At 44.6% G+C, this 72,089-nt stretch overlaps 3 protein-coding genes across 4 annotated transcripts in view; 2 read left to right on the forward strand and 1 right to left on the reverse strand.

The window, feature by feature from the left end:
* Positions 1-22,297: 22,297 nt before the first annotated feature.
* On the forward strand, positions 22,298-23,737 carry LOC311104398 (ribosome biogenesis regulatory protein homolog). Its single transcript, XM_084146216.1, has one exon. It carries the CDS (start codon positions 22,316-22,318, stop codon positions 23,369-23,371), a length of 1,056 nt encoding a protein of 351 aa, XP_084002342.1. The 5' UTR covers positions 22,298-22,315; the 3' UTR covers positions 23,372-23,737.
* A 21,106-nt stretch (positions 23,738-44,843) lies between these two features.
* LOC311099849 (myb-related protein A-like) lies at positions 44,844-64,962 on the reverse strand (the record flags this gene model as incomplete). Its single annotated transcript, XM_084140582.1, has 16 exons — positions 64,885-64,962; positions 58,850-58,949; positions 58,402-58,473; positions 54,917-55,009; positions 53,597-53,817; positions 53,170-53,368; positions 52,999-53,073; positions 52,488-52,598; positions 51,337-51,732; positions 46,599-46,967; positions 46,345-46,484; positions 46,097-46,211; positions 45,855-45,968; positions 45,645-45,749; positions 45,284-45,475; positions 44,844-44,975 (listed from the first exon to the last, which is right to left on the reverse strand). The coding sequence occupies exons 1-16, from the start codon at positions 64,905-64,907 to the stop codon at positions 44,844-44,846; spliced, it is 2,457 nt and encodes an 818-aa protein (XP_083996708.1). The 5' UTR covers positions 64,908-64,962.
* Positions 64,963-66,695: 1,733 nt separating this feature from the next.
* The window catches only part of LOC311104350 (serine/threonine-protein kinase Sgk3-like), a 24,381-nt gene continuing 18,987 nt past the window's right edge, over positions 66,696-72,089 (forward strand). Inside the window, exons 1-2 of one of the 2 annotated variants that reach the window (XM_084146165.1) lie at positions 66,696-66,767; positions 66,874-66,921. The gene's annotated coding sequence lies outside the window, so the exon portion shown is untranslated. Of the gene's footprint in view, positions 66,922-72,089 lie in introns of both variants that reach the window. The other variant, XR_014610158.1, reaches the window with a different exon arrangement.

Raw genomic sequence — 72,089 nt, forward strand, 5'->3', positions numbered from 1 at the left:
AAATAATAGTCCCACTAAGCGCAAACCAGATGGGATGGCGTATCGCTGCAGAATGCTGTGGTAGCCATGCTGGTTAAGTGTGCCTTGAATTCTAAATAAATCACTGACAGTGTCACCAGCAAAGCACCCCAACCCCGCCTCCTGCATGCTTCACGGTGGGAAGCACACATGATCACCCATTCACCTACTCTGAGTCTCACAAAGACATGGCGGTTGGAACCAAAAATCTCAAATTTGGACTCATCAGACCAAAGGACAGATTTCCACCGGTCTAATGTCCATTGCTCATGTTTCTTGGCCCAAGCAAGTCTTCTTCTTATTGGTGTCCTTTAGTAGTGGTTTCTTTGCAGCAATTCGACCATGAAGGCCTGATTCACGCAGTCTCCTCCTCTGAACAGTTGATGTTGAGATGTCTGTTACTTGAACTCTGGGAAGCATGTATTTGGGCTGCAATCTGAGGTGCAGTTAACTCTGATGAACTTATCCTCTGCAGCAGAGGTAACTCTGGGTCTTCCATTCCTGTGGCGGTCCTCATGAGAGCCAGTTTCATCAGAGCGCTTGATGGTTTTTGCGACTGCACTTGAAGAAACTTTCAAAGTTCTTGAATTGTTCCGGATTGACTGACCTTCATGTCTTAAAGTAATGATGGACTGTCGTTTCTCTTTGCTTATTTGTGCTGTTCTTGCCATAATATGGACTTGGTCTTTTACCAAATAGGGCTATCTTCTGTATACCACCCCTACCTTGTCACAACACCACTGATTGGCTCAAACGCATTAAGAAGGAAATAAATTAACTTAACAAGACACACCTGTTAATTGAAATGCATTCCAGGTGACTACCTCATGAAGCTGGTTGAGAGAATGCCAAGAGTGTGCAAAGCTGTCATCAAGGCAAAGGGTTGCTACTTTGAAGAATCTCAAATATAAAATATATTTTGATTAGTTGAATACTTTTTTTTGGTTAATACATGATTCCATATGTGTTATTTCATAGTTTATATCTTAACTATTATTCTACAATGTAGAAAATAGTACAAAATAAAGAAAAGCCCTTGAATGAGAAGGTGTGTCCAAACTTTTGACTGGTACTGTACATTAAATAAACAGAACTTCTTTCTCATGAGTCATGCAAACGTTCATGCGCACTATAAACATCGCGCCCACTAAGAGCAGGTTAAGAAATGGTTGGCTATAAAATGAATGTATCGTAGGCCTATCAAACATGAAACAGAAATGTGTTGCAATATACAGTACGGGGATGAAATGATGACATGCTAGCAATTATTGTAGTATTAGATAGAATCTAGATTTACCACATAGGGCCTATGCATTGAAACGTGTGAAAGCAACAGCAAATATTTAAACGAGAAAAAAAGCACTCCATTCCTATGGTGCATCTTTGCCACAGTAATAATTCATTTTAACAACAAATTCCAAATGCAAGCTTTTTAAGTGCATTATCAATTTCAAGCAATTGTTAGGCTACATACCAAAAGACCAGTAGGCATATGTTAGTAATTGTTGCCCCATTGCTGGTGAGCTTGCAAAGTAAACAGTTCATAATTTTTGATCACCAAACAATATTTGGAGCTGCATGTTTATTTATTATGGCAATCCTCTCTCCCTAGAATTTGCATTTGTGCTGCACCCGATCCTATAGCTGTACAGCAAATCAGCAATCTGTTCGCAAGCACACCCAACCTGTGTTGATTGACAGTTTGCTGGTCCAATCAGAGTGCAGAGTGTGCGTTTCATTAGCCAATCTGTAGTATTATGCTGCAGCGACTGTCTCTGGCTGCGTGTAGAGTAATCCACGTAGACTCTGTGCAACAAAATGAGTGACAAAACCTGGCCAGGTAATTTAAAGTCATCAGTCTCAAGTCAAAGTCGAGTCCCGAGTCTTGAGGGTCCAAGTCAAGTGTCATGTTATTTTATTTTCTATCAAGTCGAGTCTCAAGTCATCAAATTTCTGACTTGAGTCAGACTCGAGTCCAAGTCATTTGACTTGAGTCCACAGCTCTTATGGGCTACTAGGTTCCAGAGCCTAGCATCAATCACTTAAATTAGCCAAATAAAACAAATGTGATCACAGATGACTGAGATATGAATATATAAATCTTAGACGCAGCCTTCGCTTTAAATGAACTTTGGAGGAGAGGGGGAGAGGGAGAGGGAGAGAGAGATCATCTCATTGCATTAAGTGGACTGTTTATTTTTGTTGCCAGACGCTGCAGTGACATCTTGTTCTGGGCTGAGTGACATCAAACGTCGATAGTTTGTTAGGGGTAAATGTCAGCAAGGTTGATGGCGTCTACGTGTCAGACTTCATCAGTTAAATGATTCATACTCCTCTGCAGATCGTGTGATAAAGTGTTAGAGGCAACAAGTGCAACCAGGGAGGTAAAGTATTAAACGATAGTATATTCATGTATAGGCATATTAAAAAATAGTATATTTGTGTATAAGCATGTTAAACCAAAGTATACTGAACAAAAATATAAACGCAACATGCAACAATTTCAAAGATTTTGCTGAGTTACAGTTCATATAAGGAAATCAGTCAATTTAAATAAATAAATTAGGCCCTAATCTATGGATTTCACATTTCAGGGTGCAGTATACAGTGGCTTGCGAAATTATTCACCCACTTGGCATTTTTCCTATTTTGATGCCTTACAACATGGAATTAAAATTGATATTTTGGGGGTTTGAATCATTTGATTTACACAACATGCCTACCACTTTGAAGATGCAGACAGGTTGGGCCGGGCCGGGCCGGGCTGCGGGCCAGACAGGTTGGGCCGGGCCGGGCTGCGGGCCAGACAGGTTGGGCCGGGCCGGGCTGCGGGCCAGACAGGTTGGGCCGGGCCGGGCTGCGGGCCAGACAGGTTGGGCCGGGTTGCGGGCCAGACAGGTTGGGCTGGGCCGGGCTGCGGGCCAGACAGATTGGGCCGGGCCGGGTTCGGGCCGCGGGCCAGACAGGTTGGGCCGGGTTCGGGCGGCCGGCCAGACAGGTTTTGCCGAGTTCGGGCGGCCGGCCAGACAGGTTGGGCCGAGTTCGGGCGGCCGGCCAGATACCTAGGCTTTTAGCCAGCCTGCCAGCTTAGTGGAGTCTGCCACTAGCACAGTCAGTGTAGTCAGCTCAGCTATCCCAATTGAGACTGTGTCTGTGCATCGATCTAGTTTTAGCAAAACTAAACATGGCGGTGTTCGCCTTAGCAATCTCACTGGAATAAAGACCTCCTCCATTCCTGTCATTATTGAAAGAAATTGTGATATCTCACATCTCAAAATAGGGCTACTTAATATTAGATCCCTCACTTCCAAGGCAGTTATGGTCAATGAACTAATCACTGATCATAATCTTGATGTGATTGGCCTGACTGAAACATGGCTTAAGCCTGATGAATTTACTGTGTTAAATGAGGCCTCTCCTCCTGGTTACACTAGTGACCATATCCCCCGCGCATCCCGCAAAGGCGGGGGTGTTGCTAACATTTACGATAGCAAATGTCAATTTACCCCCCCAAAAATGACTGCGTTTTTTTACTTTTGAGCTTCTAGTCATGAAATCTATGCAGCCTACTCGATCACTTTTTATAGCTACTGTTTACAGGCCTCCTGGGCCGTATACAGAGTTCCTCACTGAGTTCCCTGAATTCCTAGCGGACCTTGTAGTCATGGCAGATATTATAATTTTTGGTTACTTTAATATTCACATGGAAAAGTCCACAGACCCACTCCAAAAGGCTTTCGGATGCCATCATCGATTCAGTGGGTTTTGTCCAACATGTCTCCGGACCTACTCATTGCCACAGTCATACCCTGGATCTAGTTTTGTCCCGTGGAATAAATATTGTGGATCTAAATGTTTTTGTCATAACCCTGGACTATCGGACCACCATCTTATTACGTTTGCAATCGCAACAAATAATCTGCTCAGACCCCAACCAAGGACCATCAAAAGCCGTGCTATAAATTCTCGGACAACCCACAGATTCCTAGAGGCCCTTCCAGACTCCCTCCACCTACTCAAGGATGTCGGAGTACAAAAATCAGTTAACGTCCTAACTGAGGATCTAAATGTAACCTTGCGTAATACCCTAGATGCAGTCGCACCCCTAAAAACAAAAAACATTTGTCACAAGAAACTAGCTCCCTGGTATACAGAAAATACCCGAGCCCTGAAGCAGCATTCCCCAAGAGAGGATGCCTTTCACTTCAGCAGTGATGAATTCATGAACTTCTTCGACTTAAAGATCATGATCATTAGAAAGCAAATTACGGACTCCTCTTTTGAATCTGCATATTTCTCCAAAGCTCAGCTTTCCTGAGTCTGCACAAAAATGTAAATAAAATGTAAAAAACTATTCCTCTCAAAATGTTTAGAAAAAGCTGTTGTGCAGCAACTCACTGCCTTCCTGAAGACAAAAAATATATACCAAACGCTTCAGTCTGGTTTTAGACCCTATCATTGCACTGAGACCGCACTCGTGAAGGTGGTAAATGACCTTTTAATGGCGTCAGACCAAGGCTCCGCATCTGTCCTCGTGCTCCTTGACCTTAGTGCTGCTTTTGACACCTTCGATCACCACAGTATTTTGGAGAGATTGGAAACCTTAATTGGTCTACACGGACAAGTTCTTGCCTGGTTTAGATCTTATCTGTTGGAAAGATATCAGTTCGTCTCTGTGGATGGTTTGTCCTCTGACAAATCAATTGTATGTTTCGGTGTTCCTCAAGATTCCGTTTTAGGACCACTATTGTTTTCACTATATATTTTACCTCTTGGTGATGTCATTCGGAAACACAATGTTAACATTCATTGCTATGCGGACGACACACAGCTCTACATTTCAATGAAACATGGTGAAGCCCCAAAATTGCCTACCCTGGAAGCCTGTGTTTCAGACATAAGGAAGTGGATGGCGGCAAAGGACTTCACTTTTAAACTCGGACAAAACAGAGATGCTAGTTCTAGGTCCCAAGAAACAAAGAGATCTTCTGTTGGATCTGACAATTAATCTTGATGGTTGTACAGTCGTCCCAAAAAAAAACTGTGAAGGACCTCGGCATTACTCTGGACCCTGATCTCTCTTTTGACAAACATATCAAGAATATTTAAAGGACAGATTTTTTCCATCTTCGTAACATTGCAAAAATCAGAAACCTTTTGTCCAAAAGTGATGCAGGAAAGCTAATCCATGATTTTGTCACTTCTAGATTAGACTACTGCAATGCTCTACTCTCCGGCTACCCGGATAAAGAACTAAATAAACTTCAGTTAGTGCTAAACACGGCTGCTTCCTGTTAAGGCTAGGGCTGATTTCAAGGTTTTACTGCTAACCTACAAAGCATTACATGGGCTTGCTCCTACCTATCTCTCCGATTTGGTCCTGCCGTACATACAGTGGGGAAAAAAAGTATTTAGTCAGCCACCAATTGTGCAAGTTCTCCCACTTAAAAAGATGAGAGAGGCCTGTAATTATCATCATAGGTACACGTCAACTATGACAGACAAAATGAGGAAAAAAAATCCAGAAAATCACATTGTAGGATTTTTAATGAATTTATTTGCAAATTATGGTGGAAAATAAGTATTTGGTCAATAACAAAAGTTTCTCAATACTTTGTTATATACCCTTTGTTGGCAATGACACAGGTCAAACGTTTTCTGTAAGTCTTCACAAGGTTTTCACACACTGTTGCTGGTATTTTGGCCCATTCCTCCATGCAGATCTCCTCTAGAGCAGTGATGTTTTGGGGCTGTCGCTGGGCAACACAGACTTTCAACTCCCTCCAAAGATTTTCTATGGGGTTGAGATCTGGAGACTGGCTAGGCCACTCCAGGACCTTGAAATGCTTCTTACGAAGCCACTCCTTCGTTGCCCGGGCGGTGTGTTTGGGATCATTGTCATGCTGAAAGACCCAGCCACGTTTCATCTTCAATGCCCTTGCTGATGGAAGGAGGTTTTCACTCAAAATCTCACGATACGTGGCCCCATTCATTCTTTCCTTTACACGGATCAGTCGTCCTGGTCCCTTTGCAGAAAAACAGCCCCAAAGCATGATGTTTCCACCCCCATGCTTCACAGTAGGTATGGTGTTCTTTGGATGCAACTCAGCATTCTTTGTCCTCCAAACACAACGAGTTGAGTTTTTACCAAAAAGTTATATTTTGGTTTCATCTGACCATATGACATTCTCCCAATCCTCTTCTGGATCATCCAAATGCACTCTAGCAAACATCAGACGGGCCTGGACATGTACTGGCTTAAGCATGGGGACACATCTTGCACTGCAGGATTTGAGTCCCTGGCGGCGTAGTGTGTTACTGATGGTAGGCTTTGTTACTTTGGTCCCAGCTCTCTGCAGGTCATTCACTAGGTCCCCCCGTGTGGTTCTGGGATTTTTGCTCACCGTTCTTGTGATCATTTTGACCCCACAGGGTGAGATCTTGCGTGGAGCCCCAGATCGAGGGAGATTTTCAGTGGTCTTGTATGTCTTCCATTTCCTAATAATTGCTCCCACAGTTGATTTCTTCAAACCAAGCTGCTTACCTATTGCAGATTCAGTCTTCCCAGCCTGCTGCAGGTCTACAATTTTGTTTCTGGTGTCCTTTGACAGCTCTTTGGTCTTGGCCATAGTGGAGTTTGGAGTGTGACTGTTTGAGGTTGTGGACAGGTGTCTTTTATACTGATAACAAGTTCAAACAGGTGCCATTAATACAGGTAACGAGTGGAGGACAGAGGAGCCTCTTAAAGAAGAAGTTACAGGTCTGTGAGAGCCAGAAATCTTGCTTGTTTGTAGGTGACCAAATACTTATTTTCCACCATCATTTGCAAATAAATTAATAAAAAATCCTACAATGTGATTTTCTGGATTTTTTTTCCTCAATTTGTCTGTCATAGTTGACGTGTACCTATGATGAAAATTACAGGCCTCTCTCATATTTTTAAGTGGGAGAACTTGCACAATTGGTGGCTGACTAAATACTTTTTTTCCCCAGTGTACCTACACGTACGCTACAATTGATTGACTAAATCCCTCCACACTACACTATATCTTTATATTGAGTTAATGTGGACCCAGTGACTCACTGGGCGAAACAGTCATTAGCTCCCGTTCTACTTCTGGACACCAATGTGGCTTTGGCGTCTGTGGAACGTTGATAACAATGTCAATGACGTGATGGAGGTGCAACCCATACTACTTTGCCAATACTTTGCGACACCATCTGGTGTTACATTCCCCAGCAAGAAAACCAAAGATTGTAGCTCAAACAGAAGCGGGAACTAACAAAGAGTCACTGACAACAACCAAACGAAACAGGTGGGGTTTTAGGAGGGGTTCGGAAAGACACTCATGGGGTGTCCACTGAAAGTTGACAACAACCGGGAACTAAAAGCAGTCATTCAGAGCAGGTGGGGCTCCCACATTTTTGGCAAATAAATCAAATTTGCATGTTATTTTGGCATTAATACGTATCACATATCAGTTTGCAAACAATGTAAAAAAAAGATACATATCATTGAGTTAATAAAGCTGCATACAAACATGGTCTCTTTTTAGTTTTCTTGATTACGGCAGCTCCAAAATGCAGGTGTTTCACCCTTGACTTCCAGTGAGTTCAAGACAACTGGGAAGTCGGGAATAAACGAGCTCCGACTGGGGAAAAACGTTTTGAACGGTCATCCAACTCGGAATTGTAAATCTGGCCTCCTTCTTTGATGACAAAATTTGCCCACGAAGGACTGCCGCCCCACCTTCCTGTTCAAGTGAGCACAGCACAACAAGGTGAGTCCAAAAATGTATTGTATGCTGCTGCATAAATGATGTAATATGCCAGGGAGATATGTATATCGTAGCTAAGAAAGTAATACTAAGTGTATGTTGTATAGTAAGATGTTAGTAGCCCATGTGCCTCACCCTAATAATTTGGTCTATTTACCCCTCTTAATTCTGCCTACTGTTCTGACTTGGTGGTGCACATGTAACCTGTTTTAGAGAAATATTGTAAGAGCTTTCATTGTCTGCTTATATGCCCCCTTTATTTATCCTACGGTTCTGACTTGGTGTACAGAGAGAATACTGTAAGAACAGCCCATGTTCTGAATTCTGTCGCTGTACATTTCAAAAGTGCTAAACAAATAGTTATATTGACTACGTTCGTTCTAGCTCGCTCATTAATGTCTTAATCGAAATGACGGATTGCCCCTTATGCCATAGTTTGTACATCTCAATTGTTATTAGAAACCACATTTGTTTAAGCAAGTCAGCCCTTATCAGCTATGTTTTTTTTAAAGGCAGTAAATGAGGCTGAATTAACCGTTTCGCTGCCAGACAAGGCTCCGCTGATAGCCAGGTGTAACAGTGGTAAGATGTTGGGACAGCTTTATGTAGGCCCTAACAGTTTGTGGGCACTGTTTGTTACCGTTCTAGCGCAATTAATGTATTGTTTAGTGTTGTGTTGTGTAGTGGCTTTGCTGGCCTGAATCCCACTTTTTTAGTTTTTTTGCCCCACCAAGATGTACATGCTAAAATCACCACTGCTTAAAAGACACCCACCATGAGTGCCCACTAAATTTGCCCAAGAAGAAGGAGGCAAACTTAAAGACAGGCGGCAAACCAAAAAGGGGTGCGAAACTAAAACAGGGAAGAATAGAAAAAGATTGTTAGTCCCAAATAGGGAGCGCCAGCTAAAGGTGTTAACCCTCCGTCTCTCAAGTCAACTGGAGAATTGGGCCAGCCAGTTTTAAATAGCACTTGGGCCAGCACAGGTGAAACACCTTCCCTCTAACGAGATGACCAACCAGCACAGGTGTAATTCAGACTGACTAAAGAGGTGACACCAATCGGTGTGCCCCACATGCTAACATCCAACCTCAAAATATAAAATGGAAAAACCAAAGCCTGTAACATGTGAGTGTGCTACTCTCAAGCGTGTGTGTCTGTTTAAAAAAAAAATGTAATGTGCAATATCCATGTAGGCTGAATTACGGAATTTACATGGCCAGATAATTGTTATATATTTGTTATAGCTCTGCTGTTGGGAAGAGAATAGGATGTTATGCAGAAAAATATGTTGGTAGGACTAGGCTGAACAAAAATATAAACGCAACATGTAAAGTGTTGGTCCGACGTTAAATGAGCTGAAATAAAATATCCCAGAAATGTTCCATATGCACAATAAGCTTATTTCTCACAAATGTTTTGCACAAATTTGTTTACATCCCTGTTAGTGAGCATTTCTCCTTTGCCAAGATTATCCATCCATAATCCAGAAGCTGATTAAACAGCATGATCATCACACAGGTATGTAATGGGGACAATAAAAGACCACTCTAAAATGTGCAGTTTTGTCACACAACACAATGCCACAGATGTCTCAATTTTTAAGGGAGCGTGCAATTGGCATGCTAACTGCAGGAATGTCCACCAGAGCTGTTGCCAGAGAATTTAATGTTAATTTCCCTACCATAAGCCGCCTCCAATATCATTTTAGGGAATTTGGCAGTATGTCCAACCAGCCTCACAAGCGCAGACCACTTGTGTGGGTGAACGGTTTGCTGATGTCAATGTTGTGAACAGAGTGCCCCATGGTGGCAGTGGGGTTATGGTATGGGAAGACTAAAGCTATGGACAATGAACACAATTGCATTTTATCGATGGCAATCTGAATGCACAGAGATACCGTGACAAGATCCTGAGGCCCATTGTCGTGCCATTCATCCACCGCCATCACCTCATGTTTCAGCATGATAATGCACGGCCCCATGTCGCAAGGATCTGTACACAATTCCTGGAAGCTGAAAATGTCCCAGTTCTTCCATGCCCTGCATACTCACCAGACATGTCACCCATTGAGCATGTTTGGGATGCTCTGGATCGACGTGTACGACAGCATGTTACAGTTCCCGCCAATATCCAGCAACTTCGCACAGCCATTGAAGAGGAGTGGGACAATATTCCACAGGCCACAATCAACAGCCTGATCAACTCTATGTGAAGGAGATGTGTCGTGCTGCATGAGGAAAATGATGGTCACCAGATACTGACTGGTTTTCTGATCCAAGCCCCTACCTTTTTTTTTTAAAGGTGTTTGTGACAAACAGATGCATATCTGTATTCCCAGTCATGTGAAATCCATAGATTAGGGTATAATGAATTTATTTAAATTGGCTGATTTCCTTTTATGAGCTGTAACCCAGTAAAATCTTTGAAATCGTTGCATATTGCGTTTTATATTTTTTTAATATATTTGTGTATAGGCAATATTTAATAATTGATTCATGGCTGTTTTTAATTTTGCTTGTGTAACTGTTGACATTTTTCCAGTCAATAACCACAGCCAAACAAATTGATTCATTTATATAGAGTACCGCCATGCTACATATTAGCAATTCATTACTTAAATAAAATAATTGATATTGATTGAATATTTAATAAACATCAGAACACTTCCATTAATTGTAGCAACCGCATAGTTACTTGTAATTACCCATGGCATGGTTACAATTTCTGCAACAGTTAACAGATAATGTTCTTTATCAAAAGCAATCAGTACTTTTAAGCAATTACAGTATTTGAATTGCATTTGTGGGCTATTTAAAGCAGAAAGTACAAAAGGCATTGACTTAAAATGAGCATTAACTTACAGTACAGCATTATGCTATGGAGAGATACACATTTGTCATCCAAACTGCTGAATTCCTTCCATTGTCAAAATGTTTTAAGGACTCCAAAAAGACACAAGAACGAAATGGCAATTAGGATCTCAAGACATTTCCAGAAGTCGTGCCACTTAAAAATATTTAAGTGCTCTCTGTTGACAGTGGTTTGTGACAAGATTGATGTTAGACATTGTATTCTTGCAGATTATATGGGGAAAATGCATTTAATTCATGGCTGTTTTATTGTACTTTGTTGAAGCATCTTTGGCCGCGAGTCTTCTTGGGTATGACGCTACAAGCTTGGCACACCTGCATTTTGGGAGTTTCTCCCATTCTTCTCTGCAGATCCTCTCAAGCTCTGTCAGTTTGGATGGGGAGCGTCGCCGCACAGCTATTTTCAGGTCTCTCCAGAGATGTTCGATCAGGTTCAAGTCCTGGGCTCTGGTTGGGCCACTCAAGGACATTCAGAGACTTGTCCCGAAGCCACTCCTGCATTGTCTTGGCTGTGTGCTTAGGGTCGTTTTCCTGTTGGAAGGTGAACCTTCGCCCCAGTCTGAGGTCCTGAGCGCTCTGGAGCAGGTTTTCATCAAGGATCTCTCTGTACTTTGCTCTGTTCATCTTTCCCTCTATCCTGACTAGTCTCCCAGTCCCTGCCGCCAAAAAACATCCCCACAGCATGATACTGCCACCACCATACTTCACCGTAGGGATGGTGCCAGGTTTCCTCCAGATGTGACGCTTGGCATTCAGGCCAAATAGTTCAATCTTGGTTTCATCAGACCAGAGAATCTTGTTTCTCATGGTCTAAGAGTCCTTTAGGTGCCTTTTGGCAAACTCAAAGCGGGCTGTCATGTGCCTTTTACTGAGGAGTGGCTTCCGTCTGGCCACTCTACCATAAAGGTCTGATTGGTGGAGTGCTACAGAGATGGTTGTCCTTCTGGAAGGTTCTCCCATCTCCACAGAGGAACCCTGGAGCTCTGTCAGAGTGACCATTGGGTTCTTGGTCACCTCCCTGACCAAGGCCCTTCTCCCCTGATTGCTCAGTTTGGCTGGGCGGCCAGCTCTAGGAATAGTCTTGGTGGTTCCAAACTTCTTCCATTTTTTGGTACCCTTCCCCAGATCTGTGCCTCGACACAGTCCTGTCTCTGAGCTCTACAGACATTTCCTTCGACCTCATGGCTTGGTTTTTGCTCTGACATGCACTGTCAATTGTGGGACCTTTAATATAGACAGGTGTGTGTGCCTTTCCAAATCATGTCCAATCAATTGAATTTACCACAGGTGGACTCCAATCAAGTTGTAAAAACATCTCAAGGATGATCAATGGAAACAGGATGCACCTGAGCTCAATTTCGAGTCTCATAGCAAAGGGTCTGAATACTTATGTAAATAAGGTATTTCTGTTTTTTTTATTTTTAATACATTTGCTAAAAGATCTAAGGCTGTAATGTAGAAAAGGTCAAGAGGTCTGAATACTTTCTGAATGCACTGTATGTTGTCATTGTTCATCATGTTGTTTCCAGTTGTCTACATTTGACTTCCTCAATATGAACATGAAGTGAAGTTGTCAGGATAAGGGAAAATCAGACATCAAAGCCATAAAGGTCAAGGAGCATGCAACTTGACGCAAGATGATCCTGATCTTGACATCTTGACAATGTAAGTGGAGTAAATTGCCCAAATCAAGTATACAATGGATTCTACTCACAACCTCTGTAGAATATTTGGCTTTGAGAAAAATGTGTTACAGTAGACAGTTACAAGCCAGAATCTGTTTAAGTAATATGTACACTCGCATGTAGAGTACATTGCATTGTTAGGAGGTGGCACTGTATTGCCATTTCTCACTTATCTGAGATCCTAACTGTTATGATGTCCCTTGATTATGTTTTAAAAGTTCCTTTAAGTTTTTTTTGCTGTATCCTAGAGACAGTTAACTTTGTGTAGGACACTGCAGCTCCTCTATCTTCATTATACAAGTGTGTGACTCATAAACGATAGGGGCGTTGTAGATTATCCTACGACAGAGGAACCGAACAGACAATGGTGTGGGTTTGTGAAAGAAACGCTCAAGTTCTTTAATCATCACCAAAATGCATCAACAATCAACCAAAACCACATAACTTTTAATTTGATTAGCTTATGAGGACATTCATCCACGTAAACAATTCTGGCCTAAAGTTTGTTGTTGTAATTAAAGTGTAGGTTTTTCAATCTCTTCTGATTTGTTCAGTTCACTGGGCTGTGCAGCTACGCCCACGCAGATTCCAGGTGAACAGTCAACTCAGGTGGATGGGCAGCCCTCAGTCGATGTACCTGAACAGAAGCTAATAAGAATGATGTTTTCTGTAGTAACACTACAATTTGATAAGGGATTTAGAATTACACTCTGAATGCTTACGGACATATAGTCCGTTCTGGTTCTACAACTGTTAAACTCTCGAGCTGAGATTATTTTTATGGGATGACTTATGTGTAGGTGAGTGTGTTCAGTAGGCTACACACACACGTCCAGTCATCTGAGTTGTGTGTGTTATGACATAACATAGTCACACTTATGGCTTAGTTGGACTAAGGTTAGTTACCTCGTCTCACAAGCTAGGCAGACGGAAAAGGAGACAAACCAACCAACCAACCACGGATACAGCACATTGCCCAGGACGACCTAACGACAAGGAATAACGGCCGCTGCCTTGTCACAACCCTATCACACTCCTCCTCCCAGTCCATAATAATATCCATACACCCCAAATAGGAACGCTGGCATCCACTAACTGTTCCCACTCATCTGTAAGAATGAATCATCAGCTTTTATTTGCAGTACAAAATGCAAATGAGGCCTTGCGGCCATCAGTTAGCATTCCCTCCCTGCATCTCTGTTTGGAGACAATGAGCTAATTAATCACGTAGCTCAACTATAGTGTGAACTGTCCGTTAAAAGACAGCTTCATAGAGAGAAAGAGACGAAACAGAAATAAACCTGTGAATTGGATTTGCAGCAGGTGCAGTGAAGCGAACCTCTGGTGATGTCACAAAGGGACTGGCGGAGTGTTTACATTATGCTGGTTTTGATCTCATGATTGAGAATAACATAAAGTAAACAGATTTTAAATAAATGTAAATAGATGTTGAATTAAATTCAATGTAGGGCGCTTGTGAATGTTTCCACAGAGATAGTTGTTGCTGGCACCAAAGTGTTAGTGTGTGTGTGTTGTTGTGGTTGTGTTTTCATGAGAGAGAATCCTGAGGTGTCGTTAAGTTTGAAAAGCAGCTAACGTGGACTCCATGGAAACCAATTAAAGAACAGGTCAAACAGAGGTGTTTCTTGTACAGGTCTCTCTATCAAAGTCCCGTTGTTCAAAAAGAAGAAGACGTTATTGTTTCTCTCCTCCCACCCAGTTCACTACCACACAAAATCCAATTTGAATTCCAGTGAGTTCCCTCACTGACCACAGTTTATTTTAATTGCAGTCGTCCGCAAGTAGGGTGACCCCCTGTTACCCTTTTCTCTCTCTCTCTCTGTCTCTCTGTCTCTCTGTCTCTCTGTCTCTCTCTCTCTCTCTCTCCTCTCTTTCTGGTTATGACATTCCATTGTTCCACTGTGTGTAATTGTTAAGACTTCTCCCATCCCCGGACTCTACAATGACCAGTCTGCGTGACGGACAGAACCACACATATTTCCCCCCAGATATAGTGAGGAGTAATGAGTCCCTAGCTCCCCATCCACCCCCACACTGACCTCCCCAGAGAGACGCAGTCAGTCAACTGGTACCTCACAATGTCAAAATGGATTTCATATAGTCTGTAGATTATATTCCAAATGGGTCCTTTGTAGCCTACTGGCCATTGCAATCATAAGTGGATTAGTGGTACCTAAAAGAAGGACTGAAAATGATGGGTAGCCATTTAAAATTAGGAAGCCAAATGTTGATTCATTAATTTGCAGTGTAAAAGTATGCTTGAATGCCTGCATCTTCACACATTGTAAACTTGTAATTCCAATTATCTCCCACCAAATGGTTGTCATCTTGCACCTCTGTGAAACTCAAGGGTTTAGAAATAAGAATAGGATTTGCATAACAAATAAAATAAGCCTCATGCTGCAGGGGGGGGGGGGTTGTGGTAACTCAAGAAAATGTTGTTATCTGTATTATTTATAGCCAAGGAAAGTGCCTCTGGATTTGTATTTTGGGCATCTGTCATGTTCAGGGAGGAGACAGTGGTAGAGCGAATGTCACCAAGACCTGTCCCATACTGTACATCGCCTATAGGGAGATAGTGCCAGTGCTTGTTGTCTTCGTATGGATCCGAGCACATAGACATGGCGTATGTCATTTAGCAGTCACGTAGGCTAGCACGGCATTGACACCCTGTTAGGAGTGAGTGACAGGAAGCAGAGCGGTCTGGGTGACGGCCACTAGAGGAAGTTGACTTCTGACCTTTGGCTAATGAGCATCCCTAGCTCTGACACGCCACAAAAACACATGGTGTAGGAAGGAAGCCACAGCGCTTCAGAATGACACATAAACAAAGTTGCAATTCTGGACTCACTGATGTAGGGGGGACTTTCTTTAGCATCACAAGCTGCCTGATCTCACGAGCTTACATGAATGTTCGCTGCATGGATATGTACACTGAGTATACCAAACATTAGGAACACCTTCCTAATATTGAGTTTGCCCTAAGAACAGCCTCACTTCGTCGGGGCATGGACTCTACATGACAAGACATGTAGACCTTACAGTGAGCCCTTCCCAACGATGCAGACTAAAAAATAAGAACATATAAACACAAGAGAAATAAAACACAATTTAGAGAAGATGTTTAAGAAAATGGCAAGAGTTCTTCCTTAAAGCCAACCCCTGTGCTAACATGACCAAATGCAGCTATCCTTAGAGTGCTTATTTCTGTTACCAACCATCACTGAAGCTGTGACAGCATCTTCCCACTATGCTAATAGACATCTTTCCGTTGACGTTCACAACTGATTAGGCTGTTTTGAAGTTAAATGAACAGATGAAAAAGTGTGAAAGATGTCTGCTCTCAAAGGTAATTCCCGCTTGTACTTATTTAGCTTGTTTCACAGAGAGAGAGAGAGAGAGAGAGAGAGAGAGAGAGAGAGAGAGAGAGAGAGAGAGAGAGAGAGAGAGAGAGAGAGAGAGAGAGAGAGAGAGAGAGAGAGAGAGAGAGAGAGAGAGAGAGAGAGAGAGAGAGAGAGAGAGAGAGAGAGTATATGAAGGTTTTGTGAGCGTTGGAGCATGCTGTGTGTTTCTCCAAGCCATAACCTCAAGATACGGTTAATCGCTAGCTCTTTATTGTTATTGGCCTACCTAAAAAAAATATATATTTTCAGGAATAATGGTTTCATAAACGTTTAACAATACATTTATCGTCTGCACATTTCTAATATATATATTTTTCTCATACAAACATGTAGGGCTAATTTTATCTAGCCCTTGTGTAACATTTAAACTCTTCCCCCTTGTGTTAACACTCCGCCTCTACTTTTCAACTATTCCCCTTTGTGGTATCAGGGGTTATCTGTGTTCATTAGGCTCATTATCACCCTCATTATGCACATATGAGCTAATTAGGAGAGGATCAATACCAGCCCTGGATGCCCCTCACAGATAGCCCATTAAAGGACCAGATCATTACCAGCGCATCAATGCTGTTTCAAAAGTGTTTTTTGCAGGCCATACCCACTGGGATCTGATGGGACATTGTCTGATGACACATTGTAAAGGTTTTGGCAAAGTTGATATTTCCGTTTGTGTATTCTGATTTTAGAATCCGATTTGAGGGTTGGAAAAAGAAGGTAACCCCAGGGCTGTTTGGAAGGATGGGATATTTACAGACACTTTTAGAACTACTGAGAGCCAGTGAAGATTTGTCATGCTGTCAGATTTACCAGCTTTATGAACTGAGGGGGGATTTGTGATGAATATGAACTAAAAAGGGGGAGTACTGTATATGAACTGAAGGAGGGTTGTGGAGTTGTGTGTCGCATATTAACTGAGGTAGACAAGAAGTGGTATCATAAGAACTGAGCTTGGAGAGGGATTTTATCTTACATCAACCGAACTTTGACTGAACTTGTGGGGTAGAGCCGGTGGATCTTAATACTTTGTAGGGGCATTGCTTTATGGGTGTTCCTTCTCTATGATGTCATCCAACTCAGCTCCCACAGTGTAGAGCAGCGTGCGGAGGGATGACCTCTGGTAACTGCTGTGATCCCAGCCAGTGACCAACTCTCTCTCCGCTTCCAAGCCCCAGCATGGAGTCAATGGATAATACTGCAGCCCAATCACACACATACACACAAGTACACACACACACACACTCTCTCCTTTACACATACTCACACAAAACTCGGAATGTTATCTCAAGGACTCTCCATTCCATGCTGTGTGTTTTCTAGGAACCAGGCCAGGTTTGGTGAGAGGCTGTCCACGACCGGAGCAGCTTCTGTAGTGTTTACCGGCCCCACAGTACTTAAGGGAGACCCCAGCTGTTTGTCTCCCAGCACCTCCTACACACAACGACAACAGAACAGTGACACACCACTGTGACCGGGGCAGAGAGTGGTGTAATCCTCTCTGGTTACAGTAAAGGTTCTCCAACCGAACAGGTTCACCTTCAGTCCCTGTTTGTTCCTGTAATATGACATTAAGGTTGTACCTTGAAACTGTGAAAGCTATGGAAGGAGGTGGTTTGTCTTCTCGCCCGTCCTTTTCAGGGTGTGAGATGTCGTGCCGGGATGAAAGTTGTTCGGAAGCAGCAGGTAGAGTCATGAGGTATTGACCAGAGAAAAACGAGGTCTCTGTTAACATCACACTAGATCAGTACAGGCCCTGACCTCAGCTGTCATAGAGCTAACGACTGGCTCCCTTCCAGCACAATCTGCTCATTGACTCAAGTCAAAGACACATTTAGAATCATAGTCTAAGGAATTTTGGTCTAATATTGATAACAGTGCCGCTAAATCTATACTAAGCCAGTGCCACTAAATCAGTCTTCCAAGCAGCCCCAAGCCACTGAAGTGATTGTGTTTTTTTTGGTAATTCTCCTGAGAGCCATCCAAGGAGTGGATTTAGAGAGTGACGCTACTGTACTGTTTACTTCTATTTATGAAGGTGACGTGCAGACCACTGCAATGGATTGGGAGCTTTTCTGTATGTTGACCTTGCAAGCCGAGGGAATAGGAGAGTTAAGCTTGCAGTGTGTTCTTCACTGCCTTCTTACCCATGATCCACCAGGATGCGTCCTCCATCACTGACTGTCATCCACTATCTGTTTGTCTTGACAGCAACGTCAGACCAGTAGCTAGGAGACCTGACTGGCCCCAGCATAAACAGATTGACAGCCAGAGAAGAGTCAGCTCCCCTTACTTTCAGAGACATTTCTAGAAAGTCAACTCCTGAATGACCACAGTCTCCGCTGGTCTTCCTTCTAATTAATACCTGGGAAACCAACTGTGTGGACTGGACTCCCTCGCCAATCCCTTGGCCTCCAGGACGATCACTCTCCAGCTGGTGGCTTCTCTCAGGGACGGTTCTGCTTCTCTCAGGGACGGTTCTACTTCTCTCAGGGACGGTTCTGCTTCTCTCAGGGACGGTTCTACTTCTCTCAGTGACGGTTCTACTTCTCTCAGGGACGGTTCTACTTCTCTCAGGGACGGTTCTACTTCTCTCAGTGACGGTTCTACTTCTCTCAGGGACGGTTCTACTTCTCTCAGTGACGGTTCTACTTCTCTCAGGGACGGTTCTACTTCTCATGTCTATTAAGTCTCCCAGCCAAGTGGGCCACAGTCGTTTATACAATATATTGTCACGACTTCCTCCGAAGCTGCCTCCTCTCCTGGTTTGGGCAGGCTTCGGCGTTCGTCGTCACCGGCCTTCTAGCCACTGCCGCTCCTCATCTCATCATTACATTTGTTTTGTCTTGTTTATTACACACACCTGGTTCATATCCCCTCATTAGTACTTGTATAAGTGTTCCCTCTGCCCCCTTGTCCTTGTGTGTGATTGTTAATTGTGAGGAGAGTGTAGCTCGGTTGAGCTCCGTGTATTTTGTATTGCCAAGGTATTTTTCCCCATGTGCCTGTTTGTTTCCAGTGCGCCTGTTTTGCGCACTGGACTGTTTGACGCATTTCTGTGTAACTCTGTATTACGGAATCAATTCTGTATTCTGTGATTTACCCTCCTGCGCCTTACTCCTTCAAAACACCCATCACATATATACACTTCACTTACACACAACCAGCTGGTTTTGTGTAACTCTGTCAACAGCTGGTCTCTTCCATTTAGTCCAGACAGCGATGATGAAATCCTTTCACCTGCTGTACCATCCCCTACCTGCTGTACCATCCCCTACCTGCTCTACCATCCCCTACCTGCTCTACCATCCCCTACCTGCTCTACCATCCCCTACCTGCTCTACCATCCCCTACCTGCTCTACCATCCCCTACCTGCTCTACCATCCCCTACCTGCTCTACCATCCCCTACCTGCTGTACCATCCCCTACCTGCTCTACCATCCCCTACCTGCTCTACCATCCCCTACCTGCTCTACCATCCCCTACCTGCTCTACCATCCCCTACCTGCTCTACCATCCCCTACCTGCTGTACCATCCCCTACCTGCTCTACCATCCCCTACCTGCTCTACCATCCCCTACCTGCTGTACCACCCCCTACCTGCTCTACCATCCCCTACCTGCTCTACCATCCCCTACCTGCTGTACCATCCCCTACCTGCTCTACCATCCCCTACCTGCTCTACCATCCCCTACCTGCTGTACCATCCCCTACCTGCTCTACCATCCCCTACCTGCTGTACCATCCCCTACCTGCTCTACCATCCCCTACCTGCTGTACCATCCCCTACCTGCTGTACCATCCCCTACCTGCTGTACCATCCCCTACCTGCTCTACCATCCCCTACCTGCTGTACCATCCCCTACCTGCTGTACCATCCCCTACCTGCTGTACCATCCCCTACCTGCTCTACCATCCCCTACCTGCTCTACCATCCCCTACCTGCTCTACCACCCCCTACCTGCTCTACCATCCCCTACCTGCTCTACCATCCCCTACCTGCTCTACCATCCCCTACCTGCTCTACCATCCCCTACCTGCTCTACCATCCCCTACCTGCTCTACCATCCCCTACCTGCTCTACCATCCCCTACCTGCTGTACCATCCCCTACCTGCTCTACCACCCCCTACCTGCTCTACTCTCTTTCTCTCAACTCCTGGAGGACTTTTCTCGCTCCCTTCTCCCCCTCCCTAACTCACTTCTGATCTTTCTCTCTCTCTATATATATATTTTTCTGCCCCCCTCTCTCTCCATCTCTCTCTCCTCATCTCTTCAAGTGATATTGGGTCAGCTGTGATATGACATAGAAGTGTAAAGCAGCCGGCTAATTTGGGCGTGCTCTTTAGATTCTCCTATCTGACGTCCATGTTTCTGCTGTGAGTCATAGATCATGATGGCTGGAGGCTCCTGCAAGGTGCAGCCACTCACAAGATGTTTAGGTGAGAGACTGAGGAAGGCACCGTAGGCAACACATGTCAGTCTAACCCTAAGGGAGGTACTGTATAAGCCAGCGCTCACGTCACTGATCCTCAACAGTGATGCTCATACATGCGACGCTATACCGCAGCGTTCAGGCTTTGACAAAGCATGCCCACACCAGTCCACTTTTTATTTGCACATAATTTTGTATTTAATGATGCTGGTTTACGTCAACTAGTGAACAATCAATATGAGCATCCACATTTTCTATTTCCAGCCTTTCTTTACCTCTATTATTCGCTCTTCAAAATAAAAAATAACTGTCTCAAGAGCTGGGGGGAAATGTTCCCGTGGTAAAGCATATAGAGACAGGTTCATAACTAGTATGGGTGATACAGAGGACCCTGTGGAGCACCCTGTGGTAATTACAGAGCACCCTGTGGTAATTACAGAGCACCAAGTGGTAATTACAGAGCACCAAGTGGTAATTACAGAGCACCAAGTGGTAATTACAGAGCACCCTGTGGTAATTACAGAGCACCCTGTGGTAATTACAGAGCACCCTGTGGTAATTACAGAGCACCAAGTGGTAATTACAGAGCACCAAGTGGTAATTACAGAGCACCCTGTGGAGCACCCTGTGGTAATTACAGAGCACCATGTGGTAATTACAGAGCACCCTGTGGTAATCTATACAAACCACTATATTGTATATAATGATACCAGGGGCTGACATGCTGTTTGAATAACAAAAGAAGCAGCTATACCATTCTTTTAGAGAGACAATGTGTGTGTGAAGCCACTTTAGCGCCTCATTAAGATTCCCCTCCTCACACTACCTGCAGCACATATAGCAGCATCACTGTTAGGCTCATTTCCATAGCTGTCAGAACCTTGGCTCTCACAGGGCGAGTCTCACACCGGATATAATTAGTGGGGTCCAAAAATATTTTGAAAATAGCACGTGGGGAGCAACACAGTCAGTCTGTATGTATAGAGGTTAAATTGGGGGGGTCAAAAATTATGGCAAGTGTGGATAAATGTCAACAGGTACAACTTGATCAAATGTAATAGATATAACGTCTCAACATTGTTACCTCTGTTCGTCCCTCTATTCTCTCTGCTCCTTCCACAGAAGACTGCTGTAAGATTGGGTATTCATGTGGAACATCACAGCCAAGCTCTCTGAAAAGAGAAGGCCTTATTGAGTATCAGTTATTCTGCCAAAAACTAATACACAGACCCTGAAAACACAGGGACAGTGAGTTGGTTGTGCCATGCTTTAGAGGTCTCATTGGACATTACATTTACATTTTAGTCATTTAGCAGACGCTCTTATCCAGAGCAACTTACAGTTAGTGAGTGCATACATTATTTTTGTATTTCTTCATACTGGCCCCCCGTGGGAATTGAACCCACAAACCTGGTGTTGAAAACGCCATGCTCTACCAACTGAGCCATTCCCTCCCCTACCCTGGACGACGCTGGGCCAATTGTGCGCCGCATCAGGTATGCATTAAATAATATGCTACTTTGATCGTGATAGAATCAAGTGGCGCAGTGGTCTAAGGCACTGCATCGCAGTGCTAGCTGTGCCACTAGAGATCCTGGTTCGAATCCAGGCTCTGTCGTAGCCGGCCGAGACCGGGAGACCCATGGGGCGGCGCACAATTGGCCCAGCGTCGTCCTGGGTAGGGGAGGGAATGGCCGGCAGGGATGTAGCTCAGTTGGTAGAGCATGGCGTTTGCAACGCCAGGGTTGTGGGTTCGATTCCCACGGGGGGCCAGTATAAAAAATGTATAATGAATGCACTCACTAACTGTAAGTTGCTCTGGATAAGAGCGTCTGCTAAATGACTAAAATGTAAGTAATAGAATCCAACTATTCACTTTGTTCAAGTGAAAGGCTGTATTAAAATAATAAACTTTTTTTGTTGTTGTTGCCATGACTCAAGACAATGGCACCACCTAGTGGACACATGTGGAAGAAAATAAAATTGAATGGGGAAATTTAAACCCGGAAATAAATGAATGACCTTTTCACGTGACCTGAAACATACGCTGGACCAGTTCTTTATTATACCTCAGCGCTTGGGACGGACATGCTTTCAGAAATTCAAAATGGCTGCGTGCAGTATAGAAGACGTGCTTGCTAAAGCTGAACAAGATGAGGCTGAAAAACTCAAAAGTATCACCGTTCAGAAAGAACTGGACCTCGAGTTTGACATCGGAAACTTGGTCGCATACGACAAGAACCGTATTGACATTCGACAGTTCCGCGAACAGAAGAAAGACGATTTTCTGCGTTCGCTAGCTCGTGACAACACGCAGCTCCTGGTCAACGAGATATGGAAGCATCCCACTGAGAGAGTTGATGAGGTAATCGTAGTCAAATTACCCGAGCCGACCACTCTACTGCCGAGAGAGAAGCCCCCACCAAAGCCCAGGCCCCCAACCAAATGGGAGGAATTCGCCAAACTGAAGGGGATCCAAAAGAAGAAGAAAACTAACCTGGTATGGGATGATGTTGCTAAAGAGTGGAAGCGGCGTTGGGGCTACAAGCGTGTCAATGATGGCACAAAAGAGTGGCTGATTGAGGTTCCCGAAACAGCAGACCCTAACGAGGACCAATTCGCCAAACGCAATAAAGCAAAGAAGGAGAAGGTGGCAAAGAACGAGCTGCATCGCCTGAGGAACATAGCCAGGGCACAGAAGATCAAAGTACCAGGTGTTGGACTCACACCGACCGCCCAGCAATCCAAAACTGACCTGGTTAGGGCAGTCAATGTGGCCAAGTCATCCACCGCTTCCGCAGGTAAATTCCAAGACCGCTTACCGAAGGAGAAAGCTCCCAGAAACACCGGAAAGAAGAGGAAATTCCAGCCCGTCATCGGTAACTTTTCCAATGAAAAGCAGAGGCAGCTGGATCTGCTGAAAGTGATGGACAGTAAGAAACCTCGTCTGGACGTCAACAAAGCTGTAAACAAACAAATGCGAGAGGATGACCGAGAGGAGTCTGCAGCCAAATTTAAGAAGGGGGGAAAGAAGGGACGGAAGGGTGGTAACTTCTCTGGGAAAGGAAAGGGTGGTGGTGGGAAGGGTAAAGGAAGAGCAGGGGGTAAAGGTCAAGGACCACCTGGAGGTAAAAAAGGAGCTGGGAAACCAGGGAAGCGCTAAGGACCGTTTGGAACTTTGCATGTCATGCATCATAAGTGCCTTGTCTCCAATGTATCTGACTGCACAGTATGAACTGACTGCTTCATTATGTCTCCCACCTGCATCTTGTCATGTTTCTGGGAGCGATGTGTGTTCTGTTTCTCCTTTATGCAGGTCAGGTGCAATAGGAGTGGAAGAGGGGAGGGGTCTTTTGTCCTGTCATGCAAATTAAAAATGGATCACCCATGATGTTGTGTGAAATGGTATATGATCTTTATTTACCTCATCACTCCTTAATTTGTTATATATATTTGTCAATGCAATGTGTAACTTTTGGGTACAGGGTTTGATATTTTAACCCAAATTAAAATCAACTTCATAAATATATGCTGTTGTTTTGAATATTTTGTAAGAATGTAGGGTACAGTACATTGGTACTGAACACAATAGCAAATGCCACATCTTCACCACTGCCACTGGTCTGTAAGCATCAAAACAAATATTTTAGGGTCATTTTAAAGGATGTGGGTCAACCAAGAAAAGCCTGTCTGTCTCTGCTGCTATTTTTCCTTTTGTCATGTCCTCCACTGAATATCGACCAGTCATTATGTAGGTTTTCCCACTGCACGTGTATGACAGACGGGGTGTGCGCAACACTTTAGGGCAGAGAGGGGAGGGGTGAGTACAAAATCTTAACAAATACAATTGTACTGCATACAGACAATGCTGTAAAGTAGTTAATTGATACGAAAATGTTACCTGGGATCAGATTAAGCCTATTCCTACACTTAAAAATCATTTGAACATACATTTAGGCAGGAGTGGACTAATCATGGTCTGGGAAACTGATCCTTTATTTTATTATTATTATTATTATTTTTTTTTTTCACCTTTATTTAACCAGGTAAGCCAGTTGAGAACAAGTTCTCATTTACAACTGCGACCTGGCCAAGATAAAGCAAAGCAGTGCGATAAAAACAACAACACAGAGTTACATATGGGGTAAAACAAAACAAAGTCAAAAATACAACAGAAATAAGTATATATACAGTGTGTGCAAATGTAGCAAGTTATGGAGGTAAGGCAATAAATAGGCTATAGTGCAAAATAATTACAATTAGTATTAACACTGGAATGATAGATGTGCAAGAGATGATGTGCAAATAGAGATACTGGGGTACAAATGAGCAAAATAAATAACAATATAGGGATGAGGTAGTTGGGCGGGCTAATTTCAGATGGGCTGTGTACAGGTGCAGTGATCGGTAAGGTGCTCTGACAATTGATGCTTAAAGTTAGTGAGGGAGATAAGTGTCTCCAGCTTCAGAGATTTTTGCAATTTGTTCCAGTCATTGGCAGCAGAGAACTGGAAGGAATGGCGGCCAAAGGAGGTGTTGGCTTTGGGGATGACCAGTGAGATATACCTGCTGGAGTGCATACTACGGGTGGGTGTTGCTATGGTGACCAATGAGCTAAGATAAGGCGTGGATTTGCCTAGCAGTGATTTATAGATGGCCTGGAGCCAGTGGGTTTGGTGACGAATATGTAGTGAGGACCAGCCAACAAGAGCGTACAGGTCACAGTGGTGGGTAGTATATGGGGCTTTGGAGACAAAACGGATGGCACTGTGATAGACTACACCAATTTGCTGAGTAGAGTGTTGGAGGCTATTTTGTAAATGACATCGCCGAAGTCAAGGATCGGTAGGATAGTCAGTTTTACGAGGGCATGTTTGGCAGCATGAGTGAAGGAGGCTTTGTTGCGAAATAGGAAACCGATTCTAGATTTAACTTTGGATTGGAGATTCTTAATGTCAGTCTGGAAGGAGAGTTTACAGTCTAACCAGACACCTAGGTATTTGTAGTTGTCCACATACTCTAGGTCAGACCTGTCGAGAGTAGTGATTCTAGTCGGGTGGGTGGGTGCAAGCAGCGTTCGGTTGAAGAGCATGCATTTAGTTTTACTAGTGTTTAAGAGCAGTTGGAGGCTACTGAAGGAGTGTTGTATGGCATTGAAGCTCGTTTGGAGGTTTGTTAACACAGTGTCCAATGAAGGGCCAGATGTATACAAAATGGTGTCGTCTGCGTAGAGGTGGATCTGAGAGTCACCAGCAGCAAGAGCGACGTCATTGATATACACAGAGAAAAGAGTCGGCCCGAGAATTTAACCCTGTGGCACCCCCATAGAGACTGCCATAGGTCCAGACAACAGGCCCTCCGATTTGACACATTGAACTCTATCAGAGAAGTAGTTGGTGAACCAGGCGAGGCAGTCATTTGAGAAACCAAGGCTATTTAGTCTGCCAATAAGAATGCGGTGGTTGACAGAGTCGAAAGCCTTTGCCAGGTCAATGAAAACGGCTGCACAGTACTGTCTATTATCGATCGCGGTTATAACCTGTAAGTGGTGTCATATGATGATGTAAACAGAGAGCCTGTCTGTCTCTAATGCATTGCATGTTTATTTTTTTTATTTTACCTTTATTTAACTCTGCAAGTCAGTTAAGAACACATTCTTATTTACAATGACGGCCTACACCGGCCATGTAGACCTAATGACCAAGAATAGAGGTGTTGTAATTGGACTTTCCTAGAAACATACAGGACAGGAGCTGGGCCTGCTTATCAGATTAGCTGTGCTGTTGGTTATATAAAACAGGCTTTGACCCCAGTGAGATAGGTGCCTTTTCAGGTCAGCTTTCCATTCACCTGGCCAGGACCTTGCACCTGGACACACCAATCAAGAAGAGACCCACGCAGAGAAACCACACCCATGTGTGCCTGGGATCTGAACTAACAGTCTGCTGCTGCAAGGCAAAATGTGAAACTAAATTATATTTTCAATGAATATGAAATACATACCTCGATTGACAGCTCTTCATTATGTATAGCCAAAGTTATTTTCATAATGCATTAGGTACTGTACATCTGGTCAAAATGACATCAAATAACTGTCCGTGCAGAAATAGTGGGGCAAGCTGAATTGTATCCTATTCCCTTCGGGGAGTACTTTTATCCAGAGCCTGATATATATTTACATTTTACATTTTAGTCATTTAGCAGACGCTCTTATCCAGAGCGACTTACAGGAGCAATTAGGGTTAAGTGCCTTGCTTAAGGGCACATCGACAGATTTTTCACCTAGTCGGCTCGGGGATTAGAACCAGCGACCTTTCGGTTACTGGCACAACGCTCTTACCCACTAAGCTACCTGCCGCCCCATGTACTCAAGCATCACTCGGCTATAGTCTAGGGCAGGGGTCCCCAATTAAATTAAGCTGTGGGCCGATTTTTCCTTGAGCGGATGGTAGGCGGGTTGGAACATAGTTATAAATAATTTGAACACTGCAAATTCACCGCAATAATTCCAAACAGATATAGTATTTGACAAAAACGGAATAATTTCAAACCTTGATTACATTGGGATTCGATCACATATGCCTCTATTTACACGTGGGAATACTTGGGAACAGATTTCCTGGTGATTTTACAGTCATTTATATCAACAACAAAAAAATGTAGCTCAGAAAACTTGGGGGGCCAAATAAAATCACTCGCGGGGGTGCTGGGGCCTCCCCTGGGTGCACATTTTGGTTTTTGCCCTAGCACTACACAGCTGATTCAAATCATCAACACTTGATTATGAGTTGGTTATTTGAATCAGCTGTGTAGTGCTAGGGCAAAAACCAAAACCTGCACCCAGGGGTGGCCCCAGGACCGAGTTTGGGAAACCCTGGTCTAAAGGAACAAAATCTGGAACGTGTTGTGTGCAGAACAAGGTAAAACTGAGGAGCGATTGAATTGAAGTTAGAGGTTAGTGTGTGTAATCTACAGGTACTTTAACGCTAATACAAGGCTAAGGAAGACAATGAGGTTAATCGTCTGTCAGATCCATTTACCAGGTGTGTCTTAACTTCTGCTCTGCTGCTAAACTACGCACCGCTAGCACACACACCACATCTCCCCTTTGAAAGCAGAGCTAATTCTCAGCCCTTTTGGCTCCAGACAGGCAGCCAGAGTCAGATCTATTTTCACTCTCTATCAGACCAAATACACTGTAAATAGGCAAATCAACACGTAAGGGTGAAGTTCATGGTTCTATTTTGAGTTCTAGAGCTCTCCATTGTAAATGCAAGTGTTCTTGCATTCTCTCTTGCATATCATGCCCAGAGACACAGATGCATCTTAGCTCTAGATAGACTTTTTAATGTCTATTCATTTTACCAAATTCAATGGAGAGTTGACAATTCATTTGCTCGTCTCATCAACTTTCTCAAGCCTTTACCCTTCCAAATAACCTGTTCGATTGCACTTGTCAATACAAGAACATACTGTAATTCTTACAATAGACAGATTGGGCACAATGAGACAGATAGGGTTGTATATATCCACCACATTATTGCTCTTTCAGAGATGTGGTGTGTTTTGTTTCTGACTGAATGCATAATCTCCCACATTTTTGATGGATGGTGTTTGACTGCTGTCACAAGCCAGCAGCAAAGCCCCTATGGACTGGGGAGGGAGGGGGCCAAGGCTCTAACTAACCACCATCTGTTGACTGACTGGTCCATCTCCAGACCCACCCAGTCAAAAACCCATTCATCTCATGCCTATTCTGGCCACTGCTGGGAAATGGGGACACACACCACACACATCGTAATTGGTCAAAATCAATCAACCGCCCTGAAGTGAAATTATTAATTCTGATCTATGTTGGGGCAGGGAACCAAGGCATCAGTCCGACGCCACCTCATGCCTGTAGCCAGATGGAGGGAGGACAATAGGCAAATGATTAAATCAAATGTATTTATAAAGCCCTTTTACATCAGCAGATGTCACAAAGTGCTTATACAGAAACCCAGCCTAAAACCCCAAACATCAAGCGATGTAGAAGCATGGTGGCTAGGAAAAACTCCCTAGAAAGGCAGGAACCTAGAGAGGAACCAGGCCTCTTCTGGCTGTGCCAGGTGGAGATTATAAGAGTGCATGGCCATCGAAAACAGCAGGTCCGGGACAAGGTAGCACGTCCGACAAGGTAGCACGTCCAATTACAGGATGACCAGTTGAAGTGGTCAAGCAATGTCTATATAAAATCAAATCAAATTTTATTTGTCACATACACGTGTTTAGCAGATGTTATAGCGGGTGTAGCGAAATGCTTGTGCTTCTAGCTCCGACAGTGCAATAATATCTAACAAGTAATATCTAACAATTTCACAACATATACCTAATACACACAAAACTAGTAAGGAATGGAATTTAAGTAAATATAATAATATGCCATTCAGCAGACGCTTTTATCCAAAGCGACTTACAGTCATATGCCCATGCATTTTTACGTATGGGTTGTCCCGGGGATCGAACCCACTACCCTGGCGTTACAAGCGCCATGCTCTACCAATTGAGCTACAGAGGACCACAAGCAATGACAAGCAATGACAGAGTGGCATGGACTAAGATACAGTAGAATATTATAGAATAGAATGCAGTATATACATACGAGATGAGTAGTGCAAGATATGTAAACATTTTTAAAATGACTGTAAACATTATTAAAGTGACTAGTGTTCCATTTCTTAAAGTGGCCAGTGATTTCAATAGGCAGCAGCAGCCTCTAATGTGCTAGTGATGGCTATTTAACAGTCTGATGGCCTTGAGATAGAAGCTGTTTTTCAATCTCTCTGTCCCAGCTTTGATGCACCTGTACTGACCTCACCTTCTGGATGATAGCGGGGTGAACAAGCAGTGGCTCGGGTGGTTAATGTCCTTGATGATCTTTTTGGCCTTCCTGTGACATCGGGTGCTGTATGTGTCTTGGAGGGCGGGTAGTTTGCCCCCGATAATGTGTTCGCCATTCAAACCACCCTCTGGAGAGCACTGCGGTTGCGGGTGGTGCAGTTGCCATACCAGGTGGTGATACAGCCCGACAGGATACTCTCAATTGTGCATCTGTAAAAGTTTTTGAGAGTTTTAGGTGCCAAGCCAAATTTCTTCAGCCTCCTGAGGTTGAAGAGGCTCTGTTGCGCCTTCTTCACCACACTGTCTGCGTGAGTGGACCATTTCGGTTTGTCGGTGATGTGTATGCCAAGGAACTTGAAGCTTTCCACCTTCTCCACTGCGGTCCCGTCGATGTGGATAGGTGGGTGCACCCTCTGCTGTTTCCTGAAGTCCACGATCATCTCCTTTGTTTTGTTGACGTTGAGTGAGAGGTTATTTTCCTGGCACCACACTCCCAGAGCCCTCACCTCCTCCCTGTAGGCGGTCTCGTCATTGTTGGTAATCAAGACTACTACTGTTGTGTCGTCTGCAAACTTGATGATTGAGTTGGAGGCGTGCTTGGCCACGCAGTCATGGGTGAACAGGGAGTACAGGAGGGGGCTGAGCACGCACCCTTGTGGGGCCCCAGTGTTGAGGATCAGCGAAGTGGAGATGTTGTTTCCTACCTTCACCACCAGGGGGCAGCCCGTCATGAAGTCCAGGAACCAGTTGCACAGGGCGGGGTTCAGACCCAGGGCCTCGAGCTTAATGATGAGCTTGGAGGGTACTATGGTGTTGAATTCTGAGCTATAGTCAATTAACAGCATTCTTACATAGGTATTCCTCTTGTCCAGATGGGATAGGGCAGTGTGATGGCGATTGCATCGTCTGTGGATCTATTGGGGCGGTAAGCAAATTGAAGTGGGTCTAGGGTGACAGGTAAGGTAGAGCACTTCATGATGACAGAGGTGAGTGCTACAGGGCAATAGTAATTTAGTTCAGTTACCTTTACTTTCTTGGGTACAGGAACAATGGTGGCCCTCTTGAAGCATGTGGGAACTGCAGACTGGGAAAGGGAGAGATTGAATACGTCCATAAACACACCAGCCAGCTGGTCTGCGCATGCTCTGAGGACGCGGCTAGGGAGTATGAGAGTAGATTGTTTTGATGCACTTGTTTTGACTTCAAAATAAATGTCCGAAATTAATTTGGAATTATATGATTTGCTAGAGACAAAAAAAGATGCAGTCAAGCACCATAATGCAGTCAAGCACCAAAAATGGATTGTAAATATACAGTGCATTCGGAAAGTATTCAGACCCCTTGACTTTTTCTGAATGCCAAGCGTCACATCTGGAGGAAACCTGGCACCATCCCTACAGTGAAGCAGGGTGGTGGCAGTATCATGCTGTGGGGATGTTTCTCAGCAGCAGTGACTGGGACACTAGTCAGGATCGAGGGAATGATGAACGGAGCAAAGTACAGAGAGATCCTTGATGAAACCTGCTCCAGAGAGCTCAGGACCTCAGACTGGAGTGAAGGTTCACCTTCCAACAGGACAACGACCCTAAGCACACAGCCAAGACAACGCAGGAGTGGCTTTGGGACAAGTCTCTGAATGTCCTTGAGTGGCCCAGCCAGAGCCCAGACTTGAACCCGATCAAACATCTCTGGAGAGACCTGAAAATAGCTGTGCAGTGACGCTACCCATCCAACCTGACAGAGCTTGCGAGGATCTGCAGAGAACAATGGGAGAAACTCCACAAATATAGGTGTGCCAAGCTTGTAGCGTCATACCCAAGAAGACTCGAGGCTGTAATCGCTGCCAAAGGTGCTTCAACAAAGTACTGAGTAAAGGGTCTGAATACTTATGTAAATGTGATATTTCCGGGTTCATTTATTTTTTGCTAACATTTCTAAAAACCAGTTTTTGCTTTGTCATTATGGGGTATTGTGTGTAGATTGAGGAGAATTACAAAAAAAATCCATTTTAGAATAAGGCTGTAACGTTAACAAAATGTGGAAAAAGTCAAGGGGTCTGAATACTTTCCGAATGCGCTGTAATTGTCCCATACAGTATTTGACTAGAACATGAAATTCATATGTTTTTGTATGCAATGGCAGGTTGTGAGCATGTTGAGAAATATGTCAGTCTTACAGTTTCATTATCCTTATACAGTATATACTGTACAAATCATCAGAAATAGGGTTATTGTAAAGCAGATGTAAGCTACTGTAAAAACGTAGCATGGTGTTGTATGCCATTTCTGCCCCATGCAACATTGTACAAGATCACCTTTTCTATGTGTCTTGTCAACTGATACAGTATCGCCTGTCTCTCTGCTTGAAATTCATCAACTTACAGTGTATCAATGAAATTCTTATAAGTAGTGGAATATATTGTACAAACCAGGTATTTCAGTAGGGCATTGTACACTACACTGTAATTCCAAATAGTAGCAGATAGAATGACTCTTTCCACTTTGTCCTATTGAAACACACTGGCTGATGGAGAATGAATATGTAGTATTTACAGCCATACACTGAGTGTACAAAACACTAGGAACACCTTCCTAATATTGAGTTGTACCCCTTTTTTCAGAACAGCCTCAATTCGTCGGGCATGGACTCTACAAGGTGTCAAAAGTGTTCCACAGGGATGCTGGCCCATGTTGACTCCAATGCTTCGCACAGTTGTGTCAAGTTGGCTGGATGTCCTTTGGGTGGTGGACCATTTTTGATACACACGGGAAACTGTTGAGCGTGAAAAACTCAGCAGCGTTGCAGTTCTTGACACACGCAAACCGGTACGCCTGGTACCTACTACCATACCCCGTTCAAAAGGCACTTAATTTTTGTCTTGCCCATTCACCCTCTGAATGGCACACATACACAATCCATGTCTCAATTGTCTCAAGGCTTAAAAATCCTTCTTTAACCTGTCTCCTCCCCTTCATCTACACTGATTGAAGTGGATTTAACAGGTGACATCAATAAGGGATCATACACTACATGGCCATCAATTTGGTGGATTCAGCTATTTCAGCCACACCCGTTGCTGACAGGTGTATAAAATCGAGCATACAGCCATGCAATCTCCATAGACAAACATTGGCAGTAGAATGGATCGTACTGAAGAGCGCATTGACTTTCAACATGGCACCGTCATAGGATGCCAGCTTTCCAATAAGTCAGTTCATAAAATTGTCCCGGTCAACTGTAAATGCTGTTATTGTGAAGTGGAAACGTCTAGGAGCAACAACGGCTCAGCCGCGAAGTGGTTGGCCACACAAGCTCACAGAACGAGTGCTGAAGCGCGTGTTGTGTAAAAATGAGTTTCCATGGCTGAGCAGCCGCACACAAGCTTAAAATCACCATGCGCAATGCCAAGCGTCGGCTGGAGTGGTGTAAAGCTTGCCGCCATTGGACTCTGGAGCAGTGGAAACGCATTCTCTGGAGTGATGAATCACGCATTACCATCTGGCAGTCCGACAGACAAATCTGGGTTTGGCGGATGCCAGGAGAACACTACCTGCCCCAACGCAGGGTGCCAACTGTAATGTTTGGTGGAGGAGGAATAATGGTCTGGGGCTGTTTTTTATGGTTCGGGTTAGGCCCCTTAGTTCCAGTGAAGGGAAATCTTAATGCTACAATGACATTCTAGACGATTCTGTGCTTCCAACTTTGTGGCAACAGTTTGGGGAAGACTCTTTCCTGTTTCAGCATGACATTACATTACATTTTAGTCATTTAGCAGACGCTCTTATCCAGAGCGACTTACAGTATACTGGCCCCCCGTGGGAATCAAACCCACAACCCTGGCGTTGCAAACGCCATGCTCTATCAACTGAGCTACATCCCTGCCGGCCATTCCCTCCCCTACCCTGGACAACGCTGGGCCAATTGTGCGCCGCCCATGAGTCTCCCAGTCGCGGCCGGCTGCGACAGAGCCTGGATTCGAACCAGGATCTCTAGTGGCACAGTTAGCACTGCGATGCAGTGCCTTAGACCACTGTGCCACTCAGGAGTTGACAATGCCCCCTTGTACAAAGCGAGGTCCATAAAGAAATGGTTTGTCGAGATCGGTGTGGAAAAACATGACTGGCCTGCACAGAGCCCTGACCTCAACCCCATCGAACACCTTTGGCATGAATTGGACTGCAGACTGCAAGCCAGGCCTAATCGCCCAACATCAGTGCCCAACCTCACTAATGCTCTTGTGAATGGAAGCAAGTCCCTGCAGCAATGTTCCAACATCTAGTGGAAGTATCCCCAGAAGAGTGAAGGCTGTTATAGCATCAAAGAGGGGACCAACTCCATATTAATGCCCATGATTTTGGATTGAGATGTTCGACAAGCAGGTGTCCACTTTTGGCCATGTAGTGTAGCTTTCACATGGATTCACCTGGTCAGTCTGTCATGGAAAGAGCAGGTGTTTCTAATGTTTTGTACACTCAGGGTATGTTAACTAGGCACTACATCATTTTGGTGCAGTAGTTATCCGTTTTGAGCAGTTTGATTAAGTGATTGTTCATTGTATTGTTAACAAATTAAAAGAAAATCATATCAAAAGTAAATGAAATATTGCATTTTAAAAAGCAGATACTTAGATTGAATATGTATCCAAATTGAAAGAGTGGTTTGCTGCAGTGAACAAGTGACTGTGAATGTGTTTGTTGTTCTCAGTCAATTGAAAATGTGCTTAGAGTTTTGAAAAATGAGCCATTTTGATGGTCCGTTTAGATTTTTGTGCTTGGAGTTGTGAAAATATACCACATGCTTATGAAAATGGCACCAAAGTTATTGAAAAAAACTGGATCCACAAAATGTCTGAATAAATTTACCAGTCACAATTTGCTTTAATTATATACTGTATGTGTGCGTGTTTGCTTCTGCTTAACTTTGTTTGTGTTTCTGGGTATATGCTCACGTGGGGTTGCTCGCGCATATGTTTCAGTGTGTGTGTGTGTGTGTATGTGTCTGTTCCAGTAAGTGCTGCAGTGGATTAGTCACCTGGTTTATTTAAGGCAGAGTGAGGGTGCAGATGCATCAGTGCATAACCGCTTATTTGTACATATAGTACATAGTTAATGAGAGACTGGGTTGCTCAGTCAGTTAGTCAGTGTGTGTGACTTTGGTCCTCAGTCAGTCAGTCAGTTAGTCAGTGTGTGTGACTTTGGTCCTCAGTCAGTCAGCCAGTCAGTCAGTGTGTGTAACTTAGGTCCTCAGTCAGTCAGGATGCAGAGCAACATCTACAGGCAGCAGAATGAGCACTTTGAAGTCTTTACCACCGTCCTCTCCCCACAAGGTGAGTAGCACTGCTTATATATATATATATATATGTGTGTGTATGTATCTGCAGTGGGCTAGACTGGAGAAGCTTGGCAAGGAATAATGGTAATGGCAAGAAAATACACCCTTACGAAAAAAGATTGCAGTTAGAATGCAGTATAACTGCAGTATGCTGCAATTACTGCATCCAAAGTACCACAGTTGACTGCAGTTACTGCACTTTTACTGCAGTTTCAAAACTGCCATCTTTTTTTGAAAGGGCAGTGCTTAACTTGTGTGTGTGTGTATAGCACATTATTAGCAAGTTATTACTATTATTATTATTAGCACATTATTGTAATTCTAAAGATTCATGATAATGACTTTTCAATTATGATTAAAATTCCATTCCATTTGATTTGTAGTGTATACTGCAGTTGTTTATTCTGCATACTGTACGGTCCCGGGTAGTGATGGCAACCTGAAATGCATCTAGAATCATGTTGTTGTTTTTATGAAATAATTTTAAGTACAATACCAACTTTTCCTTCTCTGATGCTTTGGTATAGTTCTTTGTGATGGGAGCTATTTTTTACTGATTAATCTCTCCTTGTTTACCAGTTCACCGGGGACGATGCCAATTCAGACAGGCAGAGGCTGACAAGGCAAGTTATTTTCCTGTTAATGCTCCCCCTCAGATCCTCAATTTTTATTAACTATGCTGAATGAAAATATGCTTGGATGAATTCAACTTATAGATCAAATTGGTAGATTTGCTCACCAATTCACCCTCATATCCTCTGCATTCTGTTCATGCAAGGATGATACATCTAGATTGTTTTTGTGTCACCAGCTACACTTATCTGTAGAGACAATTGCATTAGTTAGTTACAAATTAGATGCTGTCTGTTATGTCATTCATTACCATGAGACTAAAGAGAACAGATCATGGAGAACAGCAGGTGATTGGGTTTCTTTTTAACTGCGAGCCAGGCGAAAGCCAGATAATCCATGGATCTTTAGCCATCCAACTAATCCTCTACATTCATTCAGGTATAGACTCAATGTGAATGAACTGCGGTCAAGGAATGGAACAATGAAAGGACATGTCATGACACCTCTTTGATCATCACAAGGCACACTATATCATATAAACTTACTGCGGAGAAAAGCATATACTGTGACAGGCATATGGGACAACGCTGCATATGCTCACAAATACTGCATCTGTCTTGTTACATATTAATTTATTGAAGATGCATCTATCCACTAGATGGTGGTAAAGCGCAGCTACAAGCCCCACTGGCCAGATGAGCTGGCGCTGACCCGGGGCGAGTTCATCCTGGTTCTGTGTAAAGATGATGAGGCCCGGTGGTTTGGGCGGCTGCAAAACGGACAACAGGGATATTTCCCGGCCTCGCATGTCGTGGAGATGAGCCACCAGGTTAGTGGCTAGTGGGAATTGTATTATGCTTGCAACGTTCCATCTCTGAGTGTGCAACAAGGCTCTATTTCTAGTCTATTCTATGTATAGTCATCAATCAAGACTTCGATTAGTTAAATCAATTGTGTTGGTGCTTGTGTTGGAACAAAAGCCTGCATACACACCTCGCACACCCTCTACCTGCTTGCAGAGATAAGATTGCCCACCCCTGCTATTTATAAAGAATAACTCTGCTGACTTACAGAAAGGTATGGCAGGTTAGAATAGCCTAGCTGAGGTTCGTGACAGGACAGAGGGATAGCAATACAGAACAGTCCCAGCAGTAATCCAACCCTGTCACTGACACACCTCTGTTTATGTTCTCAGGACGATGAGCCAGCTAAAGATGTCCGCCGCTTAGCGAGACGGGGTTCAGCTCCGGCCACGTATGCAGGTGGTACTGGGTGAGAGCAGCGCGCCCAAAACACACACACAGATACACACTCAGAAAGACACAAACACACACTCTATCCTCAGTCAAACTCCCCTCCACAAGTGCGTGTACACAACTCACACACACACACACACACACCCCAGCAGCTGCTCCCCACACCGCCTCCACCTCCTCCGATTCCACTCCGCCCAGTGCACCCTGAACAGGTGGCCTCTCTCATCCCTCATTAGTTGACAAAGCACACAGATTACATCCCCCCACCCCACCCTCCCTCCCTCCCTGATCAATTCCCTCTCACTGCACTGCTGCTCCCTCACACACAGGACCACAGTGGGGGCTCACAGTCACAGACCTGCGTTCAGGGGAGTAGATGAGGGCTCCCTCTTTCCCTCAAAAAATATTGTGTTTCATAATGTCAAACAGTGAAACAGAACTGTCTGTATAATCTGACTGAAGTGCCCTCAGTGAACGTGGAAATGTAAACAGTAGTTGGATGTTGTTTTAGAGATGATCCAAGATTATACATTTTAGTTGTCCCGTGTGACTTAGGCCCCTTCTTAATGTGTGTAAAGGTGAACCTAGCTCCTTGAGCTGTGACAGCCTGCACACACACACACACACACTCAGAGCAAGCCCCCTGAACAGCCCTGCGCTTGTCTTGTCTGCGCCGAGCGCTGGAATTTGGGTCAGCGGGAATAAACATGTCCTTTGTGTTTGTTGTGTTCTCTTTGTTCTCCAGCGCACTCAGGCTGCAGGCCCTCCGCAGAGCCAGCAGAGCAGCGGCAGGAGGGGGGCCAGAGGGGGCCGAAGTGGAGAGAGAGGGCCCCATCCTGATACTGAAGTCCCAGATCTCTCTCCCTAACAGGCAGCCCCAGCCCGTGCCCCAGCCACAGCCACAGGCACACAGCTCCCCAAGCTTCCTCCACAGGATCCTGTCCAAGCACCGTCGGAGGAGTGAGTGTCATGGGTCCACCAACACGGGCTACATGGCCGACTAGGATGCTACGATGGATGGTGGTGTGTGTGGGGAGAGTAAGAGGGTAAAGGAGGGAGGAGAGAGGAGGAGATTGGGTATAGCGATGGGATATTTTTGAAAAGTGACTACATTTTGAGCCCACCCCAATTGGGCCAGGTAGGGTTGCCATAGTTACATCACTGTTGCTAGTCTATGGCTGGACTGCTGGCTGCATCATTGAAGAGCTGGAGTGAGGGTAACTACTTCCCTGGCTCCTCTGTAAAGTGTTCCAGAAATATGAATGGTGTACTGTATATAACGTTTCCGGGATTAAGATGTGACATTAAGCAAACCGTAAATTGAGGGGTTGAATAGGGGGGGAAAGTATTTCATTAATAGTCAAAGAGGGATCAGATTTATGACTATATTTTATGAAGCTAACTGTGTTTTCTTCAGCCAAATGTTCCATGAGTCTGCCAGAGCTTTCTGTTCCATGTTGTCATCCATATTAGGCTGGATTCTCTGTTAAGCAACTACCACGTTCCAAAGCAATCTGCACTAAATCATTGATATATTTCCTTTTGACTATAAATTGTTCAACCTTCATTTGTGTAAATCCCAACATCAGCCAAGAATGTATTTTTCATAAAAATAATAAAACCTGTACTTGCGGCTGATGTCCCTTCATCCTAGTTAGTAACATATTCCACTACAGCATGTACCACGTCAAGAGTCTCCCATTCGACGGAGCTGAAAAAAGCCCTGTGAAGTGAGAGGATGTGTGATTGAGGCGTGTTGAAAGGCACTGCCAAAGGAAATGGCATCATTATTGTGAAGGTTGCCCGGGCAATGGTAAAACAGCTCTCTTTCTCTGGGCTCCACACGGTCTTCAGTGTTACCTCCCAGCATGGCCACAACTGTGTACGCTGTAGAATGTATCCTTTGGAAGGACTAAAGATCCAACTCTCTAATCCCAATCCTAACCTTGACCTCAGATTTAGACACCACATCCACCAGCCCAGTGATGTGTCCATTGATAAATTGGGATCAGATCTATTCTAACAGACCATATCCCTGCCTGATATGTGAGATTATCACTACCAAGCAGTAATGCTAGCTACGGGGAATGCTCGTTAAAAAGGTAAGCATTTAAAAAAAACACCAAAGCCAAAAGCCATCCTGTAATTTATTACCAGTTGTATGGTCAGTCTGAACCTCTGTGTTGTTGAGATGAAGGCAGAAATAGTGTCTGAACAGTTTTCCAACATCTTGATGTTCTTCACACTTGGTGTTCCCTCACAAGCCTTCCTGATTTCTTAGTACAGTTGAAGACGGAAGTTTACATACACCTTAGCCAAATACATTTAAACAGTTTTTCACAATTCCTGACATTTAATCCTAGTAAAAATTCCTTGTCTTAGGTCAGTTAGGATCACCACTTTATTTTAAGAATGTGAAATGTCAGAATAATAGTAGAGAGAATTATTTATTTCATATTTTATTTCTTTCATCACATTCCCAGTGGGTCAGAAGTTTACATACACTCAATTAGTATTTTGTAGCATTGCCTTTAAATTGTTAAACTTGGGTCAAATGTTTTCGGTAGCCTTCCACAAGCTTCCCACAATAAGTTGGGTGAATTTTGGCCCATTCCTCCTGACAGAGCTGGTGTAACTGAGTCAGGTTTGTAGGCCTCCTTGCTCGCACACGCTTTTTCAGTTCTGCCCACACATTTTCTATAGGATTGAGGTCAGGGCTTTCTGATGGCCACTGCAATACCTTGACTTTGTTGTCCTTAAGCCATTTTGCCACAACTCTGGAACTATGCTTGGGGTCATTGTCCATTTGGAAGACCCATTTGCGACCAAGCTTTAACTTCCTGACTGTCTTGAGATCTTGCTTCAATATATCCACATTATTTTCCTTCCTCATGATGCCATCTATTTTGTGAAGTGCACCAGTCCCTCCTGCAACAAAGCACCCCCACAGCATGATAATGCCACCCCCATGCTTCACGGTTGGGATGGTGTTCTTCAGCTTGCAAGCCCCCCTTTTTTCCTCCAAACATAACAATGGTCATTATGGCCAAACAGTTCTATTTTTGCTTCATCAGACCAGAGGTCATTTCTCCAGAAAGTACAATCTTTGTCCCCATGTGCAGTTGCAAACCGTAGTCTGGCTTTTTTATGGCGGTTTTAGAGCAGTGGCTTCTTCCTTACTGAGCAGCCTTTCAGGTTATGTCAATATAGGACTCGTTTTACTGTGGATATAGATACTTTTGTACCTGTTTCCTCCAGCATCTTTACAAGGTCCTTTGCTGTTGTTCTGGGATTGATTTGCACTTTTCGCACCAAAGTACGTGCATCTCTAGGAGACAGAACGCGTCTCCTTCCTGAGCGGTATGAAGGCTGCGTGGTCCCATAGTGTTTATACTTGCGTACTATTGTTTGTACAGATGAACGTGGTACCTTCAGGCGTTTGGAAATTGCTCCCAAGGATGAACCAGACTTGTGGAGGTCTACAATTTTCTGAGGTCTTGGCTGATTTCGTTTGATTTTCCCATGATGTCAAGCAAAGAGGCACTGAGTTTGAAGGTAGGCCTTGAAATACATCCACAGGTACTCCTCAAATTGACTCAAATGATGTCAATTAGCCTATCAGAAGCTTCTAAAGCCATGACATCATTTGCTGGAATTTTCCAAGCTGTTTAAAGGCACCGTCAACTTAGTGTATGTAAACTTCTGACCCACTGGAATTGTGATACAGTGAATTATAAGTGAAATAATCTGTCTGTAAACAATTGTTGGAAAAAGGAGATGTCCTAACCGACTTGCCAAAACTATAGTTTGTTAACAAGAAATGTGTGGAGTGGTTGAAAAACAAGTTTTAATGACTCCAACCTAAGTGTATGTAAACTTCCGACTTCAACTGTATGTGATATAGGATGTTTGATGCTGGAGGCCTGGCCTCCACCGCCATCTGCTGAGAAAGGCTTAGTGCTTCTGAGAGAGGAGCAGCTTTCCCCTCTTACTGGCCTCTCTCTCTCCTCTCCTCTCCTTCATCCATTCATTCATTCATTCAATCAGTGCTTTAATTAGCTTTAATCCAGGGTCAAACTCTGCCTCTCTCTCCGACTCCTGGAATAAGGCCTTGCTATGTGGATTATTGTGGTTGACATCCAGTGGGGGACAGTGACTTTGTGTGTCCCTCACTGGGCCTCCCTCAGCTACACACAGCGTGACAGAGGCCCCACTCTCATAGAGGCCCAGAGGGCTGGTGTGTGTGTGGAGGGGGGGTGTTCACCTGCCTGACACCTGTTCTCTCCTCTTGGAGCAGCAGATGCTATGCAGGAGAGTGCTGAGCCCTGCTGAGCACTGCCCCACCCCGGGTGACCACAGTCTGTACCCCTCATACACTCTGTCTTCCCTGCCCATTCAACCAGGACCCCTTGACACCACACACACGCACACACACAGAGGCTCCAGTTACACCGCAGATACACCCAGACAGAAACGCAAACCACAGAGACCAACCCAGTCCAATGTATTGTATCACCCCTCATTATGAATCTGTTGTTTGTTGCTAAAGGTGTACTCAGGCACAGGCTCCTCTGGTATAGTAGTTAGGCACTGCTGTTCATATGTGAGCCTGTTTAACCTCACATCACTAACACACACAGGGGACTGGAGACCAGGACCTATTTACAGCAGAAAGGGCAGGGTCCAAAACACACACGCAATTTGTTTTTCCCGCCTAAAGTGCCCCATCCCCTCGGTGGTGCACTGTGCTGTGTTCAGTGGGAGACCAACATGGTGCCTGCCAGATGACTGCCCTGTCAGTGCTATAATGGGCTGCCATCTGCTGTCTGGCATACACAAAGGCTGGCAGTGTCAGTGTGTGTGTGTGTGTGTGTGTGTGTGTGTGTGTGTGTGTGTGTGTGTAGGGGAAATATGGGAGGGGGAGGGACACTTGCCACATGCTGCTCCTCGAGCTCTCCGCATTGAACACAAATACACACACAGCAAAGTTTGAGCACTGTACAACATAATGAATTGAACAGTATATACATTTCATTGGAGTAAAACACATTTCTCTAAAATCACTAAATGTGTTACTCATTGATTGTGTACTACTACCACAATAAATGCCTGTGAATACACTGTATAGGACATGTCTGTACCGATATGCAACAGGTGCATGTGTGGCCACACTAAGTCAATAAGAGCTGCACTGTGCAGGACCAGCACAATACACTCAGTAAACACAAGGCTTTACAGGCTGCTGCCAACAACCGATTAAGAGGCAGTAAGCCTTTGACGTGTCTCAAGCCTGAGTCCAGACCATCTGAAAGCAACAATAGCTCAAGTCCTGCCCAGACAAGAGCCATAGGGAAGGGGAAACAGATTGATGTAGTGGATATTTGCGTGTACGTGTGTACTGCTGATGCTACCCCAGCAGAAGGCAAGTCGCCGGGCCTTGTGCCCCTCCTCTTGGGGGCAATTGAGTGAATGGGGCTGTAAAAGCAACAGGCCCTGGGGACAATAGCGCCCGGGGGCATTAAGTCACGGGTGACTGGGCGTCTTTAGGGCCAGCAGCTGACCCTGTGGAGAGGCCTCTTGTCCTGCCGGAGGGGGACTCGTGTCCGCAGACCCCAGGCCAAGCTGACAGCACCCCGCCATACACACACACATTCACAAGCATGCATGCATGCATACACACACACACACACACACACACGGAAGGGGGATTGTGTCCATGGTGAACCCAGGCCAAGCTGACAGCACCTCGCCATACACACACCACAGGCAGGGGGAACATATACACAGGACAGGGAATGGGGTCGGGCCTGCGGTCAACCCCAGCTACTGTTAATTCACTGCCATCAGGCCCTGACAGGACTGGACAGGGAACAGAAGAGTCCTTCCACTGGAGGGAAAAGGAGGGAAAAGGGATAGAGGAAGGTATTTGGATGACCACGAGGTTAGACATGAGATTAACACTGCAGTTTTATTGAAAGGTGCACCAAGATCATAACATCCTATTGCTGTTACATGACACAATGGCAAAGAACAAAGCACCACAAATGCAATGCAATAACATTTTATTATTATTCCATATTAAGTACATGGTTACAATGGCAGTTGACAGGAATTCTATGGTACCTGGTTATGATTTCAGCAGAAAATACTGTAAAATTACATATGTGATTGCTGTAGCTGTAGTAAAAACATGATAATTGAAAAGTCCAGCGTATAGCTTATTGTTTATGCATGATTATGACAACAACTGCTACTATAAATGTACTTAATTCCGTCATAACCTAGGGTTGGATGTCCAAATGTTAACATAAAAACATGTTGCAAACAAAACATAAAACATACATACAGAAAGTCAAACCAACCAACAGAACAGAGAACAAACATATATTCCTATTTACTGTAGCGGTTTGATGTCGGAAAATAAGAAAGTTAAGAAACTGTGGTTCTGTGGAGCTCAGAGAGGGTGAACATACATGATCTTTCACTTGATCTCTCCTGAGGAGATTCCCTTCTTATTCTCAAACACACTTAATGCTAGATAATCCCGATTATAATCCCGATTATAAACAGTTGGAAGACTGTTGGAACGAATGACACCAACTATCACCACAGGGACCATAGATACTCTGCTGCTTCCCTATTATTACAGAGGCAACCAATCAGAGCCATAGAAGACTGCATTGTCACATAAAAGCTTCATCTTTCATTGTATGTTGAACATCTTATATTGTACTTGTGATTATTACTGATAAACAATTGATTTTAAACAGCTCTGTCTTTACATGCCATGTAAAAACATACATCAAACAGCTCCGTCGTTACATTTTCATGTCAGTGTTCAATAGTCACATGTAGTGAGACATTCATCCAATGGCACTGGGTTTAAGAAAAATATAATAAAATTTAAAAAATACACACAAAAACAACAGCTACGTCATAAGCACAAACAAATGAACGAAACAACACTTAAACGATGAGAAAAGTGCAATTTGTCTATGATTAGAGGTTGGAGACTGAATCCTGCTACTACCTATGGAGAACACAAAGAAACTCTGATTCCAGGGGAAACTGTTCTACCAATATCAACAACTCAGTGATGTCACTTTACAATGGTTATTAACTAAATCTGATAGTTCAAAGAATGACTGAATGAAAGATATTAGTGGCAGTGCATGTTTGCTTGTTATGTCTAATTCTGAGAAATTAGTTGAAAGGTAGCCCAATCCTTTTTCTGATAGAAAGAAAATATAATTATTCGATCATTTCTTTTTCAATTTTTTGAAATAAATAAATTAGTAAACATTGAATAAATATAACCTACAGCATTCACACAAACAGGAGATCCCCTTCAACTAAAATGCTTTCTTTAGCATACTGATGATATGAGCGCTATTAGTCCGTACCGAACATGACAACTGGATTCTGATCTAGGATCAGTGTACCCTTCACCAATCATAACCTAGATCATTAGGAGGTAAGAAGTAGAACTGACCTTAGATCAAAAGGGTTTCAGAAGGGTTTTAGGCTGTCTGTCAGCAAAGGTACATTTCTCAATGGAAACTTAATGTGTTCAATTTACACTTATATTAATATGTAAGTTTTAGAGAACAGATAATAAATAATAGAAGAAAAAACTAACAAATGAACAAAAAAGGTACCCTTCCATTTTGAGTTTCTTCGCAGTTTCACGCTATGAAATACATTCAACAAAAGTCTCAATTTGAGACTGCTAAAGGAAAGTATGGCCTTGGAATGGAAACTTAATTGTACTATCCAGTTACCTCCTCAACACAGATCGTTTCTCTGCAGCCAAACCCAACTCAGTAGTGCAATACTGATCTCTCTCTCTCTCTCTCTCTCTCTCTCTCTCTCTCTCTCTCTCTCTCTCTCTCTCTCTCTCTCTCTCTCTCTCTCTCTCTCTCTCTCTCTCTCTCTCTCTCTCTCTCTCTCTCTCTCTCTCTCTCTCTCTCTCTCTCTCTCTCTCTCTCTCTCTCTCTCTCTCTCTCTCTCTCTCTCTCTCTCTCTCTCTCTCTCTCTCTCTCTCTCTCTCTCGACTTCATAACAACAGGTTTAGCAGTACAGGGTAGTTCTACAAACATGCTGGAGAATATACATATAATGTTACATCATAAAATGTATTTTTTCATTTTTGTTTAAACAATATATTAACAATATGAAACTCATAAGCAGTCACTGCTACAGTAGTAATACAAAGTCTATTTCTACAGCTTACTACTTTATGTGTAGGTTGTTCAGTTTTAACACATTATAAACTAGTGTAGAAAATCGAGTATTTCTTATCTGTACAAACCTGTTACATGGCTAGGAGGTCAATGGCTGGTGTGTATTCAAAATACAAACAAAGCAATTTATGACAACCCAGCAGTGTGACCTTGAAAAACGACAGTCTTACCTTTTCTGTAAAGTATTTTGTGGTACACTTGAGTGTTCAGTTACCGATCTTATCAATACACACATTTCTACATTATTTGAGTAGATCTACACCAGATTGTCTAAATATGTTAAGAGTCGTTAGGAGAAGGAGCATGGGAGCCATAGCAACCTGGACAGGTGTAGTGTGCAGGAACGTAGGCCTCAGAGCACAAGCGCCCTCGAGGTGCAGCCGGAGGACGGGTAGGTACTACTCAGGTACTGCCGGGCCTGCTCTGTCATGATCCGCTGGTCCTCCGTCTTCCCATAAACCACTGCTTCCCACTGGTTATTCACCTGCAGGAGAAGAAGAGAGGACTATTCTCTCCCGCCTCTCAAACCTTTAGCATATCCCCTTGTGACAACCAAGACCTTGATGCTCAATAAAGAAATGTTCACTGAAAAGTTGCCAGGTTTAATTGACAAGGGACCAGCTGAACCTAACATACTGTCCAATATGGAGAGACAACCTTTCCCCTCTCCCTATCATTATATAAATCACCTGAGGAGCAATAATGTGTAGTTAGTTAAAAAAAATATTTGGTGTTGTTTTGTTTTTTACAGGGTAGTTAGGAGTTACACCAAAGAGAGATGTCTGTGTGTACCTGTCCAGGTGAATTGTGGTGGGACATTCTGACTGAGGGGGGGTTCTTCCTCTTGCGGGGGCTGGGAAGGCGGCGGCGGGGGCCATTGGACCCCTCCCTCCCAGACGAGGGGGGGCAGGGTTGCTCCTCTCTGTCTCTCTCAGGGAGGGGGGTCATCAATAAGGAGCTGGTTAACATAGTCTCCTCTGGGACCTGGAGGGGGGCAAGGACGGGTAGACATTGATTTGTTGGTTGGTTCATTGGTTGACTGATGAATTGATTGATTAGTTGGTTAGTTGATTGGTTGACTGATGAATTGATTGATTAGTTGGTTGGTTGATTGGTTGACTGATTAGTCTGATTGATATATCCCAGAACCCACCAGTGCGTTATTGAGCTGGTCCTGGTAGAGCGGGACGTTGAGACAGTCCTTCCCCCAGGAGTCCAGCACCAGGGACTTACGCACCTTCCTGGCTGGGCCATCCACCTGGAAGGGTCAGGGACAAGGTTATGGTTAGACTGGATACCAAGTGCACTAGTTTAAACAGAGGTCATGAAAAGTTTAGTTGTACATGGTTATATGAACACCTACATCATGTTTCCATGTCCTGAAGTCTGGTTGTGGTTCTCTGCTGAAGATGTCTGATCCTATCTCCTGCTTCAGCACCTCCCTGATATCTTCCTCCAGAAAGGCCAGGGGCTGGGGCTGAGATAGAGACACACACACACACATTAATATGAGCACAATCACAAAGTACTCACACATAAGAACACACAGTGAATTATAAATACTTAAGACTACAGCACACACAGCTAGACCAACTTCACACTTACCACCATCTTTAGCGGCCCATGCATCTTCTCCTGGGCGGCCAGGGCATTCTTAAATGGAGTAGGAGTTCTGGGAGTCGGAACCATGATGGACTTATGGATCTTAGGGGTCCTGAAACTGAGTGAGACAAAGACAGAAATTCTTACAACACCTGCCAAAATGAAGAGATCAATACATCAAACACACACACGTAATTTAGCCAATGAATCAAATGTGAAAATATGGAGGAACCTGTAGCCAACTCTCTTACCCCACATTCTCTTTCTGGTGTTTGGGTGTGGTCTCCTTCTGGAAGGGTGTGTTGAGGAGATACTTCTGGCCACAGACCGGGGTGGAGGTCAGAGCTGGGTTGTCCAGGCTCAGATGCTCTCCTCCTGATGTGTTGAAGAACTGGAGAAAGACATGATCACAACAGTCAGAAGAAACTATAAAGAGGAACTATACTGCAAGAACCAGATGCACCATCATGCTTTAGCTTGACCTCATCTCTAGCATCAGGCTTGCCTGGGAGAGGGAGAAAGGCAGTGCTTTCGTGGGGGTGTTCTTGGGCGAGTTGATGCTGGGTGAGTCTAAGAAGGACGGACAGCTCCTATCAGGGGACTGGTCCCCCCTCTCTCTCCTCTTCCTCCTCCCCAGGGACGGCAGGCCTGGTCTGGGCACGTTGTTCGGGGTGTGGACCTTCCGCTGACCCAAGGGGGCACTGTGCTTGGTTGAGATGTCGTTGGGGGGGTCAACGGTATACCTCATCCCCTCTGTGGTCCTCTCCTGGGGTACGTAGCTCCCATGTGTTTGTTTCGGGGGGGTCGTCGCCTCAGACATGTCGAAGCTGGCCGCCTCGCTCCACGCCATAGGGTCCTGTAGAGCCAGACACATCTACAATGGATTTTCAATACATTCATGCTCTGGGTCTGGTATATACACTGCTCAAAAAAATAAAGGGAACACTTAAACAACACATCCTAGATCTGAATGAATGAAATAATCTTATTAAATACTTTTTTCTTTACATAGTTGAATGTGCTGACAACAAAATCACACAAAAATTATCAATGGAAATCAAATTTATCAACCCATGGAGGTCTGGATTTGGAGTCACCCTCAAAATTAAAGTGGAAAACCACACTACAGGCTGATCCAACTTTGATGTAATGTCCTTAAAACAAGTCAAAATGAGGCTCAGCAGTGTGTGTGGCCTCCACGTGCCTGTATGACCTCCCTACAACGCCTGGGCATGCTCCTGATGAGGTGGCGGATGGTCTCCTGAGTGATCTCCTCCCAGACCTGGACTAAAGCATCCGCCAACTCCTGGACAGTCTGTGGTGCAACGTGGCGTTGGTGGATGGAGCGAGACATGATGTCCCAGATGTGCTCAATTGGATTCAGGTCTGGGGAACGGGCGGGCCAGTCCATAGCATCAATGCCTTCCTCTTGCAGGAACTGCTGACACACTCCAGCCACATGAGGTCTAGCATTGTCTTGCATTAGAAGGAACCCAGGGCCAACCGCACCAGCATATGGTCTCACAAGGGGCCTGAGGATCTCATCTCGGTACCTAATGGCAGTCAGGCTACCTTTGGCGAGCACATGGAGGGCTGTGCGGCCCCCCAAAGAAATGCCACCCCACACCATGACTGACCCACCTCCAAACCGGTCATGCTGGAGGATGTTGCAGGCAGCAGAACGTTCTCCACGGCGTCTCCAGACTCTGTCACGTCTGTCACATGTGCTCAGTGTGAACCTGCTTTCATCTGTGAAGAGCACAGGGCGCCAGTGGCGAATTTGCCAATCTTGGTGTTCTCTGGCAAATGCCAAACGTCCTGCACGGTGTTGGGCTGTAAGCACAACCCCCACCTGTGGACGTCGGGCCCTCATACCACCCTCATGGAGTCTGTTTCTGACCGTTTGAGCAGACACATGCACATTTGTGGCCTGCTGGAGGTCATTTTGCAGGGCTCTGGCAGTGCTCCACCTGCTCCTCCTTGCACAAAGGCGGAGGTAGCGGTCCTGCTGCTGGGTTGTTGCCCTCCTACGGCCTCCTCCACGTCTCCTGATGTACTGGCCTGTCTCCTGGTAGCGCCTCCATATTCTGGACACTACGCTGACAGACACAGCAAACCTTCTTGCCACAGCTCGCATTGATGTGCCATCCTGGATGAGCTGCACTACCTGAGCCACTTGTGTGGGTTGTAGACTCCGTCTCATGCTACCACTAGAGTGAAAGCACCGCCAGCATTCAAAAGTGACCAAAACATCAGCCAGGAAGCATAGGAACTGAGAAGTGGTCTGTGGTTACCACCTGCAGAACCACTTCTTTATTGGGGGTGTCTTGCTAATTGCCTATAATTTCCACCTGTTGTCTATTCCATTTGCAAAACAGCTTGTGAAATTTATTGTCAATCAGTGTTGCTTCCTAATTGGACAGTTTGATTTCACAGAAGTGTGATTGACTTGGAGTTACATTGTGTTGTTTAAGTGTTCCCTTAATTTTTTTGAGCAGTGTATAAACACACATAGCCATGTACTGTACACACAGACCCCATCTACACCGGGCCCTGCTCCACGAGGGTGCAAAAGGGGGCTTAGCCCCCTCAGTTGAAACTTGTGCCACCTCAGTTTTAGTTTTATGTCTCTATATAAAAATGATTGAGTGACAGGTTGGCGCAAAATCTGTATCTCCGCTGCGCTGTGTCAGCACAATGGACAGAGTCCTGCAGTGTGTGTAGGGGGCTATAGAAAGCCGCTGGGGCAGTTAGGTGTAGGGGGCTATAGAAAGCCGCTGGGGCAGTTAGGTGTAGGGGGCTATAGAAAGCCGCTGGGGCAGTTAGGTGTAGGGGGCTATAGAAAGCCGCTGGGGCAGTTAGGTGTAGGGGGCTATAGAAAGCCGCTGGGGCAGTTAGGTGTAGGGGGCTATAGAAAGCCGCTGGGGCAGTTAGGTGTAGGGGGCTATAGAAAGCCGCTGGGGCAGTTAGGTGTAGGGGGCTATAGAAAGCCGCTGGGGCAGTTAGGTGTAGGGGGCTATAGAAAGCCGCTGGGGCAGTTAGGTGTAGGGGGCTATAGAAAGCCGCTGGGGCAGTTAGGTGTAGGGGGCTATAGAAAGCCGCTGGGGCAGTTAGGTGTAGGGGGCTATAGAAAGCCGCTGGGGCAGTTAGGTGTAGGGGGCTATAGAAAGCCGCTGGGGCAGTTAGGTGTAGGGGGCTATAGAAAGCCGCTGGGGCAGTTAGGTGTAGGGGGCTATAGAAAGCCGCTGGGGCAGTTAGGTGTAGGGGGCTATAGAAAGCCGCTGGGGCAGTTAGGTGTAGGGGGCTATAGAAAGCCGCTGGGGCAGTTAGGTGTAGGGGGCTATAGAAAGCCGCTGGGGCAGTTAGGTGTAGGGGGCTATAGAAAGCCGCTGGGGCAGTTAGGTGTAGGGGGCTATAGAAAGCCGCTGGGGCAGTTAGGTGTAGGGGGCTATAGAAAGCCGCTGGGGCAGTTAGGTGTAGGGGGCTATAGAAAGCCGCTGGGGCAGTTAGGTGTAGGGGGCTATAGAAAGCCGCTGGGGCAGTTAGGTGTAGGGGGCTATAGAAAGCCGCTGGGGCAGTTAGGTGTAGGGGGCTATAGAAAGCCGCTGGGGCAGTTAGGTGTAGGGGGCTATAGAAAGCCGCTGGGGCAGTTAGGTGTAGGGGGCTATAGAAAGCCGCTGGGGCAGTTAGGTGTAGGGGGCTATAGAAAGCCGCTGGGGCAGTTAGGTGTAGGGGGCTATAGAAAGCCGCTGGGGCAGTTAGGTGTAGGGGGCTATAGAAAGCCGCTGGGGCAGTTAGGTGTAGGGGGCTATAGAAAGCCGCTGGGGCAGTTAGGTTTGACTCCTTTGGGTTTCCATGAAAAGCGGTAAAAAATACTTCTCATCTGTGGTAGGCTAAGTGAATAACGTGACACGCCTCCTCCTGTAATATCTGATTTAGATTTATAAGGGCGGGGTCAGGTTTACCAATGACTCTGCATCACTCAACTCCACCACTACAGAGTTTAGTTAGCTTCTTAGCTAGCTGTAAAAACCGTTAGTGTTATTAGCCTTAGCCTATTTAGCTAGCTCGAACCAGCTAGTCTGCCACAATGGATATCAAAAATTGGCTTCGCCAAAGTACCCAAACAAAGCTAAAGAAGGAGAGCGATGAGCAGCAGCATCAAACCACGAGGCCGCCGCCAAGCCCAGCAGCGATGATGCTGCCGAGTGCAGAGCCTACCCACCCTTCCACAAGCGCCGCCAGGATAATGGCTCCACAGCCCCCTCCACCTCTGACTGTTCCTGATGATCTTGGAACAGAGGAGCCAGCCCAGGTTAGCCTACAATCCTACCCTAGCCGCAGGTTTTCTGTCCAAAAACGTTCATTTAATAGCAACTGGTTCATAGGAAGAGAGTGGCTGGAATACTCGGTTACTGCAGAATTCAAAGTAATTCCAATGCAAGAACCTAAATGACGTCCCTAGGTATAGCTACATAGCGGTGTGTTTCATCATAGAAATAGATAACCATAATATAATGTAGCCTTTCTTGGTAGCCTATTGGTTTTCGTGGTTGTAAAAGGAACTGTACATATTGGAAACATGTTTATGGTAGGCTGGCATTGCTTAATTGATTACGTGGGTCGAATTTGATCCACAGAAGTGTATTGTGCCATATCACAACATGTTGCTGTACTCATGAGCAGCATGGTTTTCCATGTTTGAAGCTGTCATCAAGGCAAAGGGTGGTATTTGAAGAATCTCAAATATAAAATATATTTTGATTTGTTTAACACTTTTTTGGTTACTACATGATTCCATATGTGTTATTTCATAGTTTTGTTGTCTTCACTATTATTGTACAATGTAAAAAATAGTAAAAATAAAGAAAAACCCTTGAATGAGTAGGTGTGTCCAAACGTTTGACTGGTAGTGTAGGCTGTTTGTAATAGGTGAGTTACCCTATCTATCTTGTAGCCTATATTCATTACCAAAACGGCCTTGCTTTAGTGTGTAGGGATCTGTCCATTGTGCTGATACAGCGCAGGGGAGATAGGCTACAGATTTCGTGCCAACCTGTCACTTCAAAAGCACTCAATCAATGTTCTCTGAATTTCGGCATTTGAAACTATGTTTATTGTGATATAAGCAGAATTCAATATAATTCCAATGCGAGAACCTCCAAAATTGTGCCCCATCACCGATTTCAAATGCCCCCTTAGTCACCCTATCCTGGCGCCGGGTCTGATCTACACACACTCACCGAGTCGATGAGCTCCATGGTCTCTGCAAACTCAGGGATGGTCTGCAGGGTGGAGAGCACAGAACTAGCCTCCACAGCCAGGAACTTACTGGGGGAGACATAGTGCTGGACCTGGTGCTGGCCCTCCTCTGCCAGCCTCCAGCCCCCCTCAGCCAGCTCCACTGGTGGCCCTCGGCCCTCCTCCTGCCCCCTCCAGCCCCCATCAGCCAGCTCCACTGGGGGCCCTCGGCCCTCCTCTGCCCCCCTCCAGCCCCCCTCAGCCAGCTCCACTGGGGGCCCTCGGCCCTCCTCTGCCAGCCTCCAGCCCCCCTCAGCCTGATCCTCCAGACTGCTGCTACTGGTGGTCATGGTGTCATCTGACACACTGTCTGCCCAGCTGGAGTAATGCTCCACACTCTGGGGGAGAAGAGACTGGAGTTAGGGTGCTGGTGATGGTGGGGTTGGACACCAACCAGGTCAGTAAGGCTGACTGGGTTTGGAAAACTCCCAATGAATGAAGTTTTTATGACGTTTCAAGGAAGTTCAATCAAGTTTAGATGACAAGGCAATGTAACGAAATTCATACCCAAAAGTCTCCCCAACACCCAAACTTGTCCCCTCAGTCTAAAACGTAATTGAACCTCATTGAGAAGTCAGTGGTAGGCATGGGTTGAAACACATCAAGAGATTTTATCATTTAAAATCTGAACCACTGACATCATCATAATAGTTTGTTCTTCAATGCAGGTGAAAATTAGATAAATGGATAGAGTGAATAGATGAATGAAGAAAGGGTAAGTCAACAAGGTGGGGATTCTGGTATGGAAGCCACAGTGATGTGGTGAAAAAAGGGAAAAGGTTTCAAACAAAACAAAAACAAAGGAAAAACACATTTGGCCGCTGGCTGAAGTGACCGTGCACTACTGCTGTGAGAAGCAGATAGGAGGCTGGAGGGAAGGAGGCTGGCGGGAGTGAGAGGAGGTTAATGGCGGCGGCCGCTTGGCGAGATGGCAGGAAGCACTGAAAATGGGGGTGAGAGGGGTAGAACTACGAAGCGTAACGGGAGTGTGAGGGGAGGGTTGAGAGGGGTAGGCTACTATGACATCACTACTGCATAACTATGCGCTCACATGGACTAGGCTACATCATCACACACTGACAGTGTGTCTTACACATGGGCCTCGGCACTGGGCCTGTCTCCGGACCTCGGTCTCTGCTGACATAAGCAGCAGTTCAAGCTCCTTAATTCTCTGCTCTTTGTCTGGGTCGTCATGGCAGGACGGCTGGAATAAACACACACGGGACGGAGAGGAGGAGAGGACGGAGGGAGTGAAGAAAAGGAACGCAGGGAAAGAAGGAAGGAGAGAACAAATTTACTCACAAATTACTCATATCAGACTCAGGCGTACTCCGATTAACACCAAAGCACACATTTGTTAAAGACACAGAGAAGAAACAGGAATTCAGGCAGGTCATTTAGTTGTTTGATTCAGAGAGTGATTAATACAAAGTGCAGACTGAAGTTAGTACAGTGGGAAGGTATAAGGAAGGGATGGGAAAGTGGACAGGATTGGACGACACTACTACTGATTTAGCTTGTCCATGCTTCAGTCCAAACCTTGAGCTTTTTGAGTCAAACAACATATTGGACTTTTGGCCAGCTGTAAGGAACAGGTCACTCACCGATAAGTAGCTGGAGGAGTCTGGGAGGCTGTCCATCAGCTGGCCACAGTGAGGGCTATAGAGGTAAACCCCAAGCTACAACACACAGGAACATTAAACACTGATCCTTTCATTATGCCAATAAGGCTTGTTTGAATGAAACTGAACAGAACTGTCTGAGAGGCCTCTCACCTGAGTTGGTCCAGCCATGCCCAGAGGGCTGTGCCTGCCGTGGGGGGTGTCTGGTTGGGGGACACAGGGTCTGTGGTGGCGTCTCTTCAACCCCCCGTGCTCTGAGCCGAATCCCCTGCAGCCCTCCTGGAGGTACCCCTCATGCTCCACCTTCCTCCTCATGGTGGAGTTCCAGTGATTCTTGATGGAGTTGTCCGTCCTATAAGGGAGGTTGTTAAAATACTTTAGATCAGTCCAAAAACCTAACCAAACGTACGTTTCTGCCCTAGGCCTTACCCCTTTGGTAATGGGACCAGATCCTATACTGTAGGTGTAGGAAATATGAAGGAAAGCTGACCAGGAGAAGAAGAGAAGCCACTTTTACTCTATTGAGATGCAACCACCCACTACCTCAGGCAAAGAGCTGTACAGTATATAATTCCGTTACCTTCCAGGCAGCAGCTTGGAGATCTCGGCCCAGCGGTTGCCCAGGCGTTTGTGGGCCTGGTAGATGATGCTGTCCTCTTCCTGGGTCCAGGAGGACTTCTTCACCTCGGGGTTCAGATGGTTGTGCCAGCGCTCACGGCACTGCTTCCCAATCCGCCCCTGAAGGTGCTTAGCAATCACCGACCAGCGCTTGGGGCCATATTTATGAACCAGGTCAATCACCTATACACACAGGAGCAAAGAAGACAGGGACTTGTGACTTCTTACAATGCAATCCTCTGAAATATGCATACTGCAGGGGTAAGCAACTACATTCAGCCACGGGACGATTTTTGTCGGAGCGGATGGTCGGGGGGCCGGAACATAATTAGAATAATTTGTACACTGCAAATTGACCACAACTAAGCCCAAAAAGAGATCGTATTTGAAAATAACAATAATTTCATACCTTGATTACATTGAGACACGATCACGTCTCTTTTTTATTTGTGGGAATACTTGGGAACATACAGTGGGGGGGAATCACGCCGCCTGTTCACGACCCCTGGCATACTGTATAGTATTTCATCTATTACTGGAGGGATTTATGCCATTACTGCACAAACAGAGGTGCCACATCGTCATTGGCAACACTAGAGAATGTCAAGAATGCAGCTGAAGAAGTAGAACTCGTTGCCACAACACTTCTGTCATGGAGCCAAACATGTTTTATGTTATCTCTTAGCAGGCCCACACTACCCAGTGCTATTATCTTCCTCCATACCTTACTTCTAGCATGTCACTAAGGGCAAGCCAGAACAATACTATCACTGACATGTGTTGTGATGTGAGGCCTAGATGTTGGAGGAACAAAATGTAATTCTTGACATTCCAGGAGGCGAGGCGTCATGTAGTTCTATTTAAGGAATGCATTGTTCACCTTCCAACTATGAGAGATATGACCCTACAGCCTGGCTGATGAGGGTCTGGGCTCAGGACCAGGGAGACTTGGAGCGCTTTGGTTGTTTTAAAGCATGAGGTAGGGGTCGTATGCACAGCCAATGCAAACTAATGCAGGGGCTATGGGCTACAAACAGGGACAGAGAGTGGGAGAGGAGCGCGTGTACTGTATGTTCCCTTCAATGTTTCAGATTACAAAAGAAAAAGGTCTGTGATGTTCATCCTGCAGCTTGTTTGTATTGTGTTATCAATGAGCCGCTCCAATAAAATTCAGCACAATAAATGTTCTCTCTCTACCTCTTTTATCTAATTATTTTACCATACCTCCCATCTTCCCCCCCTCCCCCCAGCCCAGGTTGGGGTAACTCCCATCTCCACTTACCTTCTGATCTTCCTCTTTTGTCCAGGGTCCTTTCACCAGCTCTGGGTTGAGCACCTTCTGCCAGCGGTGCTGACACTGGCCATCTGTCCTCCCCTGTGACAGACAGACAGACACAACGCAGAGCACGACACCTCATTAACACACAAACCCACCTGCAGCTGTCCCCCCGTGTTATCATATTCACATACACACACTCACTAATAACCCCACCTCACACAACACCTGTGAGTACCACTAATAACCCCACCTCACACAAGACCTGTGAGTACCACTAATAACCCCACCTCACACAAGACCTGTGAGTACCACTAATAACCCCACCTCACACAACACCTGTGAGTACCACTAATAACCCCACCTCACACAACACCTGTGAGTACCACTAATAACCCCACCTCACACAACACCTGTGAGTACCACTAATAACCCCACCTCACACAAGACCTGTGAGTACCACTAATATCCCCACCTCACACAAGACCTGTGAGTACCACTAATAACCCCACCTCACACAACACCTGTGAGTACCACTAATAACCCCACCTCACACAACACCTGTGAGTACCACTAATAACCCCACCTCACACAAGACCTGTGAGTACCACTAATAACCCCACCTCACACAACACCTGTGAGTACCACTAATAACCCCACCTCACACAACACCCGTGAGTACCACTAATAACCCCACCTCACACAACACCTGTGAGTACCACTAATAACCCCACCTCACACAAGACCTGTGAGTACCACTAATAACCCCACCTCACACAAGACCTGCGAGTACCACTAATAACCCCACCTCACACAAGACCTGTGAGTACCACTAATAACCCCACCTCACACAACACCTGTGAGTACCACTAATAACCCCACCTCACACAAGACCTGTGAGTACCACTAATAACCCCACCTCACACAAGACCTGTGAGTACCACTAATAACCCCACCTCACACAACACCTGTGAGTACCACTAATAACCCCACCTCACACAACACCTGTGAGTGTCACTAATAACCCCACCTCACACAACACCTGTGAGTGTCACTAATAACCCCACCTCACACAACACCTGTGAGTACCACTAATAACCCCACCTCACACAACACCTGTGAGTGTCACTTGTCATATCACTTTTCTTATCCAGATAATCAAATAAAATACAATTTTATTAGTCACATGCTTCTTAAACAACAGGGGTGGACTAACAGTGAAATGCTTAATTGCGGGCCCTTCCCAACAATGCAGAGAGAAAGAAAATAGTGAAATAATAGAAAAGCAAAACATGTAATAATAAAAGTAATAATAGATACACAATCATTAACGATAACTTGGCTATACACAAGGGTTACCAGTACTGAGTCGATGTGCAGGGGTACAAGGTAATTGAGGTAGATATGTTCATATAACTTGGAATAAAGTGACAGATAGTTAAACAGTAGCAGCAGTGTATGCAATGAGTCAAAAAAGTTTGTGCAAAAAGGGTCAATGCAGATAGTCCGGGTAGCTATTTGGTTAACTATTTAACTAACTATTTAGCAGTCTTATGGCTTGGGGGAAGAAGCTGTTCAGGGTCCTGTTGGTTCCAGACTTGGTGCATCGGTACCGCTTGCCATGCGGTAGCAGAGAGAACAGTCTGACTTGGATGGCTGGAGTCTTTGACAATTTTTAGGGCCTTCCTCTGACACCGCCTGGTAAAGAGGACCTGGATGGCAGGGAGCTCAGCCCCAGTGATGTACTGGGCCGTACACACTACCCTTTGTAGCGCCTTACGGTCGGATGCCAAGCAATTGCCATACCAGGCAGTGATGCAGCCAGTCAAGATGCTCTCAATGGTGCAGCTGTATAACTTTTTGAGGATCTGAGGGCCCATGCCAAATCTTTTGAGCCTCCTGAGGGGGTAGAGGCGTTGTCGCGCCCTCTTCACGACTGTGTTGGTGTGTTTGGACCATGATAGATCCTTAGCCCCGTCGATGTGAATGGGGGTGTGCTCGGCCCTCCATTTCCTGTAGTCCACGATCAGCTCCTTTGTCTTGCTGACGTTGAGGGAGAGGTTGTTGTCCTGGCACCACACTGCCAGGTCTCTGACCTCCTCCCTATAGGCTGTCTCATCGTCGTCACTGATCAGGCCTACCACCGTTGTGTCGTCGGCAAACTTATGCTGGTGTTGCAGTCGTGTGTGGCCACGCAGTCATGGGTGAACAGGGAGTACAGGAGGGGACTAAGCACGCACCCCTAAGGTGCCCCCGTGTTGAGGGTCAGCGTGGCGGTTGTGTTGTTGTCTACCCTCACCACTTGGCGGCGGCACATCAGGAAGTCCAGGATCTAGTTGCAGAGGGAGGCGTTCAGTCCCAGGGTCCTTAGCTTAGTGATCAGCTTGGAGGGCACTATGGTGTTGAACGCTGAGCTGTAGTCAATGAACAGCATTCTCACATAGGTGTTCCTTTTGTCCAAGTGGGAAAGGGCAGTGTGGAGTGAAATAGATATTGCGTCATCTGTGGATCTGTTGGGGCGGTATGCGAATTAGAGTGTGTCCAGGGTGTCTGGGATGATGGTGTTGATGTGAGCCATGACCAGCATTTCAAAGCATTTCATGGCTACAGATGTGAGTGCTAAGGGGCGATAGTCATTTCGACAGGAACTATGGTGGTCTGCTTGAAACATGTAGGTATTACAGACTGGATCAGGGAGAGGTTGAAAATGTCAGTGAAAACATTTGCCAGCTGGTCGGCGCATGCTCTGAGTACGCGTCCTGGTAATCCGTCTTGCCCTGCGGCCTTGTGAATGTTAACCTGTTTAAAGGTCTTACTCACATCGGCTACGGAGAGCATGATCTCACAGTTGTCCGGAACAGCTGGTGCTCTCATGCATGGTTCAGTGTTGCTTGCCTTGAAGCGAGCATAGAAGGCATTTAGCTCGTCAGGTAGGCTTGCGTCACTGGGCAGCTCGCGGCTGGGTTTCCCCCTTTGTAATCCATGATAGTTTTCAAGCCCAAGCCTGTCGTTGATGCTCTGATTAATGAAGCCGGTGACTGATGTGGTAAACTCCTCAATGGCATCGGATGAATCCCAGAAAATATTCCAATCTGTGATAGCGAAACAGTCCTGCAGCTTAGCACCCACTTCATCGGACCACTTCCGTATTGAGCGCGTCACTGGTACTTCCTGTTTACACGTTTTTGCTTGTAAGCAGGAATCAGGAGGATAGAGTTATGGTCAGATTTGCCAAATGGAGGGCGAGAGAGAGCTCTGTGTGTGGAGTAAAGGTCGATTTTTTTAACCTCTAGTTGCACAGGTGACGTTGGTAGAAATTTGGTAAGATGGATTTCAGTTTTCCTGCATTCTCCCCCATCACTATTACATATCATCAATATATATACCTGATTTTTGTTAGTGTGTTACTGTGCTTATTACAGAAAGCTTTGTACTTTAACACCATGTTCTAACAGTATGTAATGATTAAGGGGCAAACATTTTTAACTTACTGGGAAATTATTAGCTACTAATTTCCAGGAGTCTGCTCCATGCTGCTCCACTGACTTCTTCAGCCTCTCGTCCTGCAGCGAGAAGGGGGGGGGGGGGGGGGGGGGGGGGGGGGCAGAGAGAGACAGTGAGGAGCCAACCTTCCTGAGACACTCCCTTCATCCTCAGTGCTTCCATAAGGTAAACGCCCGATACACTTTTTGTTAGCAGGGGACAATATAGGGCTTCCTACATATCATGCAATACAATAGCAGCAGACAATACATTTATAAACTAACAGACTGTTGGACCACAGCACACTTTCACACACATGCTATTCTCAATCAATTTGAATACTAAAACAATGTAAGACAGGTCCAACAAATAATGGTGTAACAGTGAGTGCAATAAACTAACTAGCACACTTGACCAAACTGGCCCAGTCATATGCCTTTTATAGAATTAGCCTACCTCATCGCGAGACCATTTGACTTTGCACAGTATCTTCTTGTCTTTGCTCTTGTCCTTACCCTCAGGATCTGTGGAGTGTGGATCTTCATCCTCAGACTCACTGAAAAATGAGAGATAGAGAGGTAGAGGAAAGAGAGAGAGAGAGAGATAGAGAGGTAGATGTAGAGGAAAGAGAGAGATAGAGAGATAGAGAGGTAGAGGAAAGAGAGAGAGATAGAGAGGTAGAGGTAGAGGAAAGAGAGAGATAGAGAGGTAGAGGAAAGAGAGAGATAGAGAGATAGAGAGGTAGAGGAAAGAGAGAGATAGAGAGGTAGAGGTAGAGGAAAGAGAGAGATAGAGAGGTAGAGGTAGAGGAAATAGAGAGATAGAGAGGTAGAGGAAAGAGAGAGATAGAGGTAGAGGAAATAGAGAGATAGAGAGATAGAGAAGTAGATGAAAGAGAGAGATAGCGAGATAGAGGTAGAGGAAAGAGAGAGATAGAGAGATAGAGGTAGAGGAAAGAGAGAGGTAGAGAGGTAGAGTGGTAGAGGAAAGAGAGAGAGAGATAGAGAGGTAGAGGAAAGAGAGAGAGAGATAGAGAGGTAGAGGTAGAGGAAAGAGAGAGATAGAGAGATAGAGAGGTAGAGGAAAGAGAGAGAGAGAGATAGATAGGTAGAGGTAGAGGAAAGAGAGAGATAGAGAGGTAGAGAGGTAGAGGAAAGAGAGAGAGAGATAGAGAGGTAGAGGAAAGAGAGAGAGAGATAGAGAGGTAGAGGTAGAGGAAAGAGCGAGATAGAGAGATAGAGAGGTAGAGGAAAGAGAGAGAGAGAGATAGAGAGGTAGAGGTAGAGGAAAGAGAGAGATAGAGAGATAGAGAGGTAGAGGAAAGAGAGAGAGAGATAGAGAGGTAGAGGAAAGAGAGAGATAGAGAGAGAGAGGTAGAGGTAGAGGAAAGAGAGAGATAGAGAGGTAGAGGAAAGAGAGAGATAGAGAGGTAGAGGTAGAGGAAATAGAGAGATAGAGAGGTAGAGGAAAGAGAGAGATAGAGAGATAGAGGTAGAGGAAAGATAGAGATAGAGAGATAGAGGTAGAGGAAAGAGAGAGATAGAGAGATAGAGAGGTAGAGGAAATAGAGAGATAGAGAGGTAGAGGTAGAGGAAATAGAGAGATAGAGAGGTAGAGGAAAGAGAGAGAGAGATAGAGAGGTAGAGGTAGAGGAAATAGAGAGATAGAGAGATAGAGAGGTAGAGGAAAGAGAGAGAGAGAGATAGATAGGTAGAGGTAGAGGAAAGAGAGAGATAGAGAGGTAGAGAGGTAGAGGAAAGAGAGAGAGAGATAGAGAGGTAGAGGAAAGAGAGAGAGAGATAGAGAGGTAGAGGTAGAGGAAAGAGTGAGATAGAGAGTTAGAGGAAAGAGAGAGATAGAGAGGTAGAGGTAGAGGAAATAGATAGAGAGGTAGAGGAAAGAGAGAGAGATAGAGAGATAGAGAGGTAGAGGAAAGAGAGAGATAGAGAGGTAGAGGTAGAGGAAAGAGAGAGATAGAGAGATAGAGAGGTAGAGGAAAGAGAGAGATAGAGAGGTAGAGGAAAGAGAGAGAGATAGAGAGATAGAGAAGTAGAGGAAAGAGAGAGATAGAGAGATAGATGTAGAGGAAAGAGAGATAGAGAGATAGAGGTAGAGGAAAGAGAGAGATAGAGGAAAGAGAGAGAGATAGAGAGGTAGAGGAAAGAGAGAGATAGAGAGGTAGAGGAACGAGAGAGAGATAGAGAGATAGAGAAGTAGAGGAAAGAGAGAGATAGAGAGATAGAGGTAGAGGAAAGAGAGAGATAGAGAGATAGAGAGGTAGAGGAAATAGAGAGATAGAGAGGTAGAGGAAAGAGAGAGATAGAGAGGTAGAGGAAAGAGAGAGAGATAGAGAGATAGAGAAGTAGAGGAAATAGAGAGATAGAGAAGTAGAGGAAAGAGAGAGATAGAGAGATAGAGGTAGAGGAAAGAGAGAGATAGAGAGGTAGAGGAAAGGGAGAGAGATAGAGAGATAGAGAAGTAGAGGAAAGAGAGAGAGAGATAGAGGTAGAGGAAAGAGAGGGAGATAGAGAGATAGAGAGGTAGAGGAAATAGAGAGGTAGAGAGGTAGAGGAAAGAGAGAGAGATAGAGAGATAGAGAAGTAGGGGAAAGAGAGAGATAGAGAGATAGAGGTAGAGGCAAGAGAGAGATAGAGAGATAGAGAGGTAGAGGAAAGAGAGAGATAGAGAGATAGAGAGATAGAGAGGTAGAGGAAAGAGAGAGATAGAGGGATAGAGGGGTAGAGGAAAGAGAGAGATAGAGAGATAGCGAGATAGAGGAAAGAGATAGAGAGATACTTTTATTCATTACTCTTTTCACATTTCATTATAATCAATCACTAATCAACACAAGAGCGTTGACACAATCATGACACGAGCAATATTTCAGCGTTGACTCAGAGCTAGTGACATCATTAAAACATAAAAAGACACAAAGAGGAACAGTACATCATTCATGCCACAACTGAGTTACATACAGCGCCAACCCACTGATAGCCAATTACAAATAACCGTCCAATTTAAAACTGAATCAGAAGTCAATGGATTGAGCAGGCATAGTCATTCATGGTGAAGCAGGATTGGCAGTAGTCTCAGTCTCAGTGTGTGGCGTGCAGAGAGGGAAACAGAGCTGAGACTCATATTAAACAGAACATTCCTGACCATAATTAGAGTAGCCTAGCCGTCCCTTGTTCCCTGCTAGATCAGGCATTATGATGCCAACCCTGGCTGTGGCAGACTGTCTCTATACCTAGGTGGTAAAAGGGTAAGAGCTAGTCTTATTGGTTATAGTGAAACAACTGTTGCCCGTTTATTGGCCATCCACCTTCACACAACTGTCCCTTTTTGCCTTGAATGTTGATTTTAGGAAAATAGAGCCAACTTAAACACCTACACCTCACAATCTATTAGCTTTAATCCAGACTTGTTGCTTCGCAGACACCAAAAAGCTGTAATACTGGACACAGCTTGCCCTTCTCCAATGTGAAATGTCTTGTTGCTGGGCAACACTTCCTTCATGGTGTCACGTTGTGCCAGGGGTAGAACATCTAATAAACAGACAGGGAGGAGGGTTGAGGACAGCAGTTGCCCAGAGTAACCACAGAGCAAACCTAACCTGTAAGTTCACACTGACACTGTTCCAACGGCTGAGACACACCAGAACCAGAGCTATGTAATAAAGCTACACCACAGCTGCCAACAGAGATATACTGAGCTATTGGTTTCACTGCATTCCAGATATTGTCAAATAAGAGTCTGAAGTTAGACAGTATCACAGCACAGTAACATAATATTGGCCTACATGTACTGTAACTGTACAGTAAGGTTAAGGTACCCTGGCAATTGGCTGATTCCAAGGTCAGCCACAGCCACATACAATCCGGGAGACTGCAGGACAAGGGCTGCATTCAGTAGAGCACAATGTGGTGGAACGTTCAGATATCAATATATTTTGTAGGATTAACATGCCTCTCTTACATGCAAAATAAGGAATCACGTCATCTCTGTTCATTGCATTTCTATACAACATTCAGCCCGATGCAATCATCCTGGTTTGGATGAACTGTTGGGTGGATTTACAGTAGTCTTTCTCCCATCTCTAAAGAAGGTCAAAGTATGAAGTTCCTAAATATGGCTCTGTTGTTTTAGCCTCTGAAATACACACTCACACGCACCACCAGCACAGCACACACACACACACACAAACACATTCAAACACTCTAACAGGTTTCCAGTACTGGCCTGTGATGAAAGGGCTTCTTCAGTGGTGACTGGGACATGTCAATTGAATTTCAGCATAATTCCCTCACTACAGGAAAAAGAGAGGTGGAAGTGGCGGGGTCTGGGCCCGAGGTGTGTGTGCTCCCACATCAACAGGCTCTTTGTCGAATCTAGGTGTGTGGCATAAAGGTGTGTGTGTGTGTGTGTGTGTGTGTGTGTGTGTGTGTGTGTGTGTGTGTGTGTGTGTGTGTGGCGCGGGCTGCGAGGAGGCAGGCCCGGGGTGTGGCTAAACTAATAGGTCAGCCCTAACGGTCCAGGCTGAATTAAACAGGAGTTTCAAAATTGACTCAGGGGGATTGGTATGATTTCTTATATAAGAACTTAGCCAAGGTGTCTGAGCCAGTACTGTTTTGAGTCTTACGTTCTCTCAAACAACTTCTTCATAGACTACTAAGGTAATCTTAATCTATGTGTAATACCTATGTATTTTGTGTACAATGTTGGCGAAGGCACTAAAATATATTTTCTAAATCAAACATGTCATACTCTTCATATGCTTTTTCAATGCCTCATTTATTATGTGAATAAAATATCAAACTGAAATATTGGCTTCTGTAGATTGTGTTCCCACAGGTTTCTTCAATTCAAACTTGAACTTGCATGTGAAATGTAAAGCAGAGGGAGAGAGGACCATCCTCCACCACCCTACCCCTCCCCTTTCACCCCCAGATGGGGCACACCGAGGGGGTAGGGTCTAGTGGGGCAGAGGGTGGAGGGATACACACACACACACGCCACTGAGTTGTTCGTTCAAACGGAAATTACGTCATTGTCATGTTTGTGTGGTTAAGGGCAGTGAGTAGGCTCCAATCAGCCTATAAATCAATAGCTAATTCAGCCATTCACAGGCTCAAACTCATGAATACTAATAACACACAGCTGCTTCTCTCTGGCCTTACCTCAGAGGGAAAATATCTCCATAAATTAATACATTAATGCTCTGACTATGTAATAACCGTTAGTATTCATATATATAATTAACAAAAAATGCTGATTTGTGAAAACAATAGATGTCTTTTAAATGCCTAGCCTACAGTAGTAACCTTCTCTGTTTACCATTTTCTGGGACTCTCTGGGACTTTCTGTTATAGGGGATTTTCCAACCATGTACCCACACAAGGGGGTAGAATGGTGTACCAAACAATCACAATACTATGTTGGACTTACACATTTGTATGTTGGATTTACAGCAACAAAAAAACGTAGTTACAAAAAAAATATCCATACATCTATATTAGTTCCCTTGAACAATAATGTTCATACTAAAATAACAGAGGGCTGGGCCATCTTATCTATTTTTTCTGTAGCCTGGGCTGAAAATAGAAAGTGCTCTATCTGTTCAATAGTCTTACTCATGCTACGTCTCACGGTCATGGCTAGAAGAGATCCAGCTTTTGTCAAATTAACGTCAGATTTGACTTTTTGTAGCAGGTTCGGAGAATTTACGAAGCACTGCAGCAGGTTATGAGAATTAACATAGCCGGTTAGGAGAATTAGGTGAAGGTTAGGAAAAGAGTTAGGGTTAGCTAAAATGCAAAACAAATCGAACTTTTTACGTTAATTTGACAAAAGCTGGAACTCTTCTAGCCATGATCTCACAGACTGTCAGCCATGTTTTCTGTTCGGGAAAAGATGTCAATGAATGGGTGTTGAATTGAGCAACAAAATACAATACAGACCAAAGCAATTACATAACCCACCGAACAACTCAAATCAAAGTTTTTTTGTTTTTTTTATCAAAGTTATCATGACCAATTTAGGACATAGCCTTGTCTACTACAAAATAAGCAACTCAAACAGCTGTGCTGGTTCACAAGCTCGTGACAAGTTTTGGTTATTCACTGAAGAGTGCCACATGCACTCTTATGACTGTTCTATAACCATACATTTTGCTCAAACATCCAGCTAAATAACGTATTGATTCAACAATTTTTATTAACCTTTATAAGCATAACTAAGTTGTAATTTACTGTAGCCTACTGTATTTCTAACTAACACGCTATGTGACCGTGAGCAGGTGCTCATGATGTGTCAAAGATCAACGTGACATCAGGCTCAAGATAATGCCATGCATGAGCAATGGGTTTCACTATGAATTGTATCCTTACTGTAGCTATTTTGTTGCAACATTTTTGTATCATATCTGAAACCATTAAAATGTAGCTAGTACGCAGCCTAATGAACAGCAGATTTAGCAACAATGTATCACCTACCTGTGCGACTTTATGTTGGCCATAATGACAGCTGATCAACGATTTTCAAATAAATCCTCTATTTGTAGTTGGTCTAAAATCCATATAAAACGCGAATTAGATGATCTCTATGGACAGTTATCCATACAATCCGATGTCTGTCATCTTCCAGTTTATTTTCAGACAGTAGGCTAAAATAAAGTGGCACACTTTCGCTGGTTAGCTAGCGGTTCACTTCCATGTCAAACTCGTTATTGCTGTAGGAAATGTGTGCAATCGTAAATAAAAACGCATCTGCTTATCTTTTACATGTCACCACGATGCATGCAATGTCAATATCCGATCGAATAGGATGTGAACATATATAGCTAGCTAACCCGCCTTGTAGGCTACACACTGTTCTCCCTCCCACTGCACTTCTATTTTGTTATTTTCGCATTCTGATTTTTGTCGATCCCGCCGAATCTCGCGCCCAGCCTCCTTCTAGGAGAGTGTTTGAATCTGCGCAGGCGGCCTCGCACCTGATTGGTCAGAATCGGGGGAGCGCTCCAAAAAGCGCCTGTCTCTTTGAGCTCAAATGTACATGGTAACAATTAATACGAGAGTATTGTGGTGACAAAATCCTATATTATTTTATCTTCTTTTATTTATCTATTCTACAATCATCATACAATCCTGTTGTAAAAATCTAGCCGATTATGAAGGTAAAGACAAGTATTTATAACATTTTTTTTTTTTACAATAACAACAATATTCAAGTTATGTTCAATGCAGAACAAAAGAGTAGGCCTACTGTAGTAATATTAACAGAGGCTGGCAGACAGTGTTCCCTTTGCATGCATAACATCAGCCGTGGAATGACAGCTCTATTTCAAATGGTGTCCTGCTGCCCCCTTGTGTACAAATAATTTGTGACATACATTACATGATCTGAATAACTGTAGGCCTACATCTACAGTGTGTTGGATCTAGTTTAAAATAATTAGTGGATATACCAATTTCTTGATCCCTGTGCATAACTAATTTATTACAATACAAATGTCTACTTTGGTTGAGCCCAATCTCCATAGATTTCCACCGATAGCCCTACATAGAAGGGCCACTATTATGGCCATGGGAATACCTTTGTCAGCCAGCCAGTATGACTGTCCTTACATGGAAAGAAGTGTGGTATTTATCATCATTAACATTTATTCATGAAGTGATGATGAGTAGGCTAGATGTATCCACTATTACCGGTAGTAGGAAATATCTGTTAGATTATTCAATATTTCCTGAAGAGGAGGTCAGGACCCTGTATAGTTCCTTGGCAGACGTCCACTTTCCTGGAGCACTTTGATGCCGACCTCAAGCTATGGCTGCAGCCTGCAGGACAGCTCTATTCCCGTCACCAAGCCTCCAGTTAGGGAGAGGTCACCCTTCAGTCACAGTTATGATGTCAGTACCTTCAAATGTGTAGAGACAGTTTCAAGAGTGGACGGGACACCTGCTAGATAGGACCTGGACATCCATTTGCTCTAACTGAATATAATAGAACATAACTGAATATAATACAATAGAATGTAATAGAAATATAATAAAATAGAACAATTGTTACCGGAAATGACCAAACAGACACAGACCGTTAATGGACATTAAAGATGACGCTCTACATACATACTATACAGTGGGCTGTTGATCTCGTGTCACACAGAGGGACGTGCGGTACTCATTTCAAATAAAACAACGTGGTTGTGGCCCTGACCACGTTCCACCGCTAGGGGTTACTGTTTGCTGCTGTTTCCAACTCAATGTTTTCATCCCTCTTGATGTGTGTGGTCCCGTGACTAATTTCATTGGGACCTTGCAGGACAAATTTATTGATGTTTCCTGCTTCGAGCTGCCACTTGACAGAAGCTCAGAATGTTAGTAGAAAGTACAGGCTGTGACTTTGAATTTTCCTCCTAAATAATTGAGTGAAACTCACCGGATTTTGCTCAATTTTTTACTGACACATTCCTTTGCCTTCAGCGCGACACGCCATTGAAGTTAGTTGGATTAAAAGCCCGACAAAATAAGGTAAATTCACACGTCTACTTTTCTGTACTGTTGTCGTGCAGGATCTTTGCAACAACGATTATCATGTGCCTTCCAAACTTTGAGCCATCTACAGCCATAAAACAGTTGAAAATTGTAATTACATAACTTTTTCTTCAGCTACAACTGTCTGTAACTTAAAGTATAAACAAAACGTCCAGCTCTCTCTCTCTCTCAAAAGTTATTCAACTAAGAAACGAAACTTTTTTTAATCCTGTTCTTTCCCTTATGTCTCTGTCTGTTCATCGAACATCCTCATGTTTGCTTTAACTTCCTTTCCACGGCCAGTTAGGCAATGGGAAGACATGTCGGTGTACTTTTCCACTTGTAATTTCACGTGAGTGTTCCATGTTGAGACTTCAGTCTTGTTATGGGACTGTATTTCTTTACAGTAGTAGATTAACTATAGGTTACAATGTAACCACTAGTTAGGCTATAGCAGGAATGTGGAAGTGTGCGTAGGTGCAGAGCCATGCAATTGTGTAACAAGAAAAGCAGGGTGTTCTCTGCGGGTATTGTATCTGGTCATTTCCATGTAAAAGGACCCATGAGCACCAGCATGTGAAGTTCATAGGAGTATGTCAAATGAAAGTTAAGTCTATATATTTGTTAAATTAAGGCATATACATTTTTCAACCATTTTCCATCCTACAAATTTGTTATAAACGAATGCTTTGATTTCTGAGCAAACAGATGGAAAATATATACCAGAAAAAGTCTTAAAAGGTATTAGAAATGCATCAAAACACAATAATGTTGAAGTAAAGACCTCTGCCAACTAATATCAACACTTACAGTATGTTTAGTTTTGGATACATTTTTATGCCTTCTGGAATTGCCCATCTCCTGTTTGCCATCTATCCCTGGTCTATGTGAAACAAACCAACCATAAGAGTAAGCTTCTTTAAGCTACAACATAACCATGAATGAGGGGGTGGCAGGAAACACACCCTAAAATGACTGCTGTGTGTCTCAATGACTGCACCAGTCTCAATACAACAATGTCAGTTCTAGATTTTGAGACATTCATAATTCAACGGTTAGGCCTATTTGCAGATTAAATGCTCCAGCGTCCAAATACTGTAGTTTCACTCATCAAGTTATTTTCTGTTAGTTCTCAGTGGTGCTGTTTACAGCCATACTTCCCAAGCCCGAGAAGTAGAGTTAAGAGGAGAAGTTATGTGAGTGTGTAGTAGTAGTACTGAGTTCCTCTGCCAGTTGTGGCCAGCCAGCCACAGTTGTGTTTGTTAACAACGGAGGTTTGAGGCGTCTGGACTGGACTGCTGGTTAGGCATTAGTCCATATGCTGTCTCGCACATGCTAGGTAGACTGGGTTCAGTCTCACACTTCCTTTTTTTAGAGAAAGCTTTGTCATGATCAATTCCTCCCTGGGAGAATGTTTGTTTATTGTAGATGAGTGTCTCTGTGCTAATTTATAGCCCACAGGCTAACAGTAGCGTAGTTGGTCCTTTAGAAATAATCCATACTGTTGCATAACAAATATATCTCTCACCAATTAAACAACACATAGGCCTATCCATAAAGACAACTATTAAAAAAGCTCAGTAAAGCCAAATGCCTATTTCCATGGCCATCCTTGTACTGCATTTCCATACTTCCATACCAGCAGAAAAGAGGACACCCCTGTTTAGTCAGGCTATGTCCCCCAATGTCTACAGCAGCTGACTAGGTTCACGGCTCGCCTGGTTGGTCTTTCACTTCTGCTTATCAAGAGGTTCCTGACCTCTAGGTCTAACTGCTGACAAGACTCTCCTACAAATAATGCCATTCAGGTTGTTCAACATCCTCAGAGGATTTCCACAGGCAAGAATGTGTGTGTTTGAACAAACCAGGAAGAGGGCTATTTTTGATAGTAACATATTTGAGCTTGTCAGCACAAGTTAATTCAAGCCCAGTGTTGTAACTAGGCGTGCAACATCTGGCGATCAGCATTGAATGTGTTTTTGTTTTGTTGAATGTGAGGATACATTTTCTGTTTGATGTTAGTGACCTAAACCCCCTGAACACGAACTTAAGGTCTACTTTCCCCTTATGTGATTGTTCTTGTGATATGGGTTTGAGGGTGCGGATTGGTCAGGACTTTATGTTCTGCATTCCAAATGAAGGAGTATGCTATAGCTTAGGCTGATGATAGCTTATTTCTCATTTGAACAAAAGTATTTCTGGAATGTTAAAAAGCGGTTCTGCCTCTTGATGCCCAGTCATTTTGCCATGCTTGCATGATTTGAATTTGAAACAAGCCCAGTGGGAGAATATTTGTTTATAATATCCCAGTCAAGCCTATGGGCTCTCTGCTCTGCTCTCTGTGGGTGTGGTGGGATGGGGGTTTGGAACTGAAGGTCTCTCAGTTGCACTTGTGCATTTTAAGAGGCTTTCTCCCTTGATGTCTTTACTACTACGTGAGTTGAATTAGATCTCTGTCAAGACATTCAGTACAGCACAGTTAACTGGGACCTGTTGAATTAGATCTCTGTCAAGACATTCAGTACAGCACAGTTAACTGGGTCCTGTTGAATTAGATCTCTGTCAAGACATTCAGTACAGCACAGTTAACTGGGACCTGTTGAATTAGATCTCTGTCAAGACATTCAGTACAGCACAGTTAACTGGGTCCTGTTGAATTAGATCTCTGTCAAGACATTCAGTACAGCACAGTTAACTGGGACCTGTTGAATTAGATCTCTGTCAAGACATTCAGTACAGCACAGTTAACTGGGTCCTGTTGAATTAGATCTCTGTCAAGACATTCAGTACAGCATAGTTAACTGGGACCTGTTGAATTAGATCTATGTCAAGACATTCAGTACAGCCCAGTTAACTGGGACCTGTTGAATTAGATATTTCTGTCAAGACATTCAGTACGACACAGTTAACTGGGACCTGTTGAAATAGATCTTTCTGTCAAGACATTCAGTACAGCACAGTTAACTGGGTCCTGTTGAATTAGATCTCTGTCAAGACATTCAGTACAGCATAGTTAACTGGGACCTGTTGAATTAGATCTATGTCAAGACATTCAGTACAGCCCAGTTAACTGGGACCTGTTGAATTAGATCTATGTCAAGACATTCAGTACAGCCCAGTTAACTGGGACCTGTTGAATTAGATATTTCTGTCAAGACATTCAGTACAGCACAGTTAACTGGGACCTGTTGAATTAGATCTCTGTCAAGACATTCAGTACAGCACAGTTAACTGGGACCTGTTGAATTAGATCTCTGTCAAGACATTCAGTACAGCACAGTTAACTGGGACCTGTTGAAATAGATCTTTCTGTCAAGACATTCAGTACAGCACAGTTAACTGGGACCTGTTGAAATAGATCTTTCTGTCAAGACATTCAGTACAGCACAGTTAACTGGGACCTGTTGAATTAGATCTCTGTCAAGACATTCAGTACAGCACAGTTAACTGGGAACTGTTGTGTGAGAGCGAGCCAGCATGTTGTAGCCTACACTGAGCACCGAGCACAGAATGGCAAGGTCTGAAAGAAATGACTTAACATGCTAGCTGACCTCACTATGAAACAAAGGACAAGTCACAGCGTCACGCCACCAAACAAAGAGCTTTGTTTCCAACAGGAAAACAGACATGACACGACCAGCAAGTAACCAGCACAGGGCTTGACATGAACTTTACTTGTCTGAAAGCTCAAGTCACTTGTCCACCTAAAATAAAATACAAATTCTGTAACACCGTGGGCCAAAAAGGTGACTGAAAATGGTGTTGTATGATGCAAGGAACCACTTCACAAAATAACCTTCATTATTGTCACTGGTATTGTTAAAAACGAAAAGCTGAAATGTCTTGAGTCAATAAGCATTCAACCCCTCTGTTATGGCAAGCCTAAATAAGTTCAGGAGTAAAAATGTGCTTAACAAGTCACATAATAAGTTGCATGGACTGCAATAAGTGTTAAACATGATGTTTGAATGACTACCTGATCTCTGTACCCCACACATACAATTATCTGTATGGTTCCTCAGTCGAGCAGTGAATTTCTAAAACAGATTCAACCACAAAGACCAGGGAGGTTTTCCAATGCCTCGCAAAGAAGGGCACCTATTGGTAGATGGGTAAAAAAATAAAATAATCAGACATTGAACATTTAATGTCGAGCCCTGCAGCATATCAACATTAACACATTTTAACATGAAGAAAATACATTTGAGGTGGCATTTGTAATTTCTCCATATTGTTTCAAGGCATCGATAGACTTTGATTCTATTTTCTCAATAAGGTCTTAAAGGTGATTTCCATATAGGCTACTACTACCTCTCTAGAGTGTTCACTACAATGGACCTTATTCCTGTCTTGGGGATCCCACTGGGCAGCTTCCTACAGGTCTCCACCTAGCCTGTGTGCTTCAAACTCCAAAGAACCAGCGGAAGGTTATCTATAAATACCTCCAGTCCTCCATGCTGTGACAGGAGCCAGGGAGAATGTCACAGACCCAGCGTGCGTGTGAGTGTGTGTGTGGGGCGAGCGGGTGTGTGTGTGTGGGGCGAGCGGGTGTGTGTGTGTGGGGCGAGCGGGAGTGTGTGTGGGGCGAGCGGGAGTGTGTGTGGGGCGAGCGGGTGTGTGTGTGGGGCGAGCGGGAGTGTGTGTGGGGCGAGCGGGAGTGTGTGTGGGGCGAGCGGGTGTGTGTGTGGGGCGAGCGGGTGTGTGTGTGTGGGGCGAGCGGGAGTGTGTGTGGGGCGAGCGGGAGTGTGTGTGGGGCGAGCGGGTGTGTGTGTGGGGCGAGCGGGTGTGTGTGTGTGGGGCGAGCGGGTGTGTGTGTGTGGGGCGAGCGGGTGTGTGTGTGTGGGGCGAGCGGGTGTGTGTGTGTGGGGCGAGCGGGAGTGTGTGTGGGGCGAGCGGGAGTGTGTGTGGGGCGAGCGGGAGTGTGTGTGGGGCGAGCGGGAGTGTGTGTGGGGCGAGCGGGAGTGTGTGTGGGGCGAGCGGGAGTGTGTGTGGGGCGAGCGGGAGTGTGTGTGGGGCGAGCGGGTGTGTGTGTGGGGCGAGCGGGAGTGTGTGAGCTGTAAGTGAGAAGAGGAGGAGAGTGAAGAGGAGGAGAGTGAGGTCATGCAGCTCTGGGTCCATCTGTTTGGAGAGAGGGTCTGAAGAGAGGATGGGGGAGGAACATATAG

This window comes from Coregonus lavaretus (assembly GCF_964263955.1).
Source record: "Coregonus lavaretus genome assembly, chromosome: 2".
Lineage (NCBI taxonomy): Eukaryota > Metazoa > Chordata > Actinopteri > Salmoniformes > Salmonidae > Coregonus > Coregonus lavaretus.

Coding starts and splice junctions, on each gene's coding strand:
- LOC311104398 (XM_084146216.1), top strand. CDS start 22,316: ATGGCTGCGTGCAGTATAGAAGACGTGCTTGCTAAAGCTGAACAAGAT.